A 72,089-nucleotide genomic window follows, 5' to 3' on the forward strand; every position below is an offset into this window, starting at 1 on the left:
TGGCTAAATAATGAAGCTTCCTCTCCCATAAATTTAACCCTGACCTATAAGAAATATTTTAACATGTGCTTTTTAAAAAACATATCGAAATGCAATACTGCTTTTTGATTTCTCCTTCCATTTGGTTTGAATGTCACCATTTGAACACGCACGCACAGAGATGCAGAGCGTGCCATAGTTATAGCAGCTTCATCATCACCTAGATGGATTTTATGGACGGAGTCCAACCATCGCTGCTGAATTGTTCCATTCCAAAACCGCCCTCCAAACCCTCTAATCTGGAAAACCAGGTTCGATTCCCCACTCCTCCACATGAGCGGTGGACTCTAATCTGAAGAACCGGGTTTGACTATTCACTCCCCAACATGAGTGGCGGATTCTACTCTGGAGAGCCAGGTTTGATTCCTCTAATCTGGAGAACCGGGTTTGATTATTCACTCCCCAACATGAGTGGCAGATTCTAATCTGGAGAACCGAGTTTGATTCCTCACTTCTCCACATGAGCAGTGGACTCTAATCTGGAGAACTGGGTTTGATTATTCACTCCCCAACATGAGTGGCGGATTCTAATCTGGAGAACTGAGTTTGATTCCCCACTCTTCGTGAGCGGCAGACTCTAATATGGAGAAATATTATAATACGGGTTTGCCATGTGGAAAAATGGGGAAAACAACCTGGTTCACCAGATTAGAGTCTGCCGCTCATGTGGAGGAGTGGGGAATCGAACCTGGTTCTCCAGATTAGCGTCTGCCGCTCTTAACCATGCACCATCTCTACGTCTAAGAGATGTTTTCTGTGATCCTTCCCCTAAAACTAGCATTCATTCCTGGTTACTCATCAGCTCACGCTGAGTCAAAAGTGTGCCTGCTCTTAGCTATGCAAGACAAAGAAAGTAATTAGGGCTGAGCTGAAAGTACTGAGTTCTCTGTGAATATTTTTAGCCATGGTGCCTGCAAAACCTTCTTTTCCCCCAACAGTTTTTAAGCAACCATTGCAGATGTGTTGACTTTAAATTGCCCTTGCTTGACCTGAATGACATCATCCCTGCCCAATCTGTTTGGCTATGTAGTAATGGAATTCTATCCTAAGAGAGCCAGCGTGGTGCAGTGATTCAGAGCAGTGGTTTGGAGCGATGGACTCTGATCTGGAGAACCGGGTTGGTTTCCCCACTCCTCTACATGAAGCCAGCTGGGTGACCCTGGGCTAATCACAGTTCTCTTAGAGCTCTCTCAGCCCCACCTACCTCACAGGGCGTCTGTTGTGGGGAGGGGAAGGTGATTGTAAGCGGTTCGATTCTCCCTTAAGCGGTAGAGAAAGTCGGCATATAAAAACCAACTCTTCTTCTTCTCCTCCTCCCTGAAACCTTGGAGAGCTGTTATTAGTAAGAGGAGCAGCCGACAGAAATCAGTTCACCTGGACAAAAATGGCCACTTTGGCAATTTGACTCTATGGCATTGAAGTCCCTCCCCTCCCCAAACCCCGCCCTTCTCAGGCTCCACCCCCAAAATCTCCAGGTATTTTCCAACCTGGAGCTGGCAACCCTACATTATACCCTGCTGAGCCCCCTCTTCTCTCAAAATCCGCCGTCCTCAGGATCTGCTCCCAAATCTCCAGGACAGAGCCCCATATACGGTGCCTTGGCATCTCTTTTTAGCCACAAGTTTTGGTTACCTGTTGCTCGCAGCCCTCCAAGGAAGGGCATCCTTGCTTTGGCGAAGCACACACTTGAGCAAACTTGATAGAGCAACAACTGGAGGGAATCCAAGTGGCGAGAATTAGACGAGAGGTCAGCTTTTTACGATCTCAGAAGTGCCTTGAAAAATTAAAAATCTGATGCTCCAAAGACTTTGGCATAATAACAGCGGCCTCTCCATTTCATGGCGGTGGGCATTGATTGGTTTGGAATTATTCCCCCCCCCCCCACTTTAATTCTGGCCAGAGACTTAATTTAAAACTTCCCTTCCGGCTCCGAGAAGCCTTGAAGTCCGTGGTTCTTCAGAAGATGTTTCATTCAACAGCATGCTTCTGAAAAACAGAGAGAAAGAGAGAAAGAGATGGAAATTATGCAGGTGATAAAAATGGAGAGTAGGTCTCCCGCCATTCCTCTGGGAGGTGGGGTGTGTGCCAATCATAGGGCTTATTATCTCAAGGAGGTGTCTTTTTGATGCAAGGCTGTTTCTCCCCTCCCTTCCTAACCCCCCCACAGAGAAGCCCATTGACAAGGTCAGAAAGAATTGTGCAAACAATGTCTGCTAAAATGCCGACCGGCCGTGGTGGGGTAGCATTTTAATAAGCCCTGGCTGTTTGCAGCTTGTGAGGAACTCCGAGTAAGTGGCAGAGGTGGCAATGGCCGGCACACACCCGAGAAATGGCAGCATTTCACACACAAGCCCCCAGGAGCATTGCCCTGCATGGCAATTCCAGGTTGAGAAATTCTTGGAGCTTTGGGGGTGGAGCCAGGGTGGGGACAGGTTAGGGTTAGGGTTGCCAGGTCCCTCTTCACGATTGGTGGGATGTTTTTTGGGCGGAGCCTGATGAGGGTGGGGTTTGGGGAGGGGAGGGACTTTAATGCTATAGAGTCCAATGGCCAAAGCAGCCATTTTCTCCAGGTGAACTGATGGTCTTTATGAAGAATAAGGTTTTACGTTGAATAATTCTGCACATGTACAACACTAATACAACCGTTCATATGCTCTAATATGTCAAAGCCTGTAACAGGGTTGCCAACCTCCAGGTACTAGCTGGAAATCTCCTGCTAGTACAACTGATCTCCAGCTGACAGAGATCAGTTCACCTGGAGAAAATGGCCTCTTTGGCAACTGGACTCTATGGCACTGAAGTCCCTCCCCTCCCCAAACCCCGCCCTCCTCAGGCTTCACCTCAAAAACCTCCCGCCAGTGGAAAGAGGGACCTGGCAACCCTAGTGGGACAGGATGCTAATGAATAAACTAAAAGCAATCAAATATTTAAAGGGGGAAAATACGCAGGCAAGAATTTTGTAAAACAACGGCAATGGTTTATTGCATACAAGAACCATTTTATGGATTGGTAGATGTACGGCAAGAGGTTTTTACAATGTGGTTTAATAGCAAATACCGGAAATGTACTGTTTCTGTATTATCTCTTTAATAGGTTTGTTTTGATATTACTGGACAGCGGCGACTGTATAGAAATATCACATATTTACTTTTTTTCTAATAAAATTTTTAAAACTATAGTAATGGCTATGAGAAGAAAGGAAAAAAGAGCCCCCAGAAGAATAGCATATCTTTTGTGGCCTTGCACAAGTGCACAAGACCCAAAAGGTGATGGGGCCAGGTGTATCTCTAAACCAAACTCTGCTGATATGGGTTTCCTCTTCCAGGTTAAGACAAATCTTTCAAAGGAGATGAACTTTAGTCAAAGGATGAGAAAGAGAGAGAGGGACTGAGAATTTCCCAACTTAGATCATTCCAATGAAAGCCAAAGATCTGAACATTTGGATGTAAAAACCTCCACCTGGATTTTTCCTGCATTGTCTCTGCAGAGTTTCCTATTTTTTTCACAGTCAGCACGAGACAGACCTCATTAAGATCCACAACAGGAAAGTTCATTTGAAGCCTCTCTTTTTTCTATCCCTCATGCGAATGAAGGCTGATTTACACAAAGTGTTGCACGATTGGCGAGTCTGGCAAGGACTCTGGAAATTCCTCTAGAGCACTTCCAGTGAGTGGGCAACGTAAAAGGTGAATAAGAAGGGGGGTGTAGGGTTGCCAACCTCCATGTGGGGCCTGGAGATGTCCACTAATTTCATCTAGACGTCCGGAAGAACTTTCTAACCGAGCGGTTCCTCAGTGGAACAGGCTTCCTCAGGAGGTGGTGAGCTCTCTTTCCCTGGAGGTTTTTAAGCAGAGGCTAGATGGCCATCTGTCAGCAATGCTGATTCTGTGACCTTAGGCAGATCATGAGAGGGAGGGCATCTCGGCCATCTTCTGGGCATGGAGTAGGGGTCACTGGGGTGTGTGTGGGGGAGGTAGTTGTGAATTTCCTGCATTGTGCTGGGGGTTGGACTAGATGACCCTGGTGATCCCTTCCAACTCTATGATTCTAATTAGAACGGATCTCCAGGTAACAGAGATGAGTTCCCCTGAAGGAAATGGCTGCTATAGAGTCCAATGGCCAAAGGGGCCATTTTCTCCAGGGGAACTCATTTCAATCGGCTGGAGATCAGTTGTAATAGCAGGAGATCTCCAGCTAGTACCTGGAGGTTGGCAACTCTAGTAAGGGATGAGGGCAGGACAGAGGTGCCAAGCTGAGAGCACAGTCCAGGCTCTACCAGTAATTCTTAATTGACCGAGAGCTATTGTCGCATTGCCCACGACAACGAAAGAACCAACAGCTGGCTTCCCCATCTGTGCCCCTCAATTCAGCGACAAAGATTTCCCGTTTGGACCGAACGGTAGAAAGGCTGAGCGACGGGACACGAGAGGGGACAGGGGAGACTTTCTTATGGAGAGTGTAGGGTGGGGCAATCACTGCCCCTCTTGGGAGGTTGAATCCCAAGGCCTTCTTGCATATGAGCCGGTGGGTCACGGCCCAGCAGAAGCTTCACCTTGGGTGTGTGAAGTCAACCATTCAGCAGTGGATGTGGGCCAAGGACACCGTGCAGCGCCCTTGGTTGATCTTTTCACACTTGACCAGCGAAAGCATGGAGACAGCTGGGGGGTGGGATTCAGATAGGGTTGCCAGGCAGTACCTGGCACCCAAGGGGGGGAGTAGGGTTGCCAACCTCCAGGTACTAGCTGGAGATCTCCTGCTATTACAACTGATCTCCAGCCGATAGAGATCAGTTCCCCTGGAGAAAATGGCCGCTTGGGCAATTGGACTCTATGGCATTGAAGTCCCTCCCATCCCCAAACCCTGCGCTCCTCAGGCTCCGCCCCAAACATCTCCTGCCAGTGGTGAAGAGTGACCTGGCAACCCTACTCCACCCCCAAATCTCCACAAGTTTCCCAACCTGGATCGGGCAAACTTATCCCCTACCCACCGCCAGTGACCGGGGGGACCTGGCAACCCTATCCGGACAGCATACATTGTTCTCTCCTTCACCCATTTTCCTCACAACAACCTTGTGAGGTGGGTCAAACTGGGAGAGAGAAACAGACTAACCTGGGTTCATTTCAATCCACCTATACCTAGTGTGCATTTACACACATACATCCCCAGAATAATGTACCAGTACATAAAAATTTACCCCATGATACTCGACTCTCACACCAAGAAGATCCAAATCCCGGTGTAATTAATACACAACACTCTTTGCACAGTGATTATCTCAGTGAGTTTTCATGATACCAGGATTCCCCCGCCCCAGCTCCATTGAAATGTTTCATGGATGCTAAAAATGAGTCTTTCGAAAAGAAACGCCTTCTGTTAAAAACCAATACTGAAGGCAGCTTGCAGTGGTGATAGGGTGCTGTTAAAAGGGGGGGGGCATCTCCACCTTCTCCCCCTCTTTTCTCCCCCTCCCAAAATACTACTGAAAAAGAGGATGAATTACTTTGCATGGGGGTATAATTGCTTTGCCAGTTTGGGAATGGATTATTGCAGAACTGGGCGTACAAGGTGAAACAATTTCTTCCAAAAATAGAGGGGGGGGGGGACCTCAACCCCAAATGGCCCAGAATAGTGTGTCTGATTGCTTTGTAATAGTGCCTTCAGGGGTAAGATTAGAGTTAAGTATCACTTTGAAGATTGGCAGGGTTGTTTTAAGACCTGGCGGCCTCTGAGGATTTGCTAGCGTTTTCTAAATTGTTGCGCACACATGCCACAAAAACACATGCTTCTGGTTTGTTTGTTTTTAAGTTTACATGCCCCTTACAGAGTTGGACCCTTGGGTAGGGTTGCCAACCTCCAGGTACTACCTGGGGATCTCCTGCTATTACAACTGATCTCCAGCCGGTAGCAATCAGTTCACCAGGAGAAAATGGCCGCTTTGGCAATTGGACTGTATGGCATTGAAGTAGGGTTGCCAACCTCCAGGTACTGAGAAAACACTGGTTAAAGGGAAAAACAGCACCAGCTCCGATTAACAATAATCAAACTGAATTTTATAATGATTACTCAAAAATAATTCAGTATTGGTGTACTATTCTGTACATTTGTCAGTGATATAATCAAAACAGTCACAACCAAGGTGTCACAGGTTACCCCACCAATGAAAAATAAAAGTATTATAAACATCAAAATGAAATAGAGTCCAAAATGTACAATTCGAGTTCAAATCAAAGTCCAATACTGAGTCCTCTTAAGAGAAAATGAACTGGTTCCGGGAAGATCCAGAAACCATCTGGTATGAAACTTGCAATAATGACAGTGCATCAAGGTCCAAAGTCCAACAAATCCAAGACAACACCTCCGGATTTGAGTGTGTTTCACCTGGAAAGAGCTTCTTCAGTTGATTAATCAATTTTCATAAGGGTACAACGACCTCAACTTCTTCAGTTGATTAATCAATTTTCATAAACCTCCCAGCAGTGGCGAAGAGGGATCTGGCAACCCTATAAAGACACCAAATTGGGAAGTGTTCCTAATGGTTGGAAGGTAATCTATCCCCAGGCGGGACCTGGGGATCCCCCGGAATTACAGCTCATCTCCAGACTACAGAGATCAGTTCCCCTGGAGGAAATGGATGCTGTGGAGGGTTGACTCGAGGTAGAGTTGCCAGCTCCAAGTTGGCAAATACCTGGAGATTTTGGGGGTGGAGCCTGAGGAGGGTGGGGTCTAAAGAGGGGAGGGACTTCAATGAGGTACACCTTCCAAAGCAGCCATTTTCTCCAGGTGAACTGATCTCTGTCACCTGCAGATCAGTTGAAATAGCGGGAAGATGGCAACCCTAGATAAATGTCACTTGGCCGGGCCAAGCCATGCCTTACCAGCCCAGACTGGGTGTGTGGGGGTGTGTGGCTGCCTTGGCTGGCTAGTGGGCCAGATAAGAGCTCTCAAGGGGCCGGATCCGTAGGGTTGCCAAACTCCAGGTACTGGCTGGAGATCTGCTGCTATTACAACTGATGTCCAGCTGATAAAGATTAGTTCACCTGGAGAAAATGGCCACTTTGGCAATTGGACTCTATGGCATTGAGTCCAATCCCCAAGACCCGCCCTTCTCAGGCTCCGCCCCAAAAACCTCCCATTGGTTGCAAAGAGGGACCTGGCAACCCTACGGATCCGGCCCGCGGGCCTTATGTTTGACACCCCTGCTCTAGAAGGTCAGTTTCTCCTCTACTCTACGCAATATCTCCCTCTGAAGCTGCCATTTCCTTCAGGGAACGGACCTCTGTAGTCTGGAGCTCAGTTGTAAACCTGGGAGAACTCCAGCCCTCACCTGGAGGCTGGCATCCACAGTTCAAACAGACATACCAAGCAGGCTCTGCTAATGAGACGCGGCCTTAAAAAAAAAAAAAAAAGTCTGCTTGATTTCCCCAAAAGCTCAAAACAGGTACAATTTGGAGCAAAGTAATTAAAAGATATTTCCGCCTCTTTCTCATACACCCCATTGCGGGCCATAAAAACCTTGCCCAATTAATAATACTTAGCATTTGTAGAGCAACCGTTAAGGAGTTCCCATTATCTCAGTGGGGAACACCTTCCCCTCTCTGAGCCTTCCTGAGCATGACAATCTTCAGATAGGGCTCTTCTCCTATTGCTGGCCTTATTAGGCTGTCTGGCAGCAGAAGAACTGCCAACTTTGGGCTGGAAAATTGCTGGAGATTTTTTTTGGGGGGTGCAGCCTGGTTGGGGTGGGTTTTGGAGAGGGGAGGGGCTTCAGAAGGATGCCATAGAATCCACCCACCAAAGCAGCCATTTTTCCAGGGGAAAAGATCTCTGTCATCTGGAGGCCAGTTGTCGTTTTAGGGAGTCTCCAGTCCCCATCTGTAGGTTGGCAACCCTAAGCCTAGGGTTTCCAGGTCACTCTTCGCTACCCGCAGGAGATTTGGGGCGGAGAATGAGGAGGGTGGTGTTTGGGGAGGGGAGGGCCGTAGAGTCCAATTGCCAAAGCGACCATTTTCTCCAGGGGAACTGATCTCTATCGGCTGGAGATCAGTTGCAATAGCAGGAGATCTCCAGCTACTACCTACTCCAGGTAAACACACATACACATAGCCTTCACTCACCCTTGGTTTCCATTACCCTCACTTCCCTCAGTGGCGCTATCACATTGCTATGTCTGATTAGTAGGGCTGTCAGCTCTGGGTTAGAAATACCTGGAGGTTTTGGGATGGTGCCTGAGGAGGGTGGGGTTTGGAGAGGGGAGGGACTTCAATGCCATAGAGTCCAATTGCCAAAGCGGCCATTTTCTCCAGGGGAACTGATCTCGGTCACTTGGAGATAAATTGTAATAGCGGGAGATCTCCAGTCACCACCTGGAGGTTGGCAACCCTACTGATTAGCTATGTAGAAACCTCAAGATCACGGCATAATCCCTAATTGGATGGGACCTCCCATGTGGCTAATCCAGGAAGTAGGGAGTAGCAGCAGCCCAACTCCCCAACAGGATCAGCAACCAGTGAAACATCCCCCCCCCCAAAAAAAAATCTACCCTGTAAAAATTGCTAGTTTATGCCCAAAAATCTGAAGGAAACAATATTTAGCACTGTTCAAATAAATAGCACTAATAATAAATTCTGGCACCTGCTTCTGTGACTTTTAAAAGCACTAGAAGACCTGTGAGAGATTGGAATTGGACACATACACACAAAAACACACAAAAACACACATAAACACACACTATTTCCCAACTCTTCAAGCTGCCCAGCACACTTGGCTCTGAGCCATCAGCAGTGTGGCAGCCAGAACAGATTCCGCTACCCCCGTTCCCCACATCGAAAACAGTTAACTAAGTTCCAGTCGGTTGCACCTGACTGAAGTTAGAGGCAGAAAAGCCCTTTATTATTGCTACCCATCGTGGGTGATCAAAAGGATCGTCTCACATGCCCATCTCAGTGATACATGGTACATGAAGCTGCCTTCCACTGAATCAGAGCATTGGTCCATCAAAGTCAGTATTGTCCACTCAGACTGGCAGAGGTTCTCCAAGGAGGCTGAAGATTATTTTGGGGTGCAGGGTCTCTATGGGCCTCTGTCCTGGGTCCCCCACTTGGGAGCCGCTGGCACAAGAACCAGAGTTTGGACCAGGACTCAGCATGCGCCATCTGGAAGGGCACAATCCGCTGAATGTGGGGGTGTATGATATGTGGTGGTCCAATCCATATCTTGGGGTGAAGAGCTTTTGAAATGTCCTCAAAATCATTCACAAACTAGGAAATGTGAATAAGGAACTGGGAATAGGGAACGAACTGGGAATAAGGAACCAACTTCAGCCTCCTGGTTCTCCAGGGACTCAAGTAGAGGTCTTTCACACATGAAGCTGTGTTATGCTAAATCAGACCCTTGGTCCATCAAGGTCAGTACTGTCTACTCAGTATTGTCTACTCGGACTGGTAGCGGCTCTCCAGGGTCTTAGGTGGAGGTCTGACTGCTTCCGGGCTTCCTTTTGAGTATGCATGCCTTTTCCGACCATCAGAGGTCGCCTCGCTTTGCCCCTGCGTTTTGCCCATTTTTTCCAGATTCTGGCTAAAACAGCATCCAGAAAACATGGGCACAACGCGCGGGGAGAGTGAGCTGACCTCTGACGGTCGGAAAAGGCATGCATAATCAAAAGGAAGCCCTGAAGCAGTCGACGGGGGGCGGGGGGACCATGGGGAAATGTCCCTGCATAAAAGAGAGCCAGCGTGGTGTAGTGGTTAAGAGCGGTGGTTTGGAGCGGTGGACTCTGATCTGGAGAACCGGGTTCGATTCCCCACTCCTCCACATGAGCAGCAAACACTAATCTGGTGAACCGGGTTTGATTCCCCACTCCTACACATGAAGCCAGCTGGGTAACCTTGGGCTAGTCACAGCTCTTAGAGCTCTTTCAGCCCCACCCACCTCCCAGGGGCTCTGTTGTGGGGAGGGGAAGGGAAGGAGATTGTAAGCCGGTTTGATTCTTCCTCAAGTGGTGGAGAAAGTTGGCATATAAAAACCAACTCTTCTTCTTCTTCTTCTCCTCCTCCTCCTCCTCCTCCTCAACGCTAAAATGACCAGCTGGTGGCAGTGTCGATCTCCTGAGATGAGCGGGGTACCCATCGGGAGAGTGGGACGCTGTCGGGTGGGGGCCACGGATGGCCGCTAAGTGTCTCAACCTCTCAGGAGACCCAAAGCGGAACGGGGCTCGATGTTCAGTGGGGCCAGTTCTGCGACAGTGTATGTAACAGGGAAAGTATAGTCTTGACCCCTGTGGGAATTGCAGGCCTTGACGTGGAGAAGAAAACCAAACAAAAGGAGCAAGGAAGGAGGCCAAAGGTTGGCTGGTCCTCAGCTGCACAGTCTCACAGGCTAACAATGAGGGCTTGTTTCTCCTCACTTAGTCTCTGAAAGTGTCCCTCAGGAGAAATTGCTCCTAAAGTACCAGCCCTGTTTGTGTTTTGTGTTTCAAAGTCTGTCTCTTCTCCCAGTCCCTTCTCTTTCACTTACAGCATCCATCCTGCAGATTGAAAGGATTATAGAGGAAGGCAACTACATAAAACCTGTCTCACGCAGCTAGCTCAGTAACATTTGCACGCAACCACATACTAGGGCTGCCAACCTTGGAGACTTCCCAGAATTACTAGTGATCACCAGACTACGGAGATCCCTTCCCCTGGGGGAAATGGCTGCTGTGTGATCTCCCAGAATTAAAAATGATCTCCAGACTATGGAAAGCAATTCTCTGGATTAAAAGGCAGCTTTGGAGTGTGGACTGTATGTACGGTTGCCAACCTCCAGGTACTAGCTGGAGATCTCCTGCTATTACAACTGAGCTCCAGCCGATAGAGATCAGTTCCCCTGGAGAAAATGGCCACTTTGGCAATTGGACTGTATGGCATGGAAGTCCCTCCCCAAACCCCGCCCTCCTCAGGCTCCGCCCCAAAAACCTTCCACTGGTGGCGAAGAGGGCCCTGGCGACGATAAGTGTATGACATTATACCCTTCTGTGCTCCCTCCCTTCCTCAAAAAGGGGACATGGGAAACACAGCACCATGATCTCAAACACGGGGCACATGGCAATGATGCCATCAGTACATTTGCCAACCTCCAGGTACATAAGAACATAAGAAAAGCCCTGCTGGATCAGATCAAGGCACATCAAGTCCAGCAGTCTGTTCACACAGTGGCCAACCAGGTGCCTCTAGGAAGCCCACAAACAAAATCTTCAGGTAGGGCCTGAAGGGCCTGAAGATCTCCCACATTCAAAGGGCCTGAAGACCTCCCATAATTGAGAACATAAGAAAAGTCATGCTGGATCAGACCAAGGCCCCTCAAGCCCAGGTGCCTCCAGGAAGCCCATAGACAACTGCAGCAGCAATATCCTGCCTGTGTTCCACGGCCCCTCATAGAATAGGCATGCTCCTCTGATGCTGGAGAGAATAGGTATGCCTCATGACTAGTAATCATAATAGCCATGCATACCCCTCTCCTCCATGAACATGTCCACTCCCCTCTTCAAGCCTTCCAAGTTGGCAGCCATCACCACATCCTGGGGCAGGAAGGTCCACAGTTTAACAATGCGTTGTGTGAAGAAATACTTCCTTTTATCTGTTTTGAATCTCTCCCCCTCCAGCTTCAGCAGATGACCCCACATTCTGGGATTATGAGAGAGGGAGAAAAGCTTCTCCCTGTCCACTCTCTCCACACCAAGCATAATTTTATAGACCTCTAATTACACGTGATCAGGGACTAGCCATTGGAAACATACGTTGCCCATTTTGAAAGCGTTTTCATTGCCTGCCAGTCTGTTTGCAGGTTCAGTTCAAGGTGCTGGTTATGAATTCTGATGGCCTCAATGACCTGGGACTGACATATTCAAAGGACCGTCTCCTTCCATATGCCCCTGTACGTGAACTAGGGTCACCAGGCAGGCATCTGTTGGCTGTCCCAACACTTAGGATGGCCCGTCTGGCATAGACCCGGTGCCCAGGACTTTTCCCTCATGGCCTCGGCTTTGTGGAATGGGCTCCCTTTTTTTTTTTAATAATTTTTTTTTTCTATTATAATTTCATACAATCTATTAACCTTGTATACAGAGTTTCTATCACAATAAAAAGCCATAATATTCTACCTAGATTTTCTTCTAACTTCCCCTCTCCCCTCCTCTGTTTCTACCAAATCTTTATTATCCTCTTTGCTATATTTATCTAATTCATTTATAACTTGGAATGGGCTCCCTGAAGGGGTGAGAGGGGCCTTTCCTGCTGAGGGAACACACACAGCCTCCTAGGATTTTCTGGGATCTAGGGTTGTTTTAACCTAGAAACCTACTCCTCAGTCACCAGGTGTTCCAAAGGAAGCGTGAGTATAGGCTTTGGGGTTCGCCGCTGTAAGGTAAGTATATGCAGCGCGCAAATTATGAAGAAGAAGAATAGTTGGTTTTTATATGCCGATTTTTCTGTACCTTTTTAGAGGAGAATCAAACCGTCTTACAATCGCCTTCCCTTCCTCTCCCCACAGCAGTCACCCTGTGAGGTAGGTGGAGCTGACAAGAGTTCGGAGAGAACTGTGACTAGCCCAAGGTCACTCAGCAGGCTTCATGTGGAGGAGTGGGGAATCGAACCCGGTTCTCCAGATCAGAGCCCACCGCTGTTTAACCACTCCACCAGTGAAGCAGGTTTTGAACAGAAACAACAAAGCAGATGTATTTATTTGCAAGATAGTTTTAAGGAACAGAAACGCAGTGCCGGTCTCCAGGATGGCCAAGGAGGAACCTGGCTGAGGCACTCAGAAGGAGATCAGTTATCACTTTAGAGCACTGGTTCCCAACCGGGGGTCCGGGGACCCCCAGGGGTCCGCGAGAACTAAATTAAGGTCCGCGAAACAAAGTTATAAACCCATAATAAATTAATATTTTCAATTAAAAGTTCTCTATTATAAATAAATATATATATATATATATATATATATATATATATATATATATATATATATATATATATATATATTCAAATATTATTCTAAGTTTAATGTTTAACTAACAGTTATGATTAAAGTTTATTTTCAAATTCTCGGAATTTTTATTTTGAACCTTGGGGTCCCTGCACCGAACAAAAAGGTCCTAGCGGTCCCTGGTCAAAAAAAGGGTTGGGAACCACTGCTTTAGAGAGTAGCTTGAATTTTCTTTTAATGCTTTCGGACTCAAACAGGCTATTACAGCATGCTCAGTCCCTAGGTGGGATCCTCTCGCACCCACACCCGCCTGCCCTTCCCCAAGAGTAAGGCTCAAAAGAACAAGGTCTGCTCACCACCAGAGACAGGTCTATTAACGGGGGGGGGGGGTACTCTGCTCTGTCCTAGGACTAGACCTCAACCACTTTGCCACGCGACCAGGCAAAAGCCGTCCCCTCGCTCCGTCCGCTGTCTTTCCTGAGCCAGACCTGAGCAGTTCCTGCTCGCTTACCTGAATCAGATCTGAACTCCCTCCCTCTCTGCTTCCCTCCAACATGCCCACCCCCCTCCTGAAAGGTGTGCCATGGATACCTGGAACAGCACTCCTGAAAGCTACTCTCAGTGGCTCTTCCTCCCTTCGGGGCAGGACAGCCTCCTGACCGTCACAGGACCCCTCCTTGGAGACTTTCCGGAGGCTCTGGAAAGCCTGACTGTTCGCCAGGGCTTTTGATGGGGTTTTAATGAGATACCGGAAAAAAAGGACTCGATACACAAGATGATGGAATTGATGAATGGCAGGCAACTTTTAAGGGGAGAGGGTGGGGGGAGAGTTGAGGTTTGCCATTTTATCATTGGTTTTAGCTGGGGATGTTTTGAAGAAGAAGAGGAGGAGGAGGAGGAGGGGTTTGGTTTTTATACCCTGATTTTCTCTACCTTTTAAGGAGAATCAAACCGGCGTACAATCTCCTCCTTTTCCTCTCTCCACAACAGACACCTTGTGAGGTAGGTGGGGCTGAGAGAGTTGGGGGAGAACTGCGACTGGACCAAGGTCACCCTGCTGGCTTCATGGGGAGGAGTGGGGAAACAGACCCCGGTTCACCAGATTAGAGTCCACCGCTCCAAACCACTACACCACGCTGGCTTAACCACTACACCATGCTTAATTATTGTAAGCTGCCTTGAACCAAGAGGAAAGGGGGGGATATAAATATATTAATTAATTAATTAATTAACAGGAAGTAGATGGCCCTATATAGCATATGCTGTTCCCCCGGCCCCTCCACTTTACTCCGGCTTTGTTTCTAGGTGAAAGGTAGAATTGTTGTATCTGATGCTCTGTTGTCATCATCTTCTCCCATTGTAAGCCACTCTGAGTCTGCATTGAGCGGAGAAAAGCTGGTGGAAACGCACCTGAGTAAATACATCGTGGTTGCCTTCCCTGCCGATAGGCCTCCCTGCCCCACGCCTCTCCTGTTCAGAAAATAATTATCCTCATAGAAATTTTCATTAGCGTCTTGCTGTGCGCAGCTCTCATGTGGAACCGTTTTGCAAAATATGAGGCTCTCTGTGATAAGGAAGTCCAGCTGTGACGGAGGCCCCCCCCCCATGTACACACACCTGTTTCCGAGGCGCATGGTGGTCGCAGAGACATCTGCGGTCTTCCACAGAAGGCTGAACAGAAGGGCTGCCAAATCTGAACTGGGAAAGTCCTGGCGATTTGGGGATGGAGCTTAGTAAGGGGAGAGGAGGGATCTCAGTGGGGTATAATGCCATAGAGTCCACCCCAAGGGTTGCCAGGTCCCTCTTCGCCACTGGCGGGAGGTTTTTGGGGCAGAGCTTGCAGAGGGTGGGGTTTGGGGAGGGACTTCAATGCCATAGAGTCCAGCGTGGTGTAGGGCTGTCAATTCGGTTCGGCCCGAACTGAAAATCAGCCGAATTTCCCTTGATTCGATGGTTTTTAGTTCGGGAGGAACCGAACTCAAAACTGGCGGGCAACCGGGGGGGCCGAATTCAGCGAGTTCGGGAGTTCGCGAATAAATTCGGCCAATTCGGGGCCGTCAGTAAGCAGCATAACCTTCAGTAAGCAGCATTCTCCTCCCCCGGCCAATCGGTGGCCAAGCTGGGTCTTCTTCTGGCCAATCAGTCAGGATTGAGTACTGGAGGAATCAGCTGATGTGCGGCCAGCCGGGAAAGAGATAGAGAGAGGGAAATCCTCATGTGTGTGTGAGGGGGTGCTTGTGCACATTCGCTCCTTTCCGTGGCTGCAGGGGGTGCATTTTTTGGGGTACAGACCCCAAACTTTCAGGGGATATTCAGACAAGTTTTCTTAAGAGACCACCCAAGTTTTGTAAACATTGGGTCAGGGGGTCCCGAGATATGGGCTCCCCCCTTTTTTCTTTCCATGGCTGCAGAGGGCGCATTTTTGGGTGTGCCGACCCCAAACTTTCAGCGGAGCATCAGACAAGGCTTCTTAAGATACCCCCCAAGTTTTGTAAACATTGGGTCAGGGGGTCCCGAGATATGGGCTCCACCCCTTTTTCCTCTCCCCCCTTTTCCATTTTCGTGGCTGCAGGGGGCGCTTTTTGGGGGGTGCAGCCCCCAAACTTTTATCATAGCTTCAGAGAATCCCTCTTAAGAGACCACCCAAGTTTTGTAAAGATGGGTTCAGTGGGGGCTGAAATATCGGCTCCCCCCTTTTCTCTTTCCGTGGCTGCAGGGGGCGCATTTTTGGGTGTGCCGACCCCAAACTTTCAGCGGAGTTTCAGACAAGGCTTTTTAAGAGACCACCCAAGTTTTGTAAACATTGGGTCAGGGCCCCCCGAAATATGGGCTTTCCCCTTTTCCCTATTGGGATGAATGGATCACCCTCGAGAGATGCATACATATGGATCTCATATTGGATACAAATAGAATCATATTGGATTACCCAGCCTCCCAGCCCCTCCTGATGGAACAGAAGACAGCCACAGTAAGTCCCCTTTGGGGGCTTTAATCTATAATTTTTCTTTTCTGTGTGTGTGTGGGGGGGAAAGCAGAGTCTGTGTGTGTGTGTGGGGAGGGAGCAGTTTCTGTGGGTGGGGGGGGGAAGCCAAAGGGGGCTTTTGCCGGTTCTGCCTGGGGTGTGTGTTCCCCCTCCAGTCTCTCTCTCCCTTGTTTGAGGGGGGGGCTTCATTTTTATTCTTCAGGTTTTTCCTCATTCATAAGATCAGTTAGGTTATTTTGATGCTTGCTCAAAACTGGTTTTCAAATGGTGACTTAAAGAATGCATCTTCCTGGTCCCAAGTCCAATGCAAAAGGAGAAATTCCACCCCCTCCTGCTCATTATGCATAGCTAGCTGCCTCTGTCCCTTTCCATGGTATGCAAACTCCCAGGTGTCAGGTGTTGCTTTGCACTGTTGCAAAGGTGTTGCATTGCATGCTTGTGTTGCTTTGCAGTTGTATTGTTTTGCAAAATTCTTCACACCTGCCCCGCACTTTGCATGTTTGCAAAGGTGTTGCTTTTCAGTTGTGTTGCTTTGCAAAGTTCTTAGCACCTGCCCCGCCCTTGCTCTCATCAGCTGTTTGTCGGGGCTGGGAGCTTTGTGCTTGGGCGGCAAGCTCTGCTGAGAGATACACATTAAGGGTGGGGGGACCCCTTTCAGGGCCCATATCCCAGCCCCCCCTGACCCAATCTTTACAAAACTTGGGTAGTCTTTCAATATACGTCCTTTGAAGCTCTGCTGAAAGTTTGGGACCTCTAAGCCCAAAAATGCCCCCCCCCCAGAGCCGCGGAAAGGCGCGATTGTGTTTTTAATGGCTTTATTCGGCCGAATTTTTTTTCCGAACTTTGAATTCCCGCCGAATTGAACGGATCCGAAGTGGGGGAGTTCGGACTTCAGCACGTACAGAACCCACAAGGGCCAAATTCGGCCGAATCCGAACTGTACCGAATTTTTTTTTTGACAGCCCTAGCGTGGTGTAGTGGTTAAGAGCCAGCATGGTGCAGTGGTTAAGAGCAGTGGTTTGGAGCGGTGGACTCTGATCCGGAGAACCGGGTTTGATTCCCCACTCCTCCACATGAGTGGCAGAAGCTAATCTGGTGAACCAGGTTGGTTTCTCCACTCCTACACACGAAGCCAGCTGGGTAGACTTGGGCTAGTTACAACTGTCTCAGCCCCACCTACCTCACAGGGTGTCTGTTGTGGAGAAGAGAATGGAAGGCAATTGTAAGCTGGTTTGATTCTGCCTTAAGTGGTAGAGAAAGTCGGCATATAAAAACCAACTCTTCTTCGTCTTCTTCTTCCAATTGCCAAAGCAGTTCGGAGAGAACTGTGACTGCCCCAAGGTGTGTGTGTGTATGTGTGTGTGTGTGTATATATATATATATATATATATCTGCAAAAAAGGCACAAACAAGAAAGAATTAGAGAAAGAATATACTGAATTTTGCAGTGATTTTGTACTTTATACTTACCTCTATACAAGGACTTTTGTGTTCTGTCTTGCTTGTTATTTTGTAATGTTGAGAATATGTTTGTGATTGGCACTGTACACTTTCTGTGTTGGTTGTTGTTATGTAATATGTAATAAGTAAATCACTGTGTTATACACTTTCACTTAGAATTTTTGAATCGTGTTTCATATTATATCAGAGCCTGGTACTGTTACTTTTGCTAACATACCATACAGCATTGGTGATATTTTGATGGAGTACCTGGAGGTTGGCAACTGTATTCTGAACCTGGAGTTGGCAACCCGACCCGTTTAATCCAGGCCCTTCAGAAACTGCCTCGTAAAACCAAGCATAGATGGATTATCCTGAGTTATGTTGGTGCTCTCTCGCCTCTGCCCCCCCCCAAACCGCGGACACCCCCTCGACACGTTTGGCAGCCAAGGCCTGGCTCCAGGTTTATGTTCGGCAAAGCGTACCGGCAAAGCTGCCCCATAATTTCTGCTAATCAAGGCACCATTCCTATTAGAAAAATCATTATTCTTTTGCTTAAGCTCGGCAATTTTCTTCTCTGTGTGCGTTTGTTAATCAATTTTGCAAGCCTCTGCCTGGAGAGGGAAGGAAGGGAGCGCTCCAGTTAATGCCGAACTTTCCTTTGCAACAAGATTTATTGGAGGGAGGGGAAGGGTGGCGCTTCCAGTCAGCTCAAAGTAATGTGATGGGAATCTCACGCGAGGAGCCCGGACCTCCTCGCCACCCCCCTGACCCAAACACAGTGGGGCTGAAACAAGAGGGGGGGGGGGCAGGTTTGCAGAATTTGGGGCTGCGCTAGAAATTTTACACACGTTCCCTAAATCGTAGCAACTGTGCATGGAGCGCTGGGTGGAGTAACAAATCCCATGAAATCTCTAATTTCTCAACAGACCTCTGCTCCTAGGAACTTAATTTCTCTGTTCTTATAGACCATGGGTGTCAAACATATGGCCCGGGGTAGGGTTGCCAACCTCCAGGTACTAGCTGGAGATCTCCTGCTATTACAACTGATCTCCAGCTGATGAAGATCAGTTCACCTGGAGAAAATGGCTGCTTTGGCCATTGGACTCTATGGCATTGAAGTCCCTCCCCTCCCCCAAACCCCGCCCTCTTCAGGCTTCGCCCCAAAAACCTCCTGCAGATGGCGAAGAGGGACTGGCAACCCTACCCCAGGGTTCGGATCTGGTCCCTTGAGAGCTCTCATCTGGCCCACTTCCGAGGTGTCAATTATCAAAGACTGGTAAATAAAAGAAAATACTCTAAGAGTGTTGAGTGTTATTGTTTTAAGCATGTTTGTATATATATTTGGTAGGGTTGCCAATCTCCAGGTGTTGGCTGGAGATCTCCCACTATTACAACTGATCTCCAGGCGACAGAGATCAGTTCCTCTGGGGAAAATGGCCTCTTTGGTACCTGAGAAACCTCACCAATCTTACAAAAATGCAGCTTGCTGCCCTTGACATTCCCCTGGTGCCTTGCTCAACTTCCAAATTCCCTGTTAATTAGGGTTACCCGCAGGAGATCTCCTGCTATTACAACTGAGCTCCAGCCAATAGAGATCAGTTCCCCTGGAGAAAATGGCAGCTTGGGCCATTGGACTCTATGGCATTGAAGTCCCTCCCCAAACCCTGCCTTCCTCAGGCTCTGCCCAAAAAATTCCCACCAGTGGCAAAGAGGGACCTGGCAACCTTACTGTTAATCCAAAATTTACTTCATGTGAGATTCAGCCCACTGGGTAGTGAAGCATCCCAGCAATGCTCTTGAGTTATCAAGCAGGAATCTGGCTTGTTGTCCCCCTGAAGTCACTCAGACGTTTTGGGGCAAGCTGCTCTTTCTCAGACCCCTCCCACTTACACCGTGGACAGGTCCTCATTAGAGAATCAGGAAGCATCTTCATTTCTGGCCTTCAGGGGATGTGGTGAGGCTCAGTCGTTCAGGAGGGCTTTGGGAGGTGATTAGAGGTCATGTTATTGGATGGTGTTTTAAGATTTTAATGTTGTGCTTTCATATAGGGTTGCCAACCTCTCGCTGTGGCCTGGAGATAGGGTTGCCAACCCCCAGGTGGTTAGCAACTATGAAACACAGCAACAATTGCAAAACTTAAATAATTGAAATAGTGTTATTCAATTCTCATATACACTATTAGCAACATCAAATTCACTTAACAAATTGGCCAACGCGAAAGCCAGTTACTAACAGCTCGCGTTGGTCGCTGAGGAAGGCTTTTTATAAGCCGAAACAGAAAGACTACCGGACTTCTGTATAAATGGAAACATAATCAACCATACCTCTTGAACCTCCTCAACCTATGGGACTTACAGTCAAAAAGACTTTGAACCTTGATTCAATGGACTCTGATTTTTTGTTACTGTTTGCTTAAAATAGCTTATTTGTTAAGTGAATTTGATGTTGCTAATAGTGTATATGAGAATTGAATAACACTATTTCAATTATTTAAGTTTTGCAATTGTTGCTGTGTTTCATAGTTGCTAACTACTGTACAGCACGCTAACTTTTGTCTGCCAACCCCCAGGTGGTGGCTGGAGATCTCCTGGGATGACTAATGATCTCCAGGCAACAGAGAGCAGTTCACCTGGAGAAAATGGCGGCTTTGGAAGGTGACCTCTATGAATAGTAGCTCTATTCTCATAAGAACATAAGACAAGCCCTGCTGGATCGGACCAAGGCGCATCAAGTCCGTTCACGCGGCGGCCAACCAGGTGCCTCTAGGAAGCCCACAAACAAGACGACTGCAGCAGCACCATCCTGCCCGTGTTCCTCAGCACCTCATATAATGGGCATGCTCCTCTGATACGGGAGAGAATAGGGATGCATCATGACTAGTATCCATTTTGACTAGTAGCCATGGATAGCCCTCTCCCCTATGAACATAAATATTTCCCAGCCCGAAGATGGAAACCCAACCTGGAGATCTCCCAGAATACAGACATCAATTCCCTTGGAGAAAATAGCTACTTTGGAAGGTGGACTCTATGGCATTATATCCCGCTGGGGTTCCTCCCTTCCCCAAACCCTGCTGTCCCCAGGCTCCACCTCCAAACCTCCGGGAATTTTCTAACTAGGACCTGGCAACCCTACTTTCATGGTTGTTGTTTCTACATTTTTGTGTTAAGCCATGTCTGTTTCCTTTTGAGTGGGAAAAAATGTTTTTCATAAAAATAACGGCTTTCAAGATTCAACGCGCGTAACATGAAGGCCAAGTATTATTTATGATTAACTCGAACGCCACAAACATTGATTTAATTCATGCGTCAGAGCTATCTCTTTATTTACCTTTTATTTATTTAAAGCGTTTGCACCCTGTGTCTCGGCTAACAAAAAAACCGTGTCAAAAACATAAAATCACATCCAGAAAACGTAACATCAATAAAAAACCAATTAACGGCAGAAATTAACCTTACGGAAAACACGAAAGCACAGCCTAGCAAAATAAAATATCAATTCAGGAGCAATTAGCTTTTGCGCCTGCCCTTCTTCTGAAGAACTTCATCCACCTTGAAAACATCAGGCAGGGCCGGATTATGAGATGATGACAGTATCAGTGAATGAAGCCCCAACTGATAGAAACAGGATTTCACGATTCTCACAGGCCTTCCTGCGGTTCTTTCCCAGTTCCTCAGCTGCCCAAATAGGGTTGCCAACCTCCAGGTACTAGCTGGAGATCTCCTGCTATTACAACTGATCTCCAGCCAATAGAGATCAGTTCTCCTGGAGAAAATGGCCACTTTAGCAATTGGACTCTATGGCATTGAAGTCCCTCCCCTCCCCAAACCCCGCCCTCCTCAGGCTCCACCCCAAAAATCTCCAGGTATTTCCCAACCCAGAGCTAGTAGAGAAATGCGAGGTATAAAACCCAACTACACCTCCTCCTCCTCCTCCTCCTCCTCTTCTTCTTCTTCCTCTTCCTCTTCTTCTTCTCCTCCTCCTCCTCCTCCTCCTCCTCCTTCTTCTTCTTCTTCTTCTTCTTCTTCTTCTTCTGTTACCTTGAGGGATGGAGGGGGTTCTCCCTCACTGGATACCTTCAAGCAGAGGCTGGACTGTCATCTGCTGGTAGGTTTGCCAACCTCCAGGTACTAGCTGGAGATCTCCTGCTATTACAACTGAGCTCCAGCCGATAGAGATCAGTTCACCTGGAGAAAATGGCCACTTTGGCAATTGGACTCTATGGCATTGAAGTCCTTCCCCTCCGCAAACCCCGCCCTCCTTAGGCTTTGCCCCAAAAATGTCCCACCGGTGGCGAAGAGGGACCTGGCAACCTTAAGTCCAAACAAGTGGGAACCGATTCTTCAGCTTACTGCTGCCAGGAATTAAGTGCCCCAAAGAAGGGGGGAGGCACTATGCCAATAAAGGTATTTGAATTTGATGGGAGAAGGGGGGAGGAATTGTGGGAGGGGTTCTTCAGTGGCTCAGATAGACCATCCAAGCCGAGAAGAATGGAGAGCTGACATGCTCCCGTTCGTATTGAAGGTACCGAGCTGCCCAAGTTTGTATTTCAGAACTCTGCTCTGTAAGACCGGCCATCGTCCGTAATAAAAATTGATTCCTTTTTGTGGCCAGGCTGATAGCAGCTCTGGGACAGAGCTGTAACAAATGGCGTGGAGGGGGCATGTTCTCCAGAAAGGGCTTTATTAGCTGTAATTTGATGCAAGAATTTACAACCTAATTAATTTTTTTTCACCCTGCCAATTAGGGTACTGATAGCTTTGGGGGCTTTAAGGAAGAGAAAAGCCACACCAAAGTTAAGTGTTACGGAATTTGCAAGCCAATCGTTAATATGATCACCTTAAAATTCATACACCACGGTTAGGATTCCCTCAGAGTAAAATCTCCAAAGCAAAATAGGTCTAAATTTTCAAAACTCAAATTTGAAGGCTGGATTTTTTTAAAAAAAATTATGTTTGCAGAATTTTAGACACATGCAAAGCTCTGCGTCTGATAGTTCTAGATGGGCAACCATGTTAGTCTATTGTTAGGATTGAGCAGGGGGTTGGTCTATATGGCTTGTATGGCCCCTCCCAACTCTATGATTCTATGATTGCCAACCTCCAGGTGGGGCCTGGAAATCTCCTAGAATTATACCTGAGCTCTAGATTACAGAGATCAGTTCCTCTGAAGAAAATGACTACTTTGAAAGGTGTACTCTATGGCATTATACCCTTCTTTATAAGCTACCCCTTCTCAAATTCTACTCTTCACAGGCTCTCAACAAATATACTGAACACACTTGATAAAAAATTGTTGACCCCCCCCCCGACTACATACACACGACAAAAAAAGAACAAAAAGTCCCTGTCTCATTAATAGTGGTTTATGTGTGGAAATGAATCATTGAAACTTTTAATGGCATGGAGATAAATCAGATCCTATTAACCCTCTATTAAAGGGATGTTTTTCTCCAGGCAGTTGGCAACCCTAACCAGGTTCTACACAGTCCTAATCTGCCATGATAAGCACTACTATATCACACTACCCTCATTTAACACATACAAATATATACTGGGATTTCTGAGTTTTAAATGGTTGTGCAGCAGGTAGAAACTCAATAGGCAAAGCTAATAATAGGTTAAGTTTTCTTTAGACTGCTGTTTTATAGCTTCTGAAAAACAAAACCACTGAGTTCCTGATCATATTATGGTATCCAGGGGACAACTAATAAAATGTAAACATCTATTTTAGTGTAGCACATGTTTTGCCACAGCTGCTGGTTCAAGTCAGTTTCTCTCAGACTCTTTCAGCTTGTCCCCAACAAGCTTTATACAACATTTGGGGCATAACACAGCACCACCTTCTGTGCAAAGATCTTTGCAAATAGAATGCACAGAAAAATAGCATGTCATGGAAAAGACTAAGTGTCCTCTTCTCCCTGACATCTAGTTTTCTATGTGCAGAATATATATTTGCTTCATTTATACCCCACTTTTCTCCCTATTTGGGACCCAAAGCAGTTTACATAATTCTATACTCCTCCATTTTATCCTCACACTAACCCTATAAGGTAGGTTGGGCTGAGTGCACGTGACTGGCTCAAGGTCACCCAGCAAGCTTCCGTGGCAGAATGTGGATTTCAACGTGGGTCTCACTCTACACTCTAACTACTACACCACAGTGTCCGTCTCTATTTGCTGTTTCATTTTAATATGAAAGAATGTTCCTTTCTGAATCAGAAAGTGGTGCAGTCTAGAGCCAGGTTTACCACATCAGTGAAAACTTGGCCAGAGGGTCCTGTGGAACCTCAAAGCCTTACAAATCTATTGTAGCTTTGTAGAATCATAGATTCATAGAGTTGGAAGGGGCCATAAAGGTCATCTAGTCCAACCCCCTGCTTAATGCAGGATCAGCCTAGAGCATCCCTGATAAGTGCTTGTCCAACGTCTGCTTAAAGACGGCCAGTGAGGGGGAGCTCACCACCTCCCTAGGCAGCCCATTCCACTGTCAAAAAACTCTTATTGCAAAAAAAAAAAATCCTAATATCCAGATGGTACCTTTCCGCCCACAATTTAAACCCATTATTGCAAGTCTTTTCCTCTACTGCCAACAGGAACAGCTCCCTGCACTCCTCTGACAGCCCTTCAAATACTGAAAGAGAGCAATCCTGTCCCCCCTCAACCTCCTCTTCTCCAGACTCCCTCAGCCTTTCCTTGTTAGGGCTCGGTCTCCAGGCCCCTGATCATCCCCGTCGCTCTCCTCTGCACCCGCTCCATTCTGTCCACATCCTTTTTGAAGTGAGGTCTCCAAAACTGTGCACAGGACTCCAGGTGCTGCCACCTTGTAGTTACACATTTCTAAATTATTTTTTAAAAATCTAACATTTCTAACATTGTGATTATATTTAACACAACATACAGTTCAATCCTATGCAGTTAATTTCACGCTAAACCCACTGAAGTCAACGGAATAATGAGCAAGGAGTAACTCTGCCCAAGATTACACAGGTAGTTTAGCAAATGATATTTCATAAAGGATAAAAGGGGCACAATAACAGACACAATCAATGGCACTTACACATAAGTGTGCATCGTCTTGCAGTCTTCAAGTACTTCATAGCAATAAAGGGCCTACAGCCACCAGAGGCTGCTGCACAAAAGATAAAAATGCAAGGCAGACACCCCCTGTGTCCATACTGCCCTCTGAGGGGCTCTCTGCCTCCAAACTCTTCTGCCTTTTTTCACGCCGTGACCACCAAGGTCTCTTTTCCACTAGTCCAACATGGTGTAGTGGTTAGGAGCGGTGTCCTCTAATATGGAGAACCAGTAGAAAAGGGCACGAGTCCAGTAGCACCTTAAAGACTAACAAAAATATTTTCTGGTAGAAAATACTTCTACCAGAAAATATTTCTGATTCTTTGATTCTTCCTTAAGGGGTAGAGAAACTCAGCATATAAAAACCAACCAATTATCATTATTATTTAGAATATTCCACCCTGCCACATATCTACCCCCACAGTTAGCTGGAACCAACATGGGATGTCGATTTGTTGGCCGCAAAAGAAAGAGTACATGCATGGCTCTTGGCTGCGGTGGTTGCAGGCTTACGAAATTTAAAAATACTGAACATTTATACGGTACGTCCAGTATTTTCTCAGTTTATTTAACTGGACAGAAAGGGAAAATACCAAAATGTTGTTTCAAAACTGGACTCCTGGTAACCCTACTCCACTCACAAATCTCCAGGAATTTCCCAACTTGGACTTCACAACCCTATCTATTGCAGCAAAAGAAAATCCATTCCAGCATGAGTTTCCAAGACTCAGAGCTCACGTCTTCAGATGCAATGCGAAAAAAGGAAATTATTTTCCTCATTTTTAATCCAGAAAAATCACCAAAGGGGGGATGAGCGAGGAGTTGAACAAAGAGAGGCCTGGTTATCATAAATCAGATGTGAACCAATTTCAAACCAGAGAATCCCAGCAGAACTAACCTGACAACCCCACCCCCTACCATGTGATCCCATTTGCCTGTTAGATCTGCCTCCCTCTTGTTGCCCAGGGAACCTGCAAAAAGGGAAAAAAAAAACTTCTCAAGTTTGGTTCTTTAACATGCTGGTATTGGATATTCCTGGATATTCCCAAATATTTCCAGGAATATTCAGGATCAGGATACCCGTATTGACTGGGATTTTCTCATGTGTAGCTGGAACCCAAATATACTCCCAAATACTGATAAGGTATTGGGTATAGTTTCAGACCACATATATCTGAATGCACATCCCTAGTTCATACATCCATGCTCTGCACCATCAAGCTTGTGTGAATGGGCTTTTCACTGATACACCACCACAAACAGAACAAAATAAACCCCCATGTCCCCTGTTTTTCACTGGTGTTAGTTCACAAATCACTACGTTTGGCAATCCATTGTATGGCAATCAAGGAATGTACTGGGCTTTGTGAACCATGTGCCAGAGGGAGCCAGCCCAGGTCTCTAAGGGCCGAAGAGAAGCTGGGAATATCTGGGGAGGAGGTTGTTGTGAATTTCCTGCAGTTTGCAGGGGGTTGGACTAGATGACCCTGGTAGTCCCTTTATGATTCTATGATTCTATGAAGTACCTGAAGGGCTGTCATATAGAGGATGGTGCCGAGTTTTTTTCTACTGCCCCAGAAGGTCGGACCAGAACCAATGGGTTGAAATTAGATCAAAAGCATTTCCATCTAAACATTAGGAAGAACTTTCTAACAGTTAGAGCGGTTCCTCAGTGGAACAGGCTTCCTGGGGAGGTGGTGAGCTCTCCTTCCCTGGAGGTTTTTAAGCAGAGGATAGATGGCCATCTGTCAGCAGTGCTGGTTCTATGACCATAGGCAGATTGTGAGAGGGAGGGCATCTTGGCCATCTTCTGGGCAAGGGGCCACTGAGGTGTGGGGGGGAGGTAGTTGTGAATTTCCGGCATTGTGCAGGGGGGGTTGGACTAGATGACCCTGGTGGTCCCTTCCAACTCTATGATTCTATGTATGTTCATAAGCAGGAATTGGCAACACTAGGTGATGCCAAATGGAACTCTCTCTCTGTCTCTCTCAGCATTTATTTATTTTACTACTTCTCCTTCTCACCAGCAGCCGATCCATCAGACTGAGTGCAGCAGATAGAAGGAAGAATTGTGGCTGGAATATCACAGCAATTAGGGAGGGCCATAAGCAGTCCCTTACATATGAAACCATTCAGTGGAAGTGACAATGGCCCTTTCTCCCGTCTTCCTCAGCCCCCGCCCCTCCCTCCCCCTCACACAATGCTGTCTCTTTCGATCCTGAGAAGCACCGTCTCTTCTTCCCTCCCCCACACACACACATGTGCGCGCACACAGCACACAGCGCATTCATTCCTGCTGCCATGCTCCGGCGCACGGGATCAATGGGCGTGCAGCCTGAATGATCCCTTTCTCTCTCACCACGCCGAACAACTCTCGGAGGGCATGAGAGCTGATTGAACATGTCACAGTCAAAGAGTAATTTGGAGAGGCGTTGTGGAACCACAAGCCAGCCGGTCTCTGCCCGGCCATTGGAGGCAATCGGAGGATTTGCACGGCTCCATCTGATGCCATGGCCCCCTGCCCAGGGTCTGCATCCAGCACGCAAAGCTTTGGTGCTCTTCAACATGTCAGTCGCATATGATTGATGGAGCCCAGGCAAAAAAACAATTTCTTCCATACTGCCACCTGAGTTTTCGAGGAGTAAGAAGGCCATTTATTGAATCATTAAAGGTTAAAGGTAGTCCCCTGTGCAAGCACCAGGTCATTACTGACCCATGTGGTGATGTCACATCCCGACATTTACTAGGCAGTCTATGTTTACGGGGTGGTTTGCCAGTGCCTTCCCCAGTCATCTACACTTTACCCCCAGCAAGCTGGGTACTCATTTCACCAACCTCGGAAGGATGGAAGGCTGAGTCAACCTTGAGCCGGTTGCCGAAAACCGACTTCCGTTGGGATCGAACTCAGGTCGTGAGCAGAGCTTTTGACTGCAGTACTGCAGCTTAACACTCTGCGCCACGGGGCTGTTTATAGAATCATAGAAGCATAGAATCATAGAGCTGGAAGGGACCACCAGGGTCATCTAGTCCAACACCCTGCACAATGCAGGAAATTCACAACTACCTCTCCCCCACACACACCCAGTGACCCCTAGGCTGTCCAGGCCAGGGTTCAACAAAGGTAAAGGACTCCATTTCCCATCCCATAAAACACTCCATTTCATCAGGGGGTAGGGTTGCCAGCTCCAGATGACAAATACCTGGAGATTTTGGGGGTGAAGCCTGAGGAGGGCAGGATTTGGAGAGGGGAGGGACTTCAATGCCATAGAGTCCAATTGCCAAAGCAGCCATTTTCTCCAGGGGAACTGATCTCTGTCACCTAGAGAACAGTTGTAATAGTGGGAGGTCTCCAGCTAGTATCTGGAGGTTGGAGGGGGTAATTGTGACATCACATCTGGTTTTTCAGCAGAAGTGACATCCCAATGCACAAAATGCTTCCCCCCCCCAAGGGTTCTGCCAGCCCTCCTAAACTCCCACTATTTGCTGGCGCTAGGGTTGCCAGGTCCCTCTTTGCTACCGGAAGGAGGTTTTGGGGGCGGAGCCTGAGGAGGGCATGGCTTGGGGAGGGGAGGGACTGCAATGCCATAGAGTCCAATTGCCAAAGTGGCCATTTTTCTCCAGGTGAACTGATCTCTATTGGCTGGAGATCAGTTGTAATAGCGGGAGATCTCCAGCTAGTACCTGGAGGTTGGCAACCCTAGCTGGCGCCGGGATGGCAACCCTACATCTCTGTTCTTTCCGGCCTCCCTACAGGTGGGGAAGAATGACAAATGTCAGGCCGGTACACGCAGCGCTATCTTGGGGACATCTGGCCATGTAGTGGACCTACGTCTGATCCCTTTCGAATCCGTTCTACCTGCATTCCCTAAAGCAAAACAGATGCAGAGTGTGGATGCCGTTTAAGCCAACAAGGAAACTCTTGTCTCTCAGGCTCCGTTCGGGTTATGTACAAGGAGATAAGGAAACGGGAGAAGCACCTCCAGGGCCGGCTCGCCTGTGCGCAGCGACCCAGCCTTGTAAATTGTCCATAGATCAAAGATATTGCCTACATCCAGCATTTAATGCTATCAGTAAAAATATAAGGGGAGGCAAAAAGGTAATAGCTCACAAAGAAGAATGAATAATCTGTGTGAAATATCGAGCTTGTAAAAACCGCATTTCTCTCCCTGACTGGAGTTGCTGTTTAATTTGCATAAATCAATTTTGTTGTGTGTGTGTGTTTTTTTAAAAAAAAGAAGTAATAATAACAGATCTGCTTCTGCAGGCCGCTTCCCGGACAGCTAAAAGCTGCCTGATGTAAATCTAAGATCCTTTCCCAGTCTGGCAAAACATCCCAAATATATCCACAGAATCGACCCCAAATGGGCCAATTCATACACATCAGGGGGAAGATTAGAACCATCTTGCTGGATCAGTCCAAGATCTGTCTAGTCCATCATTCTGCCTCCCAACAGCCATCAATCTCAAGTTCACAAGCAGGTCAGGAGGGTTTTTCCGTGCTGTCAGTCCCTACAATCCAGGGATATTTGAAGGGCTGTCATATTGAGGATGGTGCCCCAGAAGGTTGGATCAGAACCAACAGATTGAAATTAAATCGAAAGTGGAACCAGCTACCTAGGGAAGTGGTGAGCTCCCCCTCACTGGCAGCCTTCAAACAGCAGCTGGACAAGCACTTTTCATGGATGCTCTACGCTGATCCTGCATTGAGCAGGGGGTTGGACTAGATGGCCTCTATGGCTCCTTCCAACTCTATGATTCTATGATTCTAAATCAAAGGAGTTTTTGGCTGAACATTAGGAAGAACTTCCTGACAGTCAGAGTGGTTCCTTGGTGGAACAGGCTTCTTCAGGAGATGGTGTCTCTCAGGCTCCGTTTGAGTTATGTACAAAACCTTTGAAGGTTTTGAAGAAGAGGCTCGATGGCCATCTGACAGCAAGGCTGACTCTGTGAACTTGGACAGATCATGAGAGGGAGGGTAGAAAGGGTTGTGTCAGTGTTTGGCTCTCGTGGCCCTTTCTTACATGCCCAGGCTAATGCCGATCGCCACTTTGGGGTCAGGAAGCAATTTTCCCTTAGGACAGATTGGCCAGGGATCCTGGGTGGGTCTCCCCCCCCCCATCTTCTGGGCATGGAGTTGTAGCTGTCACTGGGAGTGTGGGGGGGTAGTTGTGAATTTCCTGTTGGACTAGATGATCTTTGAGGTCCCTTCCAGTTCTATGTTTCTATTTCTGTTGCTGTAAATCAGCCGTGAATTGACAGCAAATCTAAAAAGACTCATTCTTGTCCACATGTTTATTGACATTTCCAAAGAACTCCAGAAGGTTAGCAAGACAGGACTTACCTTTTCAGAAACCATGTTGGGTTTTATTCAGCAAGGCATGTCCTTCTATATGCTTGCCAATTTTATCTTTAATAAGGTTTTCCATCAATTTACCTGGAACAGATGTTAAGCTTACCAGCCTGTAATTTCCCAGATTCCCCCTGGATCCTTTTTTTAAAAAATGGGTATTTCATTGGCCACTTTCCAGTACTGCAGTACAGAGGATGATCTTAGGGACGTGTCGCATATCTTAAATAGAAGATCCGCATTTTCACATTGGAGTAGTTGCAGAACTCTAGGATGGACACCATCTGGTCCTGGTGACTGGTGAGTTTGCACTTTGTCTAGTTCTAGAAGTTTTTCCCTTGTTATCACTATTTGCCTCAGCTCCACATCCTTCCCTTCCTCAAAACATCCATCCAGGAACAGGTATTTGACTTGTATCTTCAGCAGTGAAGACAGATGAGAAGGATTCATTTCACTTCTCAGTAATCGCCTTATCCTCCTTCAGCACTCCTTTAATTCCATTGGCATCCAATAGTCCAGCGGCTTCCCTACCGGTTTCCGGCTCCTAATGTATTTAAAGGATTCTATTGTGTTGGTCTTTATGCTTTTAGTGATACATTCCCCAAAATCCTCAAAAGAGCCAGTGTGGTGTAGTGGTGAAGAATGGCCGACTCTAATCTGGAGAACCAATTTGATTCCCCACTCCTCCGCAGGAGCAGCGGACTCTAATCTGGAGAACCAGGTTTGATTCCCTATTTCTCCACATGAGCAGTGGACTCTAATCTGGTGAGTGGGGTGGGTTTCCCCCACTCCTCCACATGAAGCCGGCTGGGTGACCTTGGGCTAGTCACACTCTCTCAGCCCCACCTGCCCCACAGGGTATCTGTGGTGGAGAGAGGAAGGGGAGGAGATTGTAAGCCGCTTTGAGACTGCTTGAAGGTAGAGAAAAGCAGGGTGTTAAAACCAACTCTTCTTTTTTTTTTGAATCCCTAATTGTCGGCTTGCATTTTCTTTGTGCAAGTTTGAGTTGGTTTGTGTGAACCTCATTTGGGTAACCTTTTCAATTTCTGAAGGACGCCTTCCTCGCTCGAATAGCTTCTCTCTCCTTGCTTGTTAGTCATGCTGGTGACCTCTTAGACTCAGTACTACCCTTTCGGACTTGTGGGCCATTTATTCATGGTAATTAGCAGCGTGTTCCAGGCTGAATTGCCCCGTATACTGTTTTTTGAATTTTACATGCTGAACCGTCATTCCGGAAGTGACTGCGAAGCCGGCGCATACTGCGTCAGGACCGTGAAAAGGCATTTTTAAAGTCGCATTTTAAAAAAGAGCTTTGAGTGACCATCAAAATTGACCATGAATAAATGGCCATGGTATAGTATTGAGGGTTTGGTTAACCCCAAGCCTTATGAAGAGATTTGACCCTCTTGATTATTCCTTTCAATTAATATATACAGTGCCTCTCTACACTGAGGTTCTACCAATGTAGATGAGCCAGCATAGCGTAGTGGTTAGGAGCAGTGGTCTATAATAGTAACCAGGAGAACTGAGTTTGATTCCCCACTCCTCCACATGAGTGGTGGACTCTAATCTAGTGAAAGGGTTGGTTTCCCTGCTCCTCCACATGAAGCCAGCTGGGTGACCTTGGGCTAGTCACAGCTCTCTCAGCCCCACCTACCTCACAAGGTGTCTGTTGTGGGGAGGGGAGGGGAAGGGAAGGTGATTGTAAGCCGGTTTGAATCTCCTTAAAAAAGGTAGAGAAAAGCGGGGTATAAAAGCCAACTCTTTTTTTTCTTCTTCTATTTAATTCTTGTAAGTTGGGAATGGATTATATCAACACTGCAACGATTCCTTGTTCTTCCCTTCCTCACTCTTGGTATTGCCACTAGTCCATATTGATTTTGCCATTTTGACTTTAAAAAAACACACAGCAACTCTAAAAAATAGGCCCAAACCATGACAAAAAAAAAGGCTAGATCAATTTTTATAAAGAAAGAAAAATGAATCCTGGGCTTTAATTTCGCCTCCCCGCGCTATCAATCGATTTGACAGCGTCTGGTGCTTTTGTATTACCAATTGCTGGAGTCCCAGTTAAAGGTTGCAGCTGAATAATTCCAGGTTCTTAATTTAGATGGGTCTTGGAAGCATGCGGAAGACCAATGCGGATATAAAAATAGCATTTCGTGTTTTGCTCAGCATCTTTTACGATGCAGTTGATGCTAATGGACTTCCTCTTACTCTCTTTGGTCCCTCTTCCCAGTTAGCTAAAACCTGATGCAAAAAGAGGTGGAGGACAAAGATTTGGAAATGAACTATCAAGAAGGTTTTATTAATATTATTTAATTTAAACCATTTTTATGCTGCCTTTCCACCCAATCAGGGTTCCCAAGGTAGCGAACATAAAAAACATTAAAACGTTTGAACAACTGAAAATGCATTTAAAATGATAAAATAGTAAAAACTAGGGTTGCCAGGTCCCTCTTTGCAACTGGTGGGAGGTATTGCGGGTGGAGCCTGAAGAGGGCGGGGTTTGGGGAGGGGAGGGACTTCAGTGCAGGGTTGCCAGGTCCCTCTTCGCAACCGGCGGGAGATTTTGGGGGCGGAGCCTGAAGAGGGCAGGGTTTGGGGTGGGAGGGACTTCAATGCCATAGAGTTCAATTGCCAAAGCGGCCATTTTTTTTCTCCAGGAAACGCTATTCCGGATACTTGTAGCGCTTTCACCCTAAGCATAGCTTCATCAGCCAAACGTTCTAGATCAGTGGTTCCCAACCTTTTTTTGACCAGGGACCACTAGGACTTTTTTGTTCGGTGCAGGGACCCCCAAGGTTCAAAATAAAAATTCCGAGAATTTGAAAATGAACTTTAATCATAACTGTTAGTTAAACATTAAACTTAGAATAATATTTGAATATATATTTTTATAATAGAGAACTTTTAATTGAAAATATTAATTTATTATGGGTTTATAACTTTGTTTCGCGGACCTTAATTTAGTTCTCGCGGACCCCTGGGGATCCATGGACCCCGGGTTGGGAACCAGTGTTCTAGATAGAAAAGCTTCAAATGCCTGTGAAGGTTCCATTTTCATCGGTTCCATTTTCTTCTAGCTCCAAGAAAATGGAACCTTCACAGGCATTTGAAGCTTTTCTATCTAGAACGTTTGCCTGATGAAGCTATGCTTAGGGTGAAAGCGCTACAAGTATCCGGAGCACCGTTTCCTCCTTTCTCCTTCTTTTTTTGTCAATTAGCAAATTTGGAGCCGCGTACCCTACATCTTTGATGTTGGCCTAAAGAATCCCTACCATTGACTTGGACTTCCTTGTTTGCGTCCTCTTGGAGACAGCCATTGTGCTAGATGTATTACTGTCTGTCACGTTGTTGACGGTGTTGACGGTATATAATTTTTGTATATAGCACATGTATCACTGATTATGTTGTTGTGTTGCACTTTTTGTAGTAATTTGAATATAGAGTTTTGCTATCATTGAGCCTGCACTGTTTCTTTATTACAGCCACCAGGTACTAGCTGGAGATCCCCTGCTATTAAAAGTGCTCTCCAGCTGGCAGAGCTCAGTTCACCTGGAGAAAATGGCCATTTGGGCAATTGGATTCTATGGCACTGAAGTCCCTCCCCTTCCCAAACCCCGCCCTCCTCAGGCTCCACCTGCAAAATCTCCAGGTATTTCCCAACCCGGAGCTGGCAACCCTAGTGGTTAGAGTGATGGGCATGGCTTTGGCAGGCCCGGGTTCAAATGCCCAGGCTATGACGCTCACCAGTTTCTAAAATCCCCTGGCGACACGACCCCAAGGGCTGCCGCTGTCCTTGCCAGCCTGGAGGGGGAGCGGAGTCACGTCCATCATCCGCTAACCGAGAGCACGTCTCCCTCCGCCTCCCGCCTCCCCCTGCCTCCATGTTCCTTGTTTTCTCTTCCCTGAAGAAGCCGCTGCCTGTAATTATAGAGCACGTTGAAATGGAGGTGCAACAGAGCAGAGCTTTCTATCTTTGCGCTTTGTCATATAAAATGACACAAATTATTATTTCTCCTTTCCAGTTGATAATGCACAGCAGACTTGCAGATGGGAATGCAGCGGTGTTTACTATCCTTAGAGGCGGAGTGAGAGGAGGGCGGCAGGCACACCTTTTGTTTCGACTGGGAACTGGAGGGGGAAGGGAGAGAGACCATCCTGCAGGACCGGCGCTCCGAGAATTGTGCCTACCCCGTGTAAATGCACACAAAACCGGCCCTCATCAGAAGCTCAAGCGGCCAAAGCCAAACTGCGGTCAGGGTAGAGTTGGCAACCCACAGGTGGGCCCTGGAGATCTCCTGCAATTGCAGCTGATCTCCAGGGTTCAGAGATCAGGTCACCTGGGGGAAATGGCTGTTTTGGAGGGTGGACTCTATGGTATTATACCCCACCCTTCTCAGACTCCGCCCCAAAAACCAGTGGTGAAGAGGGACCTGGCAACCCTAAGGCAACCCTATCCCTCCCCACCTTCTGCTGGCTGCCCTTGCTTCAGTGAGCAGCAGAAGGAAAATGGGGGAGAGATATTGCCACTGATGTTTGACTGCCCCCCTCCGATCATTAAGTATTTATGGTAAGTATCATAGAGATCTGATCTGTTCCTAGAACATCACATGGTGGGATGTGCAGGCATAGGCTTGCCATATCTACCAATCGAAGAAGAAGAAGAAGAAGAAGAAGAAGAAGAAGAAGAAGAAGAAGAAGAAGAAGAAGAAGAAGAAGAAGAAGAAGAGGCGGTGGCTTGGTTTTTATACCCCAATTTTCTCTGCCTTTAAGGAGAATCAAACTGGCTTACAATCTCCTTCCCTTACTCTCCCCACAACAGACACCCTGTGAAGTAGGTTGGGCTGAGAGAGTTCGGAGAGAACTGGGACTATCCCAAGGTCACCCAGCAGGCTTCATGCGTAGGAGTGGGGAAGCAGACCCAGTTCTCCAGGTTGGAGTCCCCTGCTCCTAACCACGACACCACCCTGGTGAGATTATTCTACCCCGGGTCATGAAAGGTCAGTTTAGGTAATTAAATAATGTGAGAGGGGAGGCAAAATTGCTTTGCCCCCCCTAAGGCTGTGCAAAATAACCCTGATAATAACGGGGACTCGAGTGAACACCAGAGAGCTAGACTTTGGAAAAATACAGTGTTTATTTATAATCGCTGGCTGACTGATTGATTTTTCTCACTGCTTGTTTGTATGATTGGCTACCAAGCCCCAGGTAGCTGCAATGGGTCTGTTGGGGAGGGAGGAAGGGGGACTCATTTCGGTCTGCGGGAGAATGCTCGTGCGCGACACGTGGCTGTTTGCACTCTCCTGTCCAGTTTAAATGGTGAAAAGGAAACTGATGAACAGACTCAAACTGTCCTAGGGTTGCCAGGTCCCCCCTCTCCTCTGGCAGGAGGTTTTGGGGGCAGAACTGAGGCAGGAATTGCATGCGCGCGTCCACGCCGACGCGATCACATCAGTTTACACTCGGAAGCGGTGTAAAAGGTCTGTTGCGATGCGGCGTTTCCGGATGTAAATTGGACGTGACGTGATTGCATCAGCGCGGCCGCGCACGCGAGCAATCCCCGCTTCCGAGCCTGGCAATGGATTGGCGGGACCTAAGCGACCTGGCAACCCTAAACGGTCTGCCCAACTCTTCAATGAAAGACCGGCTCCCTGTTTGCCCCAGAAGGTCGGACCAGAACCTACAGATTAAATCAAAAGACTTTTTGGTTCAACATTAGGAAGAATTTCCTGACAGAGATGGCCATCTGTCAGCAATGCTGATTCTGTGAACTTAGGCAGATCATGAGAGGGAGGGAAGGAAGGGTTGCATCAGCGTTTGGCTCTCGTGGCCCTTTCTTGCATGCCCAGGGAAAAGCCGATTGCCACTTTGGGGTCAGGAAGCAATTTTCCTCCAGGCCAGATTGGCCAGGGATCCTGGAAGTGTCTTGCCTTCCTCTGGGCATAAAGCAGGAGTCACTGGGGGTGTCGTGGGGAGAGGGAGGTAGCTGTGAATTTCCTGCGTTGTACAGGGAGTTGGACTAGATGACTCTTGAGGTCCTTTCCATCTCTAAGTTTCTATGTTTCTAAGTGGGGAAAAGACTATTGCCTCACCTGGCAGCTGTTCAAACATCCCTACAGGGCAGTGGAACTGCAGGAGCTGGAAGTCAGTTCTCTATAGACCAGGTAAAGGGGGCCATGTCCTTTAAGTATCTCTATTGACCAGGGGCAGTTTTGGCCTTTGGGGAATGGTGGTGGAAAGTGCCGTCAAGTCACAGATGACTTATGGTCACCCCCTAGAGTTTTCAAGGCAAGAGATAAACAGTGGTGGTTTGCCTTTGACTGCCTCTGTGTAGCAACCCTGGACTTCCTTGGTGGTCTCCCATCCAAGTGTTAACCAGAGCCGACCCTGCTTAGCTTCCAAAATATGATAGACCCCCTTACACAGGGCTGTGCACCATTTTTCTCGGTATTTTTCAGGTTCAAGTTTAATAAATCCAGGAATTTTGGAAAAATCTAGAAAAGCCGAATATAAGGATTCGAATTTTTCACATAATCAAAATAATAATAATCACATAATCAAAGTTCAGATCTGCACCGCCTCCATTTGGGAGGGGGAGGGGGAGGGATGGAAATGGTGGCAGGGCCAAAGCACCCACGAATAATGCCCAAAAAATTCAGGATCCGCTTGTTCAGCTCCCTTTAATGGCCGCCATTTTTAATAGGTTAAAAAAAAGCCTGAAAAATACCCAAAAGGTATTTTTCGAGTTTTATTTGGTTTCGCATTAGCCGAATGCACACCCTTAATCCCCCATAGGGTTACCAACCTCCAGGGAGTACCTAGAGATCTCCTGCTATTACAACTATCTCCAGCCTATAGAGAAGAAGAGTTGGTTTTTATATGCCGACTTTCTTTACCATTTAAGGAAGAATCAAACCGGCTTACAATCCCCCTCTCTTCCCCTCCCCGCAACAGACACCCTGTGAGGTAGGAGGGCTGAGAGAGCTCTAAGAGAAATGTGTCTAGCCCAGGGTCACCCAGCTTCATGTGGAGGAGTGGGGAAACAAATCCAGTTCACCAGATTAGCGTCTGCCGCTCATGTGGAGGAGTGGGGAATCAAACCCAGTTCTCCACATCAGAGACCACCGCTCTTAACCACTACACCAAGCTGGCTCTCCAGATCAGTTCACCTGGAGAAAATGGCCGCTTTGGCAATTGAACTCTATGGCATTGAAGTCCTTCCCCTCCCAAAACCCCACCCTCCTCAGGCTCCACCCCAAAAATCTTTAGAGATTTTCCAACCCGGAGCTGGCAACCCTAACCCCCCATGACACACACCAATTACTCACACATTCTGCAGTTTGTTTCTGAACAGGGATAGTCATGGTTTTCTGCAGTAGAACAGCTATATCTGAGTCCAGCGGTGAGACCAACAAGATTTTCAGAGTATAAGTATTCAATAGTCCAAGCTCCCTTTGTCAGATCCAAGCAGGAATGGAGATCCCTGAGTCCTTATATCCCAGTGAGAAGATGGGGGGCGGGTTGCAAAGTAGGAATTCAGGATGCAAAATTACAATGCAAAATTGATTAGAGCAGTGGGGAAATGGGGTATAAGGGTTCAGGGATCTCCATTCCTCTTTGTATCTGACGAAGAGTGTTTTGACTCTCAAAAGCCCTATGATGAGCGGTAAAAATGCTTAGGGCTGTTTAGCTTGGAAAGAAGGCAGTTAAGGGGAGACATGATAGAAGTTTATAAAATTATGCATGGTATGGAGAGAGTGGACAGGGAGAAGCTCTTCTCCCTCTCTCATAATACTAGAACACGGGGTCCTCTGCTGAATCTGGAGGGTGAGAGATTCAAAACAGATAAATGAACTGTTTCTTCACCCAATGCATAGTTAAATGGTGGAACTCCCTGCCCTAGAGGCACCTGGTTGGCCACTGTGTGAACAGACTGCTGGACCTGATGGGCCTGGGTCTGATCCAGCAGGGCCTTTCTTAAATTCTTATGTAAAAGTTCACACTATAAAAATTTTGTTGGTCTCCAAGTTGCTACAGGGATTGCATCTCGCATTTTCTGAGTGAGAGAAGTGTACCACTCCAAAAGTTGAGCAGTTTAAGCTACCGAGAAGGAGATAAAGAGCATAAGATGTGCCCCAACCAGCTGTGCTGTGAGCAGCAGGTCTTTCATGTCTGTCCTCAGCAACCCTGGCATCTCTGGGGAAGTGTGACATCGGCCCGGCCGTCCATAACTCTGAATTTCACGGTGACCAGATGAGCCTGTTGAGCGGCTCTGAAAAACACCCCAGGGAGAAAAGGGTTCAAACCGCCTAGTTTTCCTGGGCAATTTGACTAGCTTTCGGTTTAGTGAGCATAGCCGTCGTGTGCTTATCTTGGGCTGGGTCAGTGTAGCATTGGCTCTTTGAGTGTGTGTGTTTGTGCATGTGTGCGTGTGTGTGCACGCACTGGGGGGAGATCCCAATTTGCTCATCCAAACAAAGTACCCTTTCCCATAAGGCCACAACTTTTAACTTTTCATTTTTCGTGCTTTAAATGCTTAACAATCCTGTTGCAGCCCCTTTCTTATTTAATTTTTAATTTAATTCATTTATATTTGGCCTTTCTCCCAAAGGGGACCCAAAGCATGCCTGCTGCGTAAAAAGACACCAAGCCATTGCAGACAGTGATTCATGCAGAGAAGCAACAAGCAGCCTCCTCTGAGGAAGTAGTTCTGCTGCTTCTGTATATCAACAGTGACTAAATGCTCCAGTCATGCCCCATGCAGAAACAGGGTAGAATGAGGTACCTCAGTCTCCTGTTTTGGCCAATGGAGGCTGATTGGAATAAGGCCAAGCAAGAACAATGCATGTTTCAGAGATGACAGGGCAACCTCCCCTGATGGTACTGAATGCTTTAGACATGGTCTTTAATTAGTTAATTCATGCCTCTTGGCACATATTTCAGGCTACAGGTGGGGCTTTCTAGTTTTGAATGTGCCTTTGCATTTAAAAAAAAAACCTCCCCACAAATAGAAAATAAGCACAATGAAGCAGAAGAGCTAACACCCTCTTTCTTTTTGAGCCACATTGCCCTTCTGCCTACATTATATCAGCAAATTGTCCTGCATGTGCACATCAATCCATAGAGAATTAAGGCTGGCAAAACTTGGGGAGGGCTATGCTGAGGGTATGCACTGAAATGTGCAAGATTCAGACTCAAGACCCTGCAAAATCCAGTTTTTTCCTGATGCTTGAACATCCAAAATGTGCTGCTGTTTTTTAAAGAGATGCAGAGAGCCGGCTAAGAAGCTCCCAACTGCGCCACGGGCTCCGGCAGAGGTCCTGCGATGGCAAGAGGCGATCCTATTTTCTGCTTCACTGAGATGACTTTTCTGCCTTGGCCACTGCGAGCTCGCAGTCCCAGCTGGCCAGACAGATACCTGCGGCGTTTGCATTAAGTCTCCTTGGCTCCTGGAGAAAGGGAGCGCTCTCCGGAGGATTTGGCTGGCCGTTTGATTCCCTGAAAGGGCAGGAGATGAAAGCCTGGGGGGGCATCTGCGGCTCCAGATGTGCGGCGCCAAACAAAGGCCGGCCAGTGGCGAGGCGGGCACGCGGACTGGGGAATGTTCCAAATGTACCGCGAGTTCTCGGCAAGCGAAAAAAAAGGAAACGTCCAGCAACCTGGCATCAATGTAAGCTGCGTGCAATTAAAGCTATTCACAGAGAGCTTCACAAAGTTGCTCCCGGGGAAGGGCTGGCCTTGCCAGCCGGCTTTTCATTTGCACGGTCTCCTTGGAATTTTTTAGAAACATACAGTCGCTTAGCTTCAGTCTTTGCCTCTCCCAAAGGAAAGTGGGGAGGAAACAGTTAGGCTGTTTATTCACACTGCCAATATACAGGACATTTTACCTGTCTCCCTGGTGTGTTTTCAACCCTGTCCCTAGGGTTGTCGGAAGGAGATTGAGACTGGGAAGGGAAGCCGTGAAGGAGCTAGAAAAGATTGTGAAGTGTAAGGATGTGTCACTGGCCACCAAGATCAGGTTAATTCAAGCCATCGTATTCCCTGTTACCATGTATGGGTGTGAGAGCTGGACAATGAAGAAAGCTGATAGGAAGAAAGTCGATTCCTTTGAAATGTGGTGTTGGAGGAGAGGGTTACGGATACCGTGGACTGCCAAAAAACCAAATCAGTGGGTTATAGATCAAATCAAGCCTGAACAGACCTTAGAAGCTAAAATGACTAAACTGAGGCTAGCATTATTTTGGTCACATTATGAGAAGACAAGAGTCACTGGAGAAGACAATCATGCTAGGAAAAGTTGAGGGCAGCAGGAAAAGAGGAAGACCCAACAAGAGATGGATGGACTCAATAAAGGAAGTCGCAGCCCTCAGTTTGCAAGACCTGAGCAAGGCTGTTGACGATAAGACGTTTTGGATCTCATTGATTCTTAGGGTCGCCATGAGTCGGAAGTGACTTGATGGCACTTAACACACTAGGGTTGCCAGCTCCAAATTGGGAAATACCTGGAGGTTTTTGAGGCAGAGCCTGAGGAGGGCGGGGTTTGGGGAGGGGAGGGACTTCAATGCCATTGAGTCTAATTACCAAAGCGGCCATTTTCTCCAGGTGAACTGATCTCTATCGGCTGGAGATCAGTTGTAATACCAGGAGATCTGGTATTTGGCCACATGTTCATCATGTGTGTTTTCTTACTCTGGTTTTCAACCCCCCTCAAATTGCCCGCCAAAAGGGATGAGCAGATGTTCCCTGTTTCATTTCTTCTCACTCGTGATGCTCAGGGTATTAGCCCCATGTATATCATTTATATGTATAAGATACACATAGATGTATAACTTCTGGTTCACTGGCACACAAACAGTATTGGGAAATGCAAATAATTTTCCTGGGGGAAATGATGCAAGGAAAACAGTGTAGAAAATAAAGAACGGTTCATCTGATTGGCACAAGGCGCAGAAGCAAAGTCAAAACAGGGATGGGAGGAGTAATGAAACCACATGGATGAGAAGCACGAAATAATCCTTCTCCCCAAAGCTGCTAACAGCAGTTAAAGCATAATACAAATATTGGTCCAGTCATAATAGGAGGCCTTAAGAAGTGGAGCCGGCAGCTTGAGAAATAATGCCTCTCGGGTGGAGCTACAACAAGACCTGATGGAGGGGTGCCTGGCTGCTGTCTGTTCTCCATCATGCTTCCTTGATAGGAACAAGTAGCTGGCAGAAATATGAAGAAGAGGAAGAAGAGTTGTTTTTTATATGCCAATTTTCTCTATCTTTTAAGGAGAATCAAACCGGCTTACAATCACCTTCCCTTCCCCTTCCCACAACAGACTCCCTGTGAGGTAGGTGGGGCTGAGAGAGCTCTAAGAGAGCTGTGACTAGCCCAAGGTCACCAGATTTTGTGATCTGATGCTACACATTCTGGAGATCCTTCATGTGTGTGTGTGTTCGCATGTGTGGAAGCTAAGCAGGGTCAGCCATGGTTAGGAGACCACCAAGGAAGAAAGGGTCTGCTACGTAGAGGAAGAAGAAGAAGAGTTGGTTTTTATATGCTGACTTTCTTGACCACTTAAGGCAGAATCAAACCGGCTTACAATCATCTTCCCTTCCCCTCCCCACAACAGGCACCCTGTGAGGTAGGTGGGGCCGAGGGAGCTGTGACTAGCCCAAGGTCACCCTGCTGGCTTTATGTGGAGGAGTGGGAAAACCAACCCGGTTCACCAGATTGGTGTCCGCCGCTCCTGTGAAGGAGTGGGGAAATGAACCAAGTTCTCCAGATTAGATTCCATCGCTCCAAACCACCGCTCTTAACCACTACACCCCACCCCACTGGTTCTCTAGCTGGAAACCTGCAAACAAAGGATTTGTTTCCCTACTCCTCCCCACATGAAGCCAGCTGGGTGACCTTGGGCTAGTCACAGCTCTCTCAGAGCTCTCTCAGCCCCACCTACCTCACAGGGTGTTTGATTCTTACTTAAGTGGTAGAGAAAGTTGGCATATAAAAACCAACTCTTCTTCTTCTGTCCTCAGAGACAGCTGTATGTCAAACGAGGATGCCTAATATTCAGAGACTCTTCGGCGGAGATGTGAGCATGCAAACAGTATCAACATGACATCAGTGTTCATAGAGGAGAATCTGGAGAAACAGAAATGTGTTTTGGTCTTTCTGCATGTGTTCGTATGTGAATCAGCCCGCAGTGACAAACCCAACAAGAGAGAAAATGGAAGGGGGGGGGGAATTAAAATACCGAGAAACATGCTCAACAAAGAGAGGGAATTAAATGAAATTCTAGCCACTCAGAATACATTATCTTCGCAGAGCATCTCTGAAATCGCTCTGTGAATTGCCCGAGCAATTTGCTCTTCACCTATAATCCCTCCCTTCCTTCTCAATAGCGATTGTTTAGGAGTTTGTTTCATGGCCATTTTGGGGTCCCCAAAGAAATATTTGAGGCAAGGGACAAAGGCAGACGGCCATCATGGCGTTACGGGTCACTCGTTTGATGCTGCTAATGGTCTAGCTTTTTCACGGTGCTAAGCTGCATGTGGAGGATGGCTGGAAGGGGGGGGTGAGAGAGGTCTCCCCACTCTCCTTTAACTCTTGCACAGAACGCCATCTCCTGCTTAAGAACATAAGAAAGGCCCTGCTGGATCAGACCCAGGCCCACCAAGTCCAGCAGCCTGTTCACACGGTGACCAACCAGGTGCCTCCAGGAAGCCCACAAGCAAGACGACTGCGGCAGCATTGTCCTGCCTGTGTTCCACAGCACCTCATATAACAGGCATGCTCCTCTGATCCTGGAGAGAATAGGTATGCATCCTGACTAGTATCCATTTTTTTACTAGTAGCCATGAATAGCCCGCTCCTCCATGAACATGTCCACTCCCCTCTTAAAGCCTTCCAAGGTGGCAGCCATCACCACATCCTGGGGCAGGGAGTTCCACATTGCATGAAGAAATGCTTCCTTTTGTCTGTTTTGAATCTGTCACCCTGCGTGCAAGACTGCTTCCGCTTCCAATCAAAGCATGCGGCTTGGGGTGCCAGAGAGCCAGGGATTAGGGCTGGGAACACGTTTTTGGTGCTGAGGATCAGCTCTCGAATAAATGCTTTCTTTGTCTATTGAGGCACCAGCACCGTTGACCTGCAAGCAAACTGGGTCACCCAAAGAGCAGGTGTCCGTGTCTCCCAGTAGGTGGGGAGACGTTAGCTGCATTAATGCAGAGCCTGCGATCTCCATGGCCTGCCTTTGAGAGAAACCAGAACTGACATTAGATTCGGGTTGCCAGCTCCAGGTTGGGAAATACTTGGAGATTTTGGGGGCGGAGCCTGAGGTGGGCGGGGTTTGGGGAGGGGTAGGACTTCAATCCCATAGAGTCCAGCTGCCACAGTGGCCATTTTCCTCAGGGGAATTGATCTCTATCGGCTGGAGATCAGTTGTAATAGTGGGAGATCTCCAGCCATAACCTGGAGGTTGGAGCAGCCCAAAACAGCACTATAACACTATAAAGCAAATAAGTGAATTTTATAAAGTGCAAAGTGAATAAATATATACAGCATATACAAAGGGAGTACAAACAGATACAAAATTTACACTAACAATCCAATAAATATGACTTATCAAGAGGATGCCAAAGATCCTAATTCAACAGGTAAGTTCAAGTATTCAACCAATTAAGGTATCATTTGATATTAGAATTTTTTGAGTCTTTCAAATTCTTTTTAGGTTGCAGTTATTGGAACAAAGCCACAGGAAAAAGATGTCAGACGTGTCGTCTAGATCGGGACCACGTTTCGCATATGGCTTCTTCAGTGACCTGTATCAATAATAAATATATGTATAAGTGCCTTAGTAGGTGTTGTCTCATAGGGACCGCAAAGATTTGTATCCAGGTCTCCAAAAGGACAGAATGGAATTGATCACTCTAGTCTGGAGATCAGCTATAATTCAGAGAGATTTCCCCACCTGGAGGTTGGCAACCCTACTTAGATCCCCAAAATCTTGGTGTTCTCTAAGGTGCTTCCGGACTCAAATCTAGCTGTTCTACCACATGGTTACCCTCTGAAGCTATTCCCTTTTGGTAGTTGACACATCCTGTCCTTGTGATTTCTTTCCAAGAAAATTTCTCCCTCCCCTCTTCCCCCTTCCCCCCCGTCTTTCCGCTTGCCAATCCCAGATAAAATTTAGCGGCTATTCCCGAAAAATAAAAATGCCATCCAGAAATTGACGGAGTAAAAGTTATTAAAATCTCTGTGTCCGTAAATGAGGAGGAGGAGGAGAGACCAGGGAACAAAAGGTCTAGGTAATTCAGAGACACTTTTCTTGGTGGTTGGGCATAAATTGCACATCCTGAATCATCTTCTGTCATTGACACAAACGGAGTCGCTGCCGATCTCTGGGTTCCCGTGCTGACGTGATTATAGGCTTGTTGATGCGATTAGACGAGGTCTCGCAGATGGCCGCAAGGCCTCTCGGGGAGACGAAGACCTTGCAGATCTGCATAAAAATTATATATTCGCAAAATGCTAATCAGCAGCTTAAATTCGCGGGCGGCTGAATGGAACTGATGAGTTGACGCAGGAGAGATGAAAAGGAGACACGTTTTCATTCCGAGAGTCATGGACTTGTGGAATTCACTGCCACTGGATGTAGCAAGGCCACAACCGTGGCTAGCTTTAAATAGGGTTGCCAGGACCCTCTTTGCCACCGGCAGGAGGTTTTGGGGCGAAGCCTGAGGAGGGCGGGGTTTGGGGCGGGGAGGGACTTCAATGCAAGAGAGTCCAATTGCCAAAGTGGCCATTTTCTCCAGGGGAACTGATATCTATCGGCTGGAGATCAGTTGTAATAGCAGGAGATCTCCAGCTACCACCTGGAGGTTGGCAACCCTAGCTTTAAAAGAGGATTGGAGGAGGGGAATCATAGATGATAAATCCATCATTGGCTACTAGTAGGGTTGCCAGCTCCGAGTTGGGAAATACCTGGGGATTTTGGAGGTGGAGCCTAAGGAGGGCGGGGTTTGGGGAGGGGAGGGAGTTTATTGGGGTATAATGCCATAGAGTCCACCTCCCAAAGCGACCATTTTCTCCAGGGGAACTGACCTCTCTTGCCTGGAGATCAGTTGTAATAGTGGGAGATCTCCCGGAGACTGGCAACCCTAAATTGGCTGCATGTTGAGTTCCTCCAGCTGGTTGTGGATATGTCACCTAGTGCCTCACTCTGGCCATGACTAGTGGGAGCTGGAACGTAGGTTTGCCAACACCCAGATGGAGCGGGGAAGTCTCTCCGAATTATAGCTGATCTCCAGACTAGAGTGATCAATTCCACTCGAGGAAGAGGCAGCTTCAGAGGGCGGTTTCTATGGAATTACCTACCTACTGAGATCCCTTCTCACCAAACTCCACGTTCTCTGGGCACTACCCCCAAACCCCCAGGAATTTCCCATGCCAGCATTGGCAACCCTGTTGGATGCAAATGCACTCTATTCGCTAGCCAGATTTTTTACCATGAATAGAGACGACACCAGATTTTAGAAGCAAAGGAAGAAAAAGCTTTTTTTATTTTGCCAGGCAAAAGAGGAGACCATTTCAGCCCTTTTCGGCTTCAAAAGTGAAAGTCTCCTAACAAACCCCGCCTATTTCCCATATTTTATACTCCTTCAAAACCCTTTGTTTCAAGAGCAATTATAATATCTCCTCCTTCCAAGTCCATCCCAGCTATGATCTCATTTTCGTGATCGCATGTTGTTTTCTTCGTGTCAGTTCGTCCCAAGGTACGAAAAACCACCTGCTTTGTCCCGTTCAAACTAAACAATACTGCTTTTTACTGGCTTATATAAGTAACTACAGCTTACAAATATAAATGTTGTATTATATTTCCAATATGCTAAAATTAAATTAATTAAAATCTTACACACCCCACAACCCTACTGGAACTCCAGTGGTAGCTGGAGAAAGACTGCTCATCTAGCACATATATCTTTAACAAAAAAAGGAAATACTCAGAGATGGCACAGTTTCAGAGCCAGCATGGGGTAGTGTTTAGAAGCAGTGGACTCTAATCTGAACCGGATTCATTTCCCCACTGCTCCACTTGAGCAGTGGACTCTAATCAGGTGAACCTGGTTGGTTTCCCCACTCCTACATATGAACCCAGCTGGGTGACCTTGGGCAAGTCGCAGTTCTCTCAAAACTCAGCCCCACCTACCTCACAAGGTGTCTATTGTGGGGAGAGGAAGGGAAAGAGATTGTAAGCCGGATTGATTCTCCTTAAAAAAAAGGTAGAGAAAGGCAGCATATAAAAACCAACTCTTCTTCTTCTTCTTCTTCTTCTTCTTCTTCTTCTTCTTCTTCTTCTTCTTCTTCTTCTTCTTCTTCCTGGAACTAGCAAACCAGGGAACAAGGTAAAGCTGGAAAAGTTGCCTCAGAAAAAAATTATTTTTAATATCAAAATTCTTTTGTAGTCAAAAAATGTCAGGGATTCATTTGACATGTTGACTACAAAAGATTATGATATATTTTTTTCTGCCGACACACCTTTTCCAGCTTTGTTTTCTTCTCTGATGTATGGTGTGCCCCCCCTTTTCCGTAGTCTCTTGGGAAATGAAACTTTCCCCCCTCCTTGCTGAGACAATGGGAGGATGGGTGCTTTTGAAAATTACAACATTTCCTACCAAGGATCAGGGCAGGAAGTAAATTCTGCTTCCAAACTCCCGTCAGGATCAGAACTGTCACCTTGTACCTCATGACTATGTTTGCCATCAGTCCTGGTCTGCTGGCCACAGATTGGTGGCATGGACAGAGCAGAACCAGAGTCAAGGCCAGCAGCACTTCAGAGGCACACAAGATGTTCGGGTTGTAAGCTTTCATCTGACGGAAGGAGCTCTGACACTCAAACGATTATACTCCAAAAATCTTGCTGGTCTAGGGTTGCCAACTTCCAGGTGTTGATGCAAATAAAACAGTAGTAGGCAAAATTGAATGAGGCAATACGCAATGGATAGAGGCAGCAAAACAGCCAAGGCTGTAACTATATTACAAAGAAATTAATATCCAAATAAAGCTAAGCAACAAGGGTTACAAAGCAAGGAAATAACAACGTCAAGAAAAAAAATCAGCTGGAGTTGCTGATAATGAGAGCAAAAAAGTTCATATAAGACATAGAGTCATATTATAGTCAATTTCAATGTCAATGTGTCTTCAGGCAACGGAGATACAGATGGTAACGCGGCTCCGGACGTATTCCAGCGTTTTCACTACAAAAGTAGCTTCATCAGCCAAAAGGCTTAATATTACTATTCCTAGGATTAAAGTGGAGCTCCCTGACGGGCTGCTATCTTGCTGGTCTAGGGTTTCCAACTTCCAGGTAATAGCTGGAGATCTCCTGCTATGATAACTGATATCCAGCCGATAGAGATCAGTTCACCTGGAGAAAATGGCTGCTTTGGCAATTGGACTCTATGGCATTGAAGTCCCTCCCCTCCCCAAACCCCGCCCCCCTCAAGCTCCACCCTAAAAACCTCCCGCAGGTGGGGAAGAGGGCTCTGGCAACCCTATGCTGGTCTCTAAGGTGCTACTGGACTTGAATCTAGCTCTTCTTGTGCCGATCGACATTACTACCCTCCCAAAACTATCTTCAAGGAGGTAGCACTTGGTCACCGTCCTGAGTATGTGTGAGTTTCCATCTGTGCTAGCATCAAACAGAGATAGATGAGAGCCAGCGTGGTGTGGTGGTTAAGAGCAGTGGTTTGGAGTGGTGGACTCTAATCTGGAGAACGGGGTTTGATTCCCCTCTTCTCCACATGAGCTGCGGAGGCTGACTTGGTGAACCGGGTTGGCTTCCCCACTCCTCCACATGAAGCCAGCTGGGTGACCTTGGGCTAGTCACAGCTCTCTTAGGGGTCTCTCAGCCCCACCTACCTCCCATGGTGTCCGTTGTGGGGAGGGGAAGGGAAATTGATTGTAAACTGGTTTGATTCTCCTTTAAGTGGGAGAGAAAGTCAGCACAGAAAAACCAGCTGCTGCTGCTTCTTCCCCCAGACAAGATAATAATGATAGCGATGATTCGGATAACAATTATGATAATGATAATAATGACAAGGACCACAACAATAATAATAAATTTTAGTTATATCCCATCCGCTCCTGCCAGAACCAGGCTCAGGGTGGCTAACATCATATAAAATACATAAATTCCATGGTTTATATTCCATTCCAATATATTCCAAACCAATATATTGGTTTATATTCCATTCCAATCTAAAAATGCGTCTTTGTCAGAGTGAATCCACATCTGAGGGAAGGAGGGTTGCGATGCCATTAATGCACAAGACCTGGCCCCACACCCAGAAGCTCACAGGGACCCAACTTTAAAAGGGGGACTGGCATTAATGCACATGGGAAGGCACGTGTCGAGGCTACACATGTTGAACTGTTGGCACATCATGCGGTTCTCCACAATCCAGATCCCCGAAACGGCAGCGGAATGGTGTACAGGCAGCTCCAAGGAGCCCATGTACGAGGCAATCTTCCTGCTCCCCCCCTCCCCAAATACGCATTCATTCTACCCAGAAAGTCATCAGCAAAGAGCGCTCGTCTCGCAGCTTTATTGCCTTCCTTGTCCACCGCCGGGCTTCATTCATTTGTTCAAAAAATTTGCAGCGGAGCCGATCTTGCTGCACAATCTGATTCAATTTACTCTCGCCTCCTCTGCTGTTAGAGTGCGGTTTTCCATTTCCATCCGACAGTGACCGAAGGTGGCATCTCGGGATATGATTTGTACTCGAATGAGAAATCCCAAGTACAGGATTCGGGTGTTCATAATCGATTGCAAAGGGCACGTGCAGAATTCCTCCTAGGCGGGGGACGGTACGGCACTGACCTGGCACTGCTCTTTGAGTTCCATGGTGTAGTGTGATGTTGAAAAAGAAGAAGAAGAAGAGTTGGTTTTTATACCCCGCTTTTCTCTGCCTTTTAAGGAGGATCAAACCGGCTTACAAACCGGCTTCCCTTCCTCTCCCCACAACAGACACCCTGTGAGGTAGTGTGGTATCGTGAACACAGGACACATCAGCTTTGCTTAACTTAAGAAGAGCTTTATTTAAGTTCTTTGGGCTGTCTCACTTTCTGCTTGGCCTTCTCTCAGTCGGCCTCTCCATTAGTTGCCCCAGCCATCCTCTAACTCACTGGTTCCCAACCAGGGGTCCGTGGACCCCCAGGGGTCCGCGAGAACTAAATTAAGATCCGCGAAACAAAGTTATAAACCCATAATAAATTAATATTTTCAATTAAAAGTTCTCTATTCTAAAAATATATATACTCAAATATTATTCTAAGTTTAATGTTTAACTAACAGTTATAATTAAAGTTTATTTTCAAATTCTCGGAATTTTTATTTTGAACCTTGGGGTCCCTGCACCGAACAAAAAAGTCCTAGTGGTCCCTGGTCAAAAAAAGGTTGGGAACCACTGCTCTAACTGCAGGAACCCTGCAGGGCCAAACTAACAAACATGCAAATCAGAACTCACTCCCTAGAGGTTTCTTGTATACATTACAACAGGTAGGTGGGGCTGAGAGAGCTGTAAGGGAGCTGTGACTAGCCCAAGGTCACCCAGCAGGCTGCATGTGTAGAAGTGGGGGAAACAACCCGGTTAACCAGATTAGAGTCCGCCGTTCATGTGGAGGAGCAGGGGATCAAACCCGGTTCTCCAGATTAGAGTCTGCCATGACCTTAGACACTGCTAAATTCTGTGCTGCTGCGTCTAAAATTAGGCGCAAATTGCTGGGATAACATCCCCTATAACTTGTGTACATAGTAGCACCCTTTTAGGATTTTATGTATTTTATACTTTTTATACTTGTATTTATGTATCTTATATTTTTACATCTGGAATTTCTGCTTTTAATATCAATGGGATTTTAGCCAACTGTTGACGATTTTATTCTTTTGTATGTGACTGGCCATGTGCCGTATTAATAAATGACTGACTGAGTCCACCGTTCTTAACCACTACACCATACAAAAGACGACTAGCGGTGTCTGGGCATAGATCTTTCCTTCCTGGCCCAACACCCTTGATCTCAACTGGATAACGACAGGTTGGTCTCAACCCGTGGATCCAATTCTTGGTCTTTTCATGTCACAGTGGTGCTGGGTAATGAAGCCAAGGGAAAACGCTCCCTGCCCACAGCTGTCACACGTGCACATAAACACACATGAAGTTGCCTTCTACTGAGCCGAGCCACGTTGGTCCAACAAGGTCAGTATTGTCAACTCAGGCCGGCAGCAGCTCTCCGGAGTCTCAGACTGAGGTCTTTCATATCAACTACTGCCTGGTCCTTTGAACTGGAGATGCCGGGGATTGAACCTGGGACCTTCTGCATGCAAAGCAGAGGCTCTTCCACTGAACCACAGCCCCTCCCCTCTCTTGTGTAACGATGGCCAGTGGGTGAAAGCAGGACCCTGACCAATTCCTTTGGACCCTTCCTCCTCTAACCCTCCTCCCCCCATCCCCTCCCACCCCTAAAAGATAAGGAAGGAATAATAGCCATAGGTCATTATGACACTTTAGTGTGTGTTTTATAGGATATCATGAGTCACTGGTTCAGGAAAGAGCTTCTCAGCTCATGCTGAAATTGCCTCTTTCAATCAAGCCCGTCAGGTGGTTTCGATAGAGGGATTTTATGGACTGTAACAGATAGGGGTTTCCTCTATTTATGCCACATATCATGAGCTCCAATCAGAAGGGGGGAGAAAAGGCATCAGTAAAAGGAAACATATCAAAAGAAAGCATCAGGGTTTCCCTTCCACAAACCGTAGACCCCTGCCCTTCATTGCATCAGCTTTCTAGTCCTCAGTGTTCTCTCTTCGACTAAAGCTCTCCATCTTTCTTTTCCAGACTTAAGTGCTGAAAATCCCCCTCTGAATTTCCAGGGCAAGTCAGCAAATATTCATCAAATGGTTGCTATCTGTATTTGACGATCATGATATTTGACTTCAATATTTGATCGTTCATACATAAAAGATTTTTTTTTGACAGCCTTTGGTATCCTGAGAGGGCTTATAACGCCCGACAGCTGGGATCTTAGGAGATTTTGTTTTTTGTTGTCTGTTAAAACAATGGGGGGGGGGGGAATGGCAAGAAGTCTAAATCATATGTTGGAGATAGATTTCACTTTAAACATATGGGTAAGAGTGGAAGAAGAGTTAGTTTTTATATCTCACTTTTTTCTACCTTTAAGGATCCTCAGAACGACTTACAATGTCCTTCCTTTCCTCTCCCTACAACAGACACCTTGTGAGGTTAGTGGGGCTGAGAGAGTTCAGAGAGAACTGTGACCAGCACGCCTACTACCCTCTGCATATCACACCTAATCCAACCACACCTGCTAATGTCACTTGCTTTTGACATTTACTGTACATTGTCATTGTGTGTCTAAATTCACTCTTCTCTACTTAAGGATAGATGGATTTACATTCTAGATGTATCTGAAGAAGTGAGCTGTGGCTCACGAAAGCTCAGACCCTGCTGGAAAATTTTCTTCATCTTTAAGGTGCTACTGGAGTCCTACTCTTTTCTACTGCTAGTGACAGACTAGCACAGATACCCTTCGTGATAAAGGGCCTAAGTTACCATGCATTCCTGAGCCTGGGGGCCGATTCTCATTAGGAGGCGGCGTGACCTCACCACCAGTGTAAGTGCGTTTTTGTGCCATGATTAGATGCACTTACGCCGGCGGCAAGGGCAGTTCCTTTGGCGCCTGAGCACAGCGTAGCTGCGTGCTGCTCCTCCGCCGGTGCAGTCTCCCCGTGGCACAGATCACGGGGGAGACTTGCAGCGCTGGCGTGGGGGGGGGTTCCCGGGGCATTCCCAGGGCGAGCTGGGGGGAGGAGCTGCCGGTAGGAACAGCGTTGCTGCGCCTGCTTTTTAGCAACCTCGCTGTTCTCTATTGGGCGAAAAGGCCCCGTTTAACAAAAAAAAAAAAGCCACGAAAAGGTTTTTTTTTTTGTTTCTCGGAATAGGTGGAACTGCTTAGGAGGCGGCTCAACTGCTCCTTCTCCCTGCCGTTCCCCTATGCCAATCCTCAGGAATGCAGGGTAAGTGGACATCACCACTTCTTGTGGCAGTGAGTTCCATAAGTTAATTACACGCTGTGTGACGAGACCGGGAAACTGCAGGTTATTTCCATAAAGCATATGACTGCGTAGGCACACGGAGAGGATGAACTGCAAGACTCTCTGCTTAAGGAGTATGTTATGTTACCTTAGCTGTTATTTTTTAATCTGGCCTTCCTCTCAGTGAGGTAGATGAGGCTGAGAGTAACTGGTCCAAGTGACGCAAAAAACTTTATGAAGACAGTTTCAGAGGGAAGACGTGTCAGTCTTCAGTAGGACAGCTAGATACAACTCCAGGAGCAGTGTAGAGACCAACAAGGAATACAGGAATGGATTTTGCTACAGGGAGTGGTTTCCCTTTCCGGACCCCTCCGCCTCGTTTGCTTCCCCAAATCAAGGCTGCTGTCTCATAAAAACAGGAGACAAAAGGCTTGTTTCCATCTTCCCCTGCGCCTTGCTTTTGTTTTAAAAGCCATTGTCTGCTGCAGAAAGCGGGCATAAACAAGCATCTGCCCATTTCATGGGTAGGTGGGCCCCGAGGGGTAAAGAGAACCTCTGTTTTACTGAGGTCATTTCTGCTCTTCATAGCTGCTGTCCAAAGGAGGGGGTCTTTGTGCTTGTCCTGGTTTATGATAGCAATGATTTTTTTGTGATCTGATGTTACAGATTGTGGAGATCTTTCATATGTGTGTGTGTTTGCATGTGTGGAAGCTAAGCAGGGTCAGCCATGGTTACTACTTGGATAGGAGACCACCAAGGAAGAATGGGTTGGAGGAGAAGGAGAAGCAGCAGCAGCAGCAGCAGCTGGTCTTTATATGCCAACTTTCTCTACCACTTAAGCATGAATCAATCCAACTTACAATCACCTTCCCCTCCCCTCCCCACAACAGACACCTTGTGAGGTAGGTGGGGCTGAGAGAGCTCTAAGAGAACTGTGACTGGCCCAAGGTCACGCAGCTGGCTTCATGTGTAGGAGTGGGGAAATCAACCCAGTTCACCAGATTAGCCTCTGCTGCACATGTGTAGGAGTGGGGAATCAAACCCAGTTCTCCAGATCAGATTCCACCGCTCTAAACCACCACTCTGAACCACTACACCATGCTGGCAAACCTTCTCTGCTCATTTCTTGCCATGAAACCCCCATGGGCCTGGGATCTCCAGTTCCAGTGCAAAAAGAACGCCCGTATGAAAATAAGTATTTTGGCATAACCTGATTATAACTTTTGGCGTATCTTCAAAGCGGCCATTAAATAATAAACTACGGATAGAGTGACAGAGTCAGTTGGCCATCACCATGAGTCAATTGAAATTTTACTGCACACACTTATTATATATCATATATATATATATCACCTTGACTTGGATCGCCCAGGCTAGCCTGATCTCGTCAAAGCTCATAGGTTAAGCAGGGTCAGTTAGTACTTAGATGGGAGACCACCAAGGAAGTCCAGGGCCATGGTGCAGAGGCAGGCAATGGCAAACCATCGCTAAATGTCTCTTGCCTTGAAAACCCTTCGGAGTTGCCCTAAGTCAGCTGCAACTTGATGGCACTTTCCACCACCATGCCGACTTTCTATGCGCAGCTAGTGGGATGTTTCACAGGATGGGAAATGGAGACCTTTACCTTTATTAAACCCTGATCTGGATGGCCCAGGCTAGCCTGATCTCATCAGATCTCGGAAGTCAAGCATGGTCGGCCTCGGTTAGTACTTGCGTGGGAGACCACCAAGGAAGTCCACGGTTGCTATGCAGAGGCAGGCAATGGCAAACCACTTCTGCTCCTCTCTTGCCTTGAAAACCCAATGGGGTTGCCATAGGTCAGCTTCAACTTGACAGCACGTTCTACCACCATCATAGATACCATGTATCATAAGAAGCTGCCTTATGCAGAGGCAGACCATTGATCCATCTGGGCCATCCATGTCCATTCAATCTGGCAGTTCAGGACCTCCAGCAGAGAATGGTCCTTCTCAGCACCAGCTAGATGAGATCTTTCCACTGGAGACTGAACCAGGGACATTTGAATTGTAACAGAAACGATGTCCTAAGAACATAGGAAAAGCCATGCTGGATCAGACCAAGGCCCACCAAGTCCAGCAGTCTGTTCACACAGTGGCCATCCAGGTGCCTCTAAGAAGCCCAGCTAGTACCTGGGAGGTTGGCAACACTACAGATCCAGGTTAGGGAGCTCCTGGAAATTTGGGGGTGGAGCCTGGGGAGGACAGTGGGGTACCTCAGTGGGGTACAATTTCACAGAGGCCACCCTCCAAAACATCCAGCTTCTCCAGGGGAACTGATTTCTATAGTAGTAGAAGACGAGTTGGTTTTCATATGCCGACTATCTCTACCACTTAAGGAAGAATCAAACCGGCTTACAGTCACCTTCCCTTCCCCTCCCCACAACAGACACCCTGTGAGGTAGGTGGGGCTGAGAGAGCGGTCACTAGCCCAAGGTCGCGCTGGCTGCACATGGAGGAGTGGGGAAACCAACCTGGTGCTCCAGATCAGAGTCCACCGCTCCAAACCACCGCTCTTAACCACTACACCATGCTGGCTCTCTGTAGATGAGCTGTAATTCTGGGGGACCCCCCAGGTCCCACCTGGATGGAGGCATCCCTAGCGAACCTTCCCAGAGAAAGCTCTTCCCCATACAACAGGCAGGGCACTGGGAAGCAGCTCCATTTCTACTGAGAAAGCTCTGCTTTTCTGCCTTTTGACATTTAAATGTTAATTTACAGCAATTGGGCTTGTGATTAGGCGGCCCTGTTCGTTTAGGGAAACAAGATGATCTGCGAAACGCTTACCTAAAATTCATATCATGTGGGAGAAAATGGGTTTCTCTCTCTTTCTCTCTCTCCCCTTCTCAGCGCCTTTAATTTTGCTCCCTCGTTGGCACCGAATGCCCAATGCATTCCTTCTTTGAAAAAATGAAAAGTACCAGGGCTGAACACTTTCAGGGTCTAAATGGGTTTTGAAATGTGTATGAACATTTAATTATTTTAAAGCGCTTTTGGCTTAAGGAAAAAATGTAAATTTTTACCACCTTTTATAGTTTGGCAGATATATGACCATGGTTTAGGAGAACAAAGGGGGTGAAACTGCACAGAAATTCATTTGTCATGGCATTTTATTGCTTTCAGTTCCTGGATTATCCAGCAAACAGATGAGCAAAGATTCTTATCGAGTGTTACTAGCTGATTACTTTGAGAATATTATCCTTAGCCAGTTTCCCTAAAGGTGTTATGGGGGAGCCCCAGTATTCAATGCTCCGTGGTGCAGTGTCGGACTAGAATCTGGGAGACCCAGGTTCGAATCCCCACTCTGCCATGGAAGCTTACTGGGTGACCTTGAGCAAGTCACAAACTCGCAGCCTAGCCTACCTCACAGGGTTGTTGTGAGGATAAAAAGCAGGAGAGGCAAAGCCGCTTTGGGTCTCCATTAGATAGATAGATAGATAGATAGATAGATAGATAGATAGATAGATAGATAGGTAGGTAGGTAGGTAGGTAGGTAGGTAGGTAGGTAGGTAGGTAGAGAGATAGAGAGAGACAGAGAGACAGAGACAGACAGACAGATTTCTCCCTCTCTCATAATACTAGAATGTGGGGTCATCTGCTGATGCTGGAGGGCGAGAGATTCAAAACAGATAAAAGGATTCCTTCACACAACACACAGTGAAATTGTGGAACTCCCTGCCCCAGGATGTGGTGATGGCTGCCAGCTTGGAAGGCTTTAAGAGGGGAGTGGACGTGTTCATGGAGGAGAGGGCTATCCATGGCTACTAATCAAAATGGAAACTAGTCATGATGCATACCTATTCTCTTAGCTGCTGTGGGCCACAGGCAGGACAATGCAGTTATTTAATCGCCTTTAAAGCCAACTTAACTGGCAACTGTCACTACAGTGTGAGAGATCCCCTCTCTCTGAGTTTACTTCTCAAAATCAAATGTTCAGACGTTGATAAAGAAACATAGGATTTATTGAAGACATCAGGAGCTGAGACAGGCACAGATAGCAAGTTGCAAGTGAGGGTCTAATCGGGTTTACAGAATATATTGACTCCAGGGCACCGGGGCACTGGGGTTCACACTATTGTTATGGGAAGTTACAAGCTTGGCATAATACAAAACATCAGACGAGTCCCAGGAAGTCTGGTGAAGCTATCACACTTCCAAGGCCGCATCGGCCTGAGGGAGTACTGACAGGAAGAACAGCGGGGGGGGGGAAGATACATGGGGCAATCAGGCCTGGCGCCTGAGACCAGGAGGTGTGAACTGCTTTTATGAGTTCACTGATAGCAGGTGATGGGAAGCAGAGACACAGACACAGAGACCCTCACATTCTGCCCCCCTTAAGGCCCCCCTCCGGGATCCTCGAGAGGGCGAGGTTTATCGGGATAAGCGAGGTGGAATTCTCGGACCAAGCGAGGGGCCGCCATGTGGGGTGCGGCCACCCACTCGTCGTGAGCGGGCCCAAGGTTTTTCCAGCGAACAAAGTAAAACAGTTTCCCCTTCTTCCATTTGGAATCTAAAACCTTGGATATTTCCAGATGGGTATCCCCTCCTACCACAGTAGGAATCTCAGGTTCGGGAGGGGGGTGGAACTGGGGAGCAGCCACATACGGTTTGAGGAGACTTATATGAAAGACGGGATGGACTCCCTTGAGAGTCTTTGGGAGTTCCAGTTCCACGGTGACCTCATTGATTACTCTGGTAATGGGGAAAGGTCCCACATAACGGTCGCTCAGCTTTTTGCAAGGGCGAAGTGAGCGGAGGTTTTTGGTGGACAGATAAACTTGCTCCCCCACCTTTAATTCCCATCCCGGAGACCGGTGTTTATCTGCTTGTTCCTTGTACTTGCTTTTTGCCTTCTCAAGATTTTTGAGCAGCCACGGCCAGGTAGATTTAACTACCTGAATCCACTCCTGAAGATCAGGGGTGGCTTGGAGCTCTGGCGTGACGGGGGCGGAACCGAAAGGACCGAATTCCGTCCCGTATATTACTTGGAAGGGACTAAAGCCGGTAGAGGAATGAGGCGCATTGTTGTATGCATATTCGGCGAATGGCAGCAGGTCGACCCAGTCGTCCTGGTGGAAATTCACATAGCAACGCAAATAACATTCTACCACTGCGTTTACTCGTTCCGTTTGACCATCCGTCTGGGGGTGATAGGCGGAGGACAGGCCCTGTTCCTCCACCCCCATGAGTTTTAGAAAGGCTCGCCAGAATTTGGCAACGAACTGGACCCCCCGGTCGGAGAGTACCTTCCTCGGGACCGAGTGTAGCCTGAGGACATGGGTGACGAATAATTTAGCCAAGCCCTGGGCTGAAGGAAGACCTGCACATGGAACGAAATGGACCTGTTTGGAAAAAAGGTCCGTGATTACCCAGAGAACCGTTTTTCCTCGGCTAGGAGGTAGGTCGGTGATGAAATCCATGGCTATAACTTCCCAGGGTCGGGAGGGGTTCTCAAGCGGTTTGAGAAGCCCTGGGGGTTTTCCCATCCGTTTCTTAGCTGTGGCGCAAGTGGGGCAGCTGCGCACATACAACTCCACATCAGCTCTCATACCGGGCCACCAGAACTGCCTCCGTACCAGGTGAAGCGTCTTTATGAAACCAAAATGACCTGCCAACCTGGCACCATGTACCAGTCCCAAGACCTCTTTGCGAAGGGAGGATGGGACGTATAGTTTCCCCCCTTGCACCCACCAAGTGTTGGTTCGTTCCAAGCCAGTGGGGAGGAGATGGCGCTCCTCCTCCTGTAAGGAGGCGTCCCGGAGCCGCTGCTGGAAGGCTTCCGGGATGCCTTTGAGCCAAGGGGGGGCTTCTGGTCGTTGGGCTTGGGACCGGGTAGTGACGGCTAAGCTGGGGACCTCCCCACACTGCTCGGGTGTGAACAGGGAGTCGACCGGGCGATCGAAATCGTTGCGATACTGGGGGAGTCGAGACAGAGCGTCTGCCAGGGCATTGTCCTTCCCCGGGACATGTTTGAGAGTGAACCGGAATTTGGCGAAGAATTGGGCCCACCGAATCTGTTTGGCGTTGAGCTTTCTAGCCCCCTTGAGAGCCTCGAGATTCTTGTGATCGGTACACACTTCAAACGGCTGTTCGGCACCTTCTAAAAAGTGCCTCCATATGGTGAGGGCATGTTTGACCGCCGCCGCCTCCTTCTCCCAAATAGCCCAGTTGATTTCGGACTGGGAAAACTTCTTGGAGAAGTAGGCGCATGGTCTCAACCGGCCCCCCTCATCCCTCTGCAATAGGGCTCCACCCATGGCCACATCCGAAGCATCCACCTGCACCACGAAAGGCTTGGTGCAATCTGGGTGAGCCAAAACGGGTTCGGATGAAAAGAGACTTTTTAAACATTCAAAAGCCTGCTGGCACGGGGGGGACCATTGCAAACGGGCTGAGGGAAGCGCGGCACTAGCCCCCTTGTCTTTGGTACGCAACAGATTGGTGAGAGGAAGTGCAACTTGGGCAAAGTTGGGAATGAAGTTGCGGTAAAAGTTAGCAAATCCCAAGAATTGCTGAAGCTGGCGGCGGGTAGTGGGGGGTTCCCAATCTCGCACCGCCTGGACCTTGGCGGGGTCCATTTCTAAACCTTGGTGGGAAATCACGTACCCAAGAAACGTAATGGAAGGTTGGTGGAACTCACATTTGGATACCTTAGCATACAGTTTGTGCTCCCGCAGCCGCTGGAGCACTTCTCGCACTAGGCGCACATGTTCTTCCATGGTTTCAGAGTAAATAAGTATGTCATCGAGAAATACCACCACCCCCCGAAACAGTAAATCATGTAAAACCTCATTAATCAATTGCATGAATACACTGGGGGCCCCCGAAAGTCCGAACGGCATGACTAGGTACTCAAACATTCCAAAACAGCTGGAAAAGGCCGTTTTGGGTTCGTCTCCTTCTTTAATACGGATGCGGTGGTATGCTTCCACTAAGTCCAGTTTGGTGAAGATTCGGCCCTCCTTTAATTGTGCTAAAAGGTCGGGAATAAGAGGGAGAGGGTAAGCGTTAGACTGGGTGACCGCGTTTAGCCTACGAAAGTCAATACACAGTCTCAAATCTCCCGTCTTTTTCTTCACAAAGAAGGCCGGGGCCGAATAAGGAGCTTTGGAAGGGCGTATGAAACCCCTCGCCAAGTTAGTGTCCAAATAGTCCCGCAACACCGCCTTCTCACTAGGGCTCATAGGGTAGACCTTCCCTTTAGACAGTTTGCCTTCCCCCACGATTTCAATGGCACAGTCCGTCTCTCTGTGGGGAGGTAGTTCGTCACACTCTTTGACATCAAAGACATCCGCGAACTGCAAGTATTCTGTGGGAAGTTGAGGAGGAATGGAGATCGGATTGGGGGACCCTACCAATGCGGCGGCCGGAGTCCTGAGTACCCGTTCCTTGTCATGCAACCCACAGGGGCTGTCGGGGAACGAGAGCACCCGTTTAACCCAGTCAATGGAGGGGTTATGTCCCCGTAGCCAGTTCATCCCTAACACCACTGGGGTTACAATGGGGGCGATGGTAAAATACAAGCGTTCCCAATGTTCTCCCACTGACATAATCACGGCTGCAGTTCGGTGGGTCACTGGGCCCCGTTTAAAATCGCTCCCGTCCATTTGGGAAAAGCGGAGGGGTCCCGGAAGCCGCTTGCGCCGGACTCCCAGTTTCTTGGCGGCTTCCTCACTAATCATAGTGCGGGCACACCCCGAGTCAACCAAAGCGGGGAATTCTAAACTGGGACCCCCTTTGGGTAGGGACAGGTGAACACGTACATACACATTGTCCTCTTGGGCGCTTACCATCGGTGGAGCTCCTTGCACAACGACAGGGGCGGTCTGCTGCGGAGCCCCCTCTACAGCAGACCGACGGCGTTTTTTGCCGGCTGTTCCCACTCTTCCTCCTCACTGGAAGAGGGAGATGGGGTGGTGGTAATTGGGGATCCGTCCGAATCAAACGTGGTATTTGTAATCCGGGACCCCGTTGGGCCTGTAGAGGTGGAGATCACATCCTGGGGGCGCGCATGGAGAGCGGAGGGTGCGCCGGAACGCCGGCCCGGTGGCCCGCTCCTGCGGCGGGGCTGCTCCTCAGCTGCCGTCTTCTGCGGTTCGGTTGGGACTTGGCGAGGGGGGTTTGGACGGCCCGCACGAGAGGGGCATTGCGACGCAAAGTGCCCCTTTCCTCCACAGGTCAGGCAGACTCCGGTTTCAAAACGTTTACGGCGTTCAGCGGCCGAGGGACCTCCGCTCCCCCCCGGTCGGAAGTCTCGGCCCCGGTCACTCCGGGGTCTCGGGTCTCGTCCAACGCGTTGTTTGGACAAGGTTAGGAGTTGTTTGCGATTCTCAATGTCGGCAGCGTGGCGAACCCAACCTTCCACATCCGGGGGGTTCCCTTGCATAAACGCCCAATGCTGGAGGTCCGGGTTGAGGCCCTCCCTGAAGCACTGTACCAAAGTGGCTTCACTCCAGTCCAGGATTCGGCTGGCCAGCGATTGAAACTCACTTGCATACTGCGCCACTGACTTAGTCCCTTGGCGCAGTTGCATCAGGGAGGCCTTAGCTCGCTCACCCAGGGTCGGGTCCTCGAAGCGGTTTCGGAGTGCTACCATAAACTCATCCAGGGTTCGTAGCACCGGCGAGCGGAGTTCATACTGCAACACCATCCAGGCGGCCGCCTCCCCTTGCAGCAGGGAAGCCACGTACTGCACCCGGGACTCCTCGGAAGTAAAGGTCCGGCCCTGTTCCCGCATAAAAATGTCCACTTGGACCATGAAAAAGGTTAACTGGTCACCCGAACCGTCATAGGTGACTTTCAGATCCCGACGGGACGGGAGGCTAGGAGGCGCGGGAGGGACCGCCGGTGTACCGTCCGGAGGGTCGCCGGCAGGCGGTTGCACTTTCAAGGCGTCCAGGGCCGCAGCCATCTCACCCATCACCCGCCGCATGGACTCCATCTGCTCTTGCATGGCTTGGCGATCCTCCAGCCACTGCCTGCGTTCCTCTTCCATCAGGGCTTCCTTGCGTGCCGGGTCCCCTTCAAGTCCCGTGCTGGGGAAGGCCAAACGGCGATCCTTCGCCGTGGTTCGGGAGAGAGACCAACCCTTGGGGGAGTCCAGCCAATTGTTAAAAAGTCCACGGCCTTGGTCGGGGATGGGACCCCTAGGGTTCTTTGGCTTGGCACCCTCCTCCTTGGGATCCGGCTTCTCCGGCACCACCGGTCCGTCCGGTGCGTCAGGGGTAGTAGGGGCGTTTTCCTCATCGCCTGACATTCTGTCCCAAAAGGTACAGCAGCAGTTCGAGAGGCAAAGACTTGCAACTTAATGTGAGAGATCCCCTCTCTCTGAGTTTACTTCTCAAAATCAAATGTTCAGACGTTGATAAAGAAACATAGGATTTATTGAAGACATCAGGAGCTGAGACAGGCACAGATAGCAAGTTGCAAGTGAGGGTCTAATCGGGTTTACAGAATATATTGACTCCAGGGCACCGGGGCACTGGGGTTCACACTATTGTTATGGGAAGTTACAAGCTTGGCATAATACAAAACATCAGACGAGTCCCAGGAAGTCTGGTGAAGCTATCACACTTCCAAGGCCGCATCGGCCTGAGGGAGTACTGACAGGAAGAACAGCGGGGGGGAAGATACATGGGGCAATCAGGCCTGGCGCCTGAGACCAGGAGGTGTGAACTGCTTTTATGAGTTCACTGATAGCAGGTGATGGGAAGCAGAGACACAGACACAGAGACCCTCACATACAGCTTGTGTCAGTGAGTTCCACAAGGCAAACTTGCTCCTTCCCTGATGGCAGTTTGGTGCCAAGTTCAAGACGTCCCTTTCACACACCTCTTGTTGCTGTTCTCTGTTGCATCAAATTGGTTCTTCCTGTTGATTCGCTCGGCTGTGATTTATTCCGGGGTTTGATGCGTTTTCGCTCATTCCCGTTAATTTAATTGGGTTAGTTGCCTTGTGAACTCCCAACAAGTCAAAAGGCAGGGACAGCGTCATTTGCAATAAATAATAATAAATGAACAACGGAAGAGCAGAAAATGACAGGAAAACAAAACGCCTCCTGATTGCTTGAACACCCGACAAATACCAATGAAAAGACGACCACAATTGATTTCCCCCCCTCCAACATGAGAATTACCCGTAATCCTTAGTCAAGCTTCGAGAACCACAAACAAATTTCTTAATGAATTCTAATCCTTCAGCGCTCAGCTCTAATTGTTTCTTGAAGCAGCCCTGTTTAAACATTCACGGCTCTCTCATGGCTGAAGGAAAGGGGGGGCGGTCTGTGGTATGGACTCCAGTTGCCACCTTCCAGGAGGGGCCTGGAGTTCTCCCAGAATTACAATTTTTCTCCAGCATGGCGTAGCGGTTAAGAGCAGCGGTCTCTGATCTGGAGAACCGGGTTTGACTACCCACTCCTCCACATGCAGCCTGCTGGGTGACCTTGGGCTAGTCGCAGTTCTGTCCGAACTCTCTCAGCCCCACCTACCTCACAAGGAGTCTGTTGGGGGGCAGAGGAAGGGAAGGTGGTTGTAAGCTGCTTTGAGACTCCTTAAAGGTAGAGAAAAGTGGGGTGTAAAAACCAACTCCTCCTCCTCCTCCTCCAAAATACAGAGATCAGTTGCCCTGGAAAAAAATGGCTATTTTGGATGGTGGACTCTATGGCATTATACCCCACCAAGGGACCTCCCCTCCCCAACCCTCACCATCTCAAGGCTCCACTAGAGTGCCGAGGTGGGGGTAGAGTTGCCAACCTCCAGGTAGTAGCTGAAGATCTCCTGCTATTACAACTGATCTCCAGCTAATAGAGATCAATTCACCTGGAGAAAATGGCAATTGGACTCTGTGGCGTTGAAGTCACTCCCTCCCCAAACCTCGCCCTCCTCAGGCTCTGCCCCAAAAGCCTCCCGCTGGTAGTGAAGAGGGACCTGGCAACCCTAGGTGGGGGCTAGAGATGTCCTGGAATTCATCTCCAGACAAAAGAGATTGGTTGCCCTGGAGAAAATGGCTGCCTTAGAGTGTAGAATCTATGGCATTATGCCCCGTGGAAGTCCCTCCTTTCCACAAATCCCGCCTTCCCCAGGATCCACCCCTAAATCTCCAGGAATTTCCCAACCCAGAGTTGGCAACCCTGGGAGGCTGCTCAGTGGCGGACACACTTCTTTTTTCCAACCTGGAGTTGGGTGCCATAGGCTCCACCCCCAAATCTCCAGGAACTTTGCAACTTGGAGTTGGCAACCCTATGGAAACCGCCCCGAACAACTTTCGGTCCGTCTGCTTCTGCATATCCATTTTGTGCCCATGCTTCCCCTTGAAGACGGTTGCCAACCTCCAGGTACTAGCTGGAGATCTCCCGCTATTACTACTGATCTCCAGCCGACAGAGATCAGTTCCCCTGGAGAAAATGTCCGCTTTGGCCATTGGACTCTATGGCATTGAAGTCCCTTCCCTCCCCAAATCTCGCCCTCCTCAGGCTCCACCCCAAAAACCTCCCACTGGTAGCGAAGAGGGACCTGACAAGTGACAACCCTACCTTTGAACTGGGTTTTTGTGCAAGCCATATCTCTTTGCATTCTCTGCGAGGTTTCTTTCCTTCCCTGTCGAGAAAATATGGCCCAAACGTTGGTCGCTCCACCGCCTCCTACGTGTTTCCAGCCAAAGCGACACCTCCTACCAGCCTTCTGTTCAGGGCTGTTATTGACTGGGAATGGAATGAAGGGCTCAGGCGGGAAGACAACCTCGGCGGTGACATTCGGCAAACAAAGGAGAATGCAAAAACCCAGCACTGGCTTGTTTGTGTGGCGCTCCCGCTCTGAGTCACTCACGACACCCTGGGCTGGCTTGGCAAACTAAGGTCTCACCGGGGAGGGACGAGGCACACAGCTCACTCTCTTTGGGCGAAAGCTCACGGTCGCTTTAGCCTCCTTTCTTCCCTGTTCCAGCCAGGATTCAGCCAGGATCGAACGCACGGACGTGCGTTCGATCCTGGCTGCATCCTGGCTGGAACAGGGAAGAAAGGAGGCTAAAGCGATCATGCGTTTTCGCCTTTTCTCTTTGCACTCACATCTCACATCTGTGCTTGGAGATGATCCTGGCCAACTCCCACGCACCTGGAGTACAGTTTCAAGCACGGTTCCTGTCCACACAGGCCCCTGGATCGGCTGTTTACTAGGGCAAGCAGTAGGGTTGCCAGGTCCCTCTTTGCCACTGGTGGGAGGTTTTGGGGTGGAGCCTGAGGAGGGTGGGGTTTGGGAGGGGCTTCAATGCCATAGAGTCCAATCGCCAAAGCGGCCACTTTCTCCAGGGGAACCGATCTCGATCGGCTGGAGATCAGTTGTAATAACAGTTGGGGGAGGGGCTATGGCTCAGCAGTAGAACATCTGCTTGGCATGCAGAAGGTCCCAAGTTCCATCCCCGGCATCTCCAGTTAAAGGTACTAGGGGAGTAGGTGATGTTAAAGACCTCTGCCTGAGACCCTGAAGAGCCTCTGCTGGTCTGAGTAGACAATACTGACTTTGATGGACTGAGGGTCTGATTCAGTATAAGGCAGCTTCATGTGAGATCTCCAGCTAGTACCTGGAGGTTGGCAACCCTATCACACAGTAGGATTGCCAACCTCCAGGTGGTTGGAGCAAAAAAGGTACTAGGGGAGTAGGTGATGTTAAAGACCTCTGCCTGAGACCCTGAAGAGCCTCTGCTGGTCTGAGTAGACAATACTGACTTTGATGGACTGAGGGTCTGATTCAGTATAAGGCAGCTTCACGTGAGATCTCCAGCTAGTACCTAGAGGTTGGCAACCCTATCACACAGTAGGATTGCCAACCTCCAGGTGGTGGCTAGAGATCTCCTGCTATTACAACTGATCTCCAGCCGATAGTGATCAGTTCACCCGGAGAAAATGGCTGTTTTCACAATTGGACTCTATGGCATTGAAGTCCCTCCCCTCCCCAAGCTCCGCCCTCCTCAGGCTCCGCCCCAAAAATCTCCAGGTATTTCCCAACCCAGAACTGGCAGCCCTACCACACGGAGATAGACAGAGCTTTGACTGGAAAAGGAAAACGCCTCCGGAAAATTGTAACAGTCATCCAATTATCATACCATTGAAACGTGGAAGGAAGGCAGTTTGCTAGACACAAAGAAAAGTACCCATTTGTGCAATGCTTAATAAACAGGCCTCGAAGGGGCTTTCAACAAAGGTAGCGCCGGTCACGTTCGCTGGCCAGAGGTTAAAACCCAGCTGAGAAAAGGTGCATTCCATGACAATATTGCTTTGGAAGCCAATCACATTCTCGTTGCTTCTAACTTATGAGTTTAGCCTACATAAGCAATGGAGTGTGAGACCCTCTGGTACAAAGAGCTATTTTAGGAAATGGATTTTTAAATTTATGATTGTTTTCCGCTCCCTTTTTTCTGCTTTGTTGTTTGAGCCAGGATATTAATGGCAAAAATCCAAACCTTCGCTTGGGACAGATCCTCATCCGGTGGCGTAAGTTTAGGGGAACTTTGCCACAGGATTTATTTGGCTGGGCTGGCCTGGGATGATGTCACACTTTTTTGAAAACAGGTTTAAGTGTCCAGCTGAAAATGGGTGCTTTATCTATGCATGTTAGGGATCAGCAGCTTATAATCTGTGGCAGAAGCCACCCCCAACCATCATAGCAGGTGGTCCCTGCCAGGTAGAGTTGACAACCTCCAGGTGGTGACTGGAGATCTCCCGTGATTACAGTTGATCTCCAGGTCACAGAGATCAGTTCCCCTGGAGAAAATGGCCACTTTGGCAATGGGACTCTATGGCATTGAAGTCCCTCCCCTCTCCAAACCCCTCCTTCCTCAGGTTCTGCCCCCAAAATCTCCAGGTATTTCCCAACCGGGAGCTGGCAACCCTACTGCCAGGGGGTGACTGTCAGATTGACAGCTTTGATATTTTATTGTTTTTATGCTTCAAACCTGCCAGCCACCGCAAGCCCTTTTTAAAATGGTATGTGTGTAAGGTTGCCAGCTTCGAGTTGGGAAATACCTGGAGACTTTTGGGGTGGTGCCTGTGGAGGATGGTGTTCGGGAGGGGAAGGACCTCAGCTAGGTATAATGCCATAGAGTCCACCCTCCAAAGCAGCCGTTTTCTCCAATGGGGACTGATCTTGGTCATCTGGAGATAAATTGTAATAGTTGGAGGTCTCCACGTGCCACCTGGAAGTTGGCAGCCCTAATTTATGTGTTGGGAAATTCCTAGAGATTTTGGGGGTGGAGCCTGGGGAGGGTGGGGTTTGGGGAAGGGAGGGGCCTCTGTGGGGTATAATGCCATAGGGACCATCCTCCAAAGCAGCCATTTTCTCCAAGGGAACTGAGCTCTGTCATCTGGAGAGAAGTTCTAACTCCAGAAGATCATAGAATCATAGAGTTGGAAGGGACCACCAGGGTCATCTAGTCCAACCCCCTGCACAATGCAGGAAATTAACAACTAACTCCCCCCACATCCCCAGTGACCCCAATCTCCAGGTGATCTCCAGTGATCTCCAGGCCCACCTGGAGGTTGACAACCCTACAAGTGTAGCCTAAAAATATTTTTAAATAAGTAATTAAAAATAACTGGACAACCTCTTTAAAGTAAGAGGCAAATGTTTGCAGTGGCAACACCTACTAGTTTTGATGGATTGAAACAGGAGTTAAGCACATTTGTGAAGGACCGGTCCACCAATACCTGTTAGCCAAGATGGCTAAATGGAACCTCCATGTTCAGGGGGAGTGTACTTCAGTATACCAGCCATAGGGGGACAACAACAGATGAAGGCAGGGCACAATACCGTAGAGCCCACCCTTCAAAGCAGCCGTTTTCTCCTGGGGGACTGATCTCTGTAGTGTGGAGATCAGTTGTAAAGCAGGGAGTTCTCCATACCCCACCTGGAGGTGGGCGACCCTACCCCTGGGTATCCTCGTGCAGCGGGAATTCTGAGCATTAGGTGGGGTGGGGGACGGTGGCGACAGGTAGAAGGAGCTGCCACCACTCTGCTGTCCCCCGGGTGGAGGCAAGGGAAGCTGGTGGTAGGTGGAGACGTGGGAGACAGGAGAGAGAGGGCACGGGGTCCAGGGGGGAAAGTGCCACGGCAGCTGCGGCTGGGCCAGCAGGGAGTTGACCCAGGCGCTGGAACACACCAGCAAACTCTGGGAACTGCTACTAAAGTTTCTTTTAAATCGGCACAACGCAGCAACTGGAAAACCAGGGAAAGTTGCAAAAGGAGGAGGGTTGATTACTCTCACGGGAAACGAGCACGCATGTCGGCTTCAGAGAATCGCCGGACAAAACGGCCAGGCGTTTTCAGCCACAGAGACACCCAGAAACAACACTTTAGACCTAGGCACGGAGGGAAGGGAGGGAAATAGGTACCATCCATACTCAGAGGATCAGTTTGTGTCATTTCAAAGATACTGAAGGAGAGGTGAAATGTGAATGAGCCATAGTGTAGCCATGTCTGTGAAGGCCAGGTAATGAACTGAGGGGAATGGATGACCCAGTGGTGATCCAGCACCATTATCTGTGCTTTTAGCTTGAAGTCTCCAAAAGTCTGCATTCCTCACCACCACCCCCTTAGGGCAAACTAACCTTTAACACATATCCTGTTTTCTTAAACTATAGTAGTCAGCAGTTCACATTGCACATGTACAGATAGGATAGTAGCATTCTTAAATTTAAGTTAAAAAGAATTTTGTAGGAAGAATTTTCTAACAGTTAGAGTGGTTCCTCAGTGGAACAGGCTTCCCTGGAGGTTTTTAAGCAGAGGCTAGATGGCCATCTGTCAGCAACTCTGATTCTAGGACCTTAGGCAGATCATGAGAGGGAGGACATCTTGGCCATCTTCTGGGCATGGAGTAGGGGTCACTGGGTGTGTGTGGGGAGGAGGTAGTTGTGAATTTCCTGTGTTGTGCAAGGGGTTGGACTAGATGACCCTGGTGGCCCCTTCCAACTCTAGGATCCTATGATTCTAAGTTATGCAAAGTGTCATTGCCAACAGACCTGAAGGACAAAGCTTTGCCAGGATTGCATGATTACATCTACAAGATCTGGAGTGGCATGGTGCATTTTATGTATTGATGTGATGTAAAACTTGCTATAAGTGTTCACTTTGGGCAAAGGAACGGTGTCAGTGTGTTGACCTCTTGTAGGGATAGATACTTTCCTATATTGTGATCAATTAATGAAGACTTTGTTCTACTGCATATAGTTTTGCTTATTTTGACCCCTTCGATTGAACCCATCAAAATTTGGTACAACGGGGATTTTCCCCCCTTTCTTCCGTGGCTCATGAGATTGTATGCATGGGATGGGATCGGTGCGTGTAGATGCATTACAAGCTTGTAGTGCCAGTCCCAGAGAGCTAATGCTTCAGCCCTGGACAATATAACGCCTTTGATCTCCCAATATATAAAACGACAACAACACCAACAACAATGTGATCAGACAAATGCCCGGTTGAAATATTAAGTCTCCCAACACAAAAACAGAGCAGAATAATCCCATATCCAGGGTGAGAAATACGATAAACATTCTGCACCCAGAATCCCAGACCATGTTTCTGCCACCTGGACACAGCGCATGCGCAGATGAATATATTTGTTTCATTGTTTTCATAGCACATGTTATTTGGAAGCCTCAGGGAGGAGCCAGAATTGCCAACTCCAGGGATGGAGCCAGAGGAAGGCGGGGTCTGGAGAGGGGAGGGGAGGGACCTCAGGGGGGTATAACGCCATAGGGTCCACCCTCCAGAGTAGCCATTTATTAAAGGGGAGGCTGATCGCTGTAGTCTGGCTGTGGTGGGAGCTGCTGCTAAAGCAATATTTTTAAAAATCTGCACAATCAATCAATCCTCCAGTGGCCAATCAGAAGCCTTGCTGGACAAAAGCCCCACCTGGCCCCACCCACTTTCTAAAAAACACTTGGTGAGAGCCGAGAAAGATGTCAGCGGGCACTACGTATGTTGGGGACACCTGGCCGAACGAATGCTTTGCAGCCGCAAAAGCTAGGGTTGCCAGGTCCGTCTTCACATCCAGCAGGGAGGGGAGGGACTTCAGTGCCATAGAGTCCAATGGCCCAAGTGGCCATTTTCTCCAGGGGAACCAATATCAGATGGAGATCAGTTGTAATAGCAGGAGATCTCCAGCTAGTACCTGGAGGCTGGCAACCCTAGAAAGAGCGGAAGAGCCTGTGATCATGCGTGTACACAAACACCCAACACACACACACACACACAATGAAGACAAGAAAAAGAAAAGGAGGCCAAGAATCTCCATTTAATTTTATAACCTCCCCTAGCCTGGTGCATTGCCCCAGTGTGGCTATAAGTTACTGGTGCCGGAGGAAAGCTACATGACACGCCATCTAACAAATTAAATGTTTCCATGCAATTAAAATGAAGCATTCAGGCTTGGCGTAATAAACTCGAGGCTATTAGTATTCCCACCACTGCCGCCTTCATTCTGCTTTACAGTGCCATAAATATGGTCTCTCAGTGTGATGCCTCAGCAGGTTCCAGGCACGGGGAAAGATATCTTGTAATATTTGTTATTAAAACATTAAAAAGTCCCTTCTGCCAGCGCATGCTCCCTAGAGCCACCGTCACTCCCTCTGGGACGACCGGAGATGCAGAGTCTCGGCTGCCGTCCGAGCCAAGCTCGGATCGGCAGCCGGTTCATTTCTCCGACCACCGATGACTGCTTATCGCTCATGCATTGTGGGGGACTTGGGCAGAAGACATTCTCATGTAGGGTTGCCAACCTCAAGGTACTAGTTGGAGATCTCCTGCTATTACAACTGATCTCCAGCCGATAGAGATAGGTTCCCCTGGAGAAAATGGCTCCTTTGGCAATTGGACTCTATGGCACTGAAGTCCCTCCCCTCCCCAAACCCCACCCTCCTCAGGCTCCCCCTAAAAAACATCCTGCTGGTGCCAAAGAGGGACCTGGAAACCCCACCTGGAATAAATGGCAATTATGGAGGGAGTTGGGAATGTTTAGTCTGGAGAAGAGGAGGTTGAGGGGGGACAGGATTACTCTCTTTAAGTATTTGAAGGGCTGCCACTTGGAGAAGGGCAGGGAGCTGCTCCTGTTGGCAGCAGAGGGTAGAACTCGCAATAACTGGTTTAAATTGCAGGAGGAAAGGTACCAACTGGATATTAGGGGGGAAATCAGCTACCTAGGGAGGTGGTAAGCTCCCCCTCACTGGCAGTCTTTAAGCCGAGGCTAGATAAGCACTTGTCGGGGATGCTCTAGTCTAGGCTGATCCTGCATTGAGCAGGAGGTTGGACTAGATGGCCTTTAAGCTCCATCCAACTCTATGATTCTATGAGATCTCCTAGAGGTTGGCAACCCTAGATCACCGTGAAGTAGGGTTACCAAGTCAGGCTTGGGAAATTCCTGGAGCTCTAGGGGGCAGAGCTGCAAACTTCCAGGTGGTGGCTGGAGATCTCCCACTATTACAACTGATCTCCAGGCGACAGAGATCTGTCCCTCGCTGGCGAAAATGGCCGCTTTGGCAATTGGACTTTATGGCATTGAAGTCCCTCCCTTCCCTAAGCCCCGCCCTCTTCAGGCTCCACCCCCAAAATCTCCAGGTGTTTCCCAACCTGGAGCTGGCGACCCTACACGGAGGCCAAAGCACGCTTCCAAGTTGTTGCTTTGAATGTTGGCATTCAGAGGTGTACTGCCTCTGTACATGGAGGTCTTATTAAGCCACCCTGATTCTCTCCTCATGACTGCCTTGTGTTGCTTGGGCTTTACTAGGAGTGCTAGAATAAAAGAAGCATTGTGTCTCTTGCTCTTGGTGCGTGTTTAAAGTGCAAGAGACAGCCATATGGCTTAGCAACGACACAAAGACATAGGCGCGCAACCTAATGAACAAAGCACTTTCCCTTTACAGGGCAAATAAATCCAGAGAGGTCCCTCTCTCTCTCTCTCTCTCTCTCTCTTTCCCCAACATGGGCAGCCATAAAACAAAGAAGTAATAGAGGTCACGGCGCTTTCGTGGAGGCGATAAAACATAACAACAGTTAGCCTCACAAATTCTCTCCCTGCCCGGACTAATGTCCTCCATCATTAACAAATAAAAGAAATGACATTTGCGCCCAAATTGGCAGAAGAGGCAAAACAAACAGCCACTTATGTATTAGCAAGGAGAAGGGCTGAAAGATGCGGAGCAAAAAAAAAAACCCAAGAGTGGCTCACGGCCAAAGACGCCGATTTGGGACTTGAGAGGGAAGCCACCGCGACATTTTGATAGCTTTCCCACCGTTGAGATGGAGGTACCCCAGGCAGAAATTCCTTCTTGTGCCCCTTGGCACAACCAAAATGGAAAGCACTTTCTCCACCCCTTCTTTTTCCAGTTCCAGTCTAAGCTAGGGTGGCCAACCTCCAGGTACTAGCTGGAGATCTCCTTCTATTACAACTTATCTCCAGCCGATAGAGATCAGTTCCACTGGAGAAAATGGCCGCTTTGGCAATTGGACTCTATGGCATTGAAGTCCCTCCCATCCCCCTCCCCGTCCTCCTCAGGCTCCACCCCAAATACCTCCCACTTGTGGCAAAGAGGGACCTGGCAACCCTAACTGAGTGCTAAAGTGTCCTGCCCCTTGCCCTCCTCTAAGCGACAGCCCTTCAAATATTTCAAGAGAGCAATCCTGTCCCCCCTCAACCTCCTCTTCTCCAGACTGATCATTCCCAACTCCCTCAGCCTTTCCTCGTAGGGCTTGGTCTCCAGGCCCTTTCCTCGTAGGGCTCGGTCTCCAGGCCCATCCTCGTTGCTCTCCTCTGCACCCGCTCGATTCTGTCCACATCCTTTTTGAAGCGAGGCTTCCAGAACTGCACACAGGACTCCAGGTGCAGCCTAACCAATGTGGTGTACACTGGAACTATGACATCTTGTGAGGTGCAATGCCATACAGTCCACCCTCCAAAGCTGCCATTTTCTTCAGGAGAATTTATCTCTGCAGTCTGAAGATCAGTTGTACTTGAACACATAAACACATGAAGCTGCTTTATATTGATTCAGACCCTTGGTCCATCAAGGTCAGTATTGTCCACTCAGACCGGCAGCGGCTCTCCAGGGTCTCAGGCTGAGGTCTTTCACATCACCTAC

The sequence above is a fragment of the Euleptes europaea genome, chromosome 9, assembly GCF_029931775.1.
Source record: "Euleptes europaea isolate rEulEur1 chromosome 9, rEulEur1.hap1, whole genome shotgun sequence".
NCBI lineage: Eukaryota > Metazoa > Chordata > Lepidosauria > Squamata > Sphaerodactylidae > Euleptes > Euleptes europaea.